Source organism: Capra hircus, unplaced genomic scaffold, assembly GCF_001704415.2.
Source record: "Capra hircus breed San Clemente unplaced genomic scaffold, ASM170441v1, whole genome shotgun sequence".
In the NCBI taxonomy this organism is placed as follows: domain Eukaryota; kingdom Metazoa; phylum Chordata; class Mammalia; order Artiodactyla; family Bovidae; genus Capra; species Capra hircus.
Window position 1 is genome coordinate 2,501 of NW_017189592.1, and position 54,679 is coordinate 57,179.

At 45.0% G+C, this 54,679-nt stretch overlaps 1 protein-coding gene across 1 annotated transcript; it reads left to right on the forward strand.

Annotated features, from left to right (window-relative positions):
* The first annotated feature begins 13,961 nt into the window (after positions 1-13,961).
* LOC102172622 (patched domain-containing protein 3-like) lies at positions 13,962-29,306 on the forward strand. The gene is made up of 4 exons (XM_018044529.1): positions 13,962-14,975; positions 16,057-16,178; positions 25,157-25,302; positions 27,802-29,306. Exons 1-4 carry the CDS (start codon positions 13,962-13,964, stop codon positions 29,304-29,306), a joined length of 2,787 nt encoding a protein of 928 aa, XP_017900018.1.
* The last annotated feature ends 25,373 nt before the right edge of the window (positions 29,307-54,679 follow it).

Here is a 54,679-nt window from a genome sequence, read left to right on the forward strand (position 1 = left end):
AGAAAAGGAAGAATTGGAGAACCCCAGAGTTAGTAGAAGGAAAGAAATCTTAAAAATTAGGGCAGAAATAAATGCAAAAGAAACAAAAGAGACCATAGCAAAAATCAACAAAGCCAAAAGCTGGTTCTTTGAAAGGATAAATAAAATTGACAAACCATTAGCCAGACTCATCAAGAAGCAAAGAGAGAAAAATCAAATCAATAAAATTAAGAAATGAAAATGGAGAGATCACAACAGACAACACAGAAATACAAAGGATCATAAGAGACTACTATCAGCAGTTATATGCCAATAAAATGGACAATGTGGAAGAAATGGACAAATTCTTAGAAAAGTACAATTTTCCAAAACTGAACCAGGAAGAAATAGAAAATCTTAACAGACCCATCACAAGCACAGAAATTGAAACTGTAATCAGAAATCTTCCAGCAAACAAAAGCCCAGGTCCAGACGGCTTCACAGCTGAATTCTACCAAAAATTTCGAGAAGAGCTAACACCTATCCTCCTCAAACTCTTCCAGAAAATTGCAGAGGAAGGTAAACTTCCAAACTCATTCTATGAGGCCACCATCACCCTAATACCAAAACCTGACAAAGATACTACAAAAAAAAAAAACTACAGGCCAATATCACTGATGAACATAGATGCAAAAATCATCAACAAAATTCTAGCAATCAGAATCCAACAACACATTAAAAAGATCATACACCATGACCAAGCGGGCTTTATCCCAGGGATGCAAGGATTCTTCAATATCCGCAAATCAATCAATGTAATACACCACATTAACAAATTGAAAAATAAAAACCATATGATTATCTCAATAGATGCAGAGAAGGCCTTTGACAAAATTCAACATCCATTTATGATAAAAAAAAAAAACTCTCCAGAAAGCAGGAATAGAAGGAACATACTTCAACATAATAGAAGCTATATATGACAAACCCACAGCAAACATTATCCTCAATGGTGAAAAATTGAAAGCATTTCCCCTAAAGTCAGGAACAAGACAAGGGTGCCCACTTTCACCGCTACTATTCAACATAGTTCTGGAAGTTTTGGCCACAGCAATCAGAGCAGAAAAAGAAATAAAAGGAATCCAAATTGGAAACGAAGAAGTAAAACTCTCACTGTTTGCAGATGACATGATCCTCTACATAGAAAACCCTAAAGACTCCACCAGAAAATTACTAGAGCTAATCAATGAATATAGTAAAGTTGCAGGATATAAAATCAACACACAGAAATCCCTTGCATTCCTATACACTAATAATGAGAAAGTAGAAAAAGAAATTAAGGGAACAATTCCATTCACCATTGCAACGAAAAGAATAAAATACTTAGGAATATATCTACCTAAAGAAACTAAAGACCTGTACATAGAAAACTATAAAACACTGGTGAAAGAAATCAAAGAGGACACTAATAGATGGAGAAATATACCATGTTCACGGATCGGAAGAATCAATATAGTGAAAATGAGTATACTACCCAAAGCAATTTACAAATTCAATGCAATCCCTGTCAAGCTACCAGCCATATTTTTCACAGAACTAGAACAAATAATTTCAAGATTTGTATGGAAATACAAAAAACCTCGAATAGCCAAAGCAATCTTGAGAAATAAGAATGGAACTGGAGGAATCAACCTGCCTGACTTCAGGCTCTACTACAAAGCCACAGTCATCAAGACAGTATGGTACTGGCACAAAGACAGAAACATAGATCAATGGAACAAAATAGGAAGCCCAGAGATAAATCCACACACATATGGACACCTTATCTTTGACAAGGGAGGCAAGAATATACAATGGAGTAAAGACAATCTCTTTAACAAGTGGTGCTGGGAAAACTGGTCAACGACTTGTAAAAGAATGAAACTAGATCACTTTCTAACACCATACACAAAAATAAACTCAAAATGGATTAAAGATCTAAATGTAAGACCAGAAACTATAAAACTCCTAGAGGAGAATATAGGCAAAACACTCTCCGACATAAATCACAGCAGGATCCTCTATGATCCACCTCCCAGAATACTGGAAATAAACAAATGGGATCTAATTAAAATTAAAAGCTTCTGCACAACAAAGGAAAATATAAGCAAAGTGAAAAGACAGCCTTCTGAATGGGAGAAAATAATAGCAAATGAAGCAACTGACAAACAACTAACATCAAAAATATACAAGCAACTTATGCAGCTCAATTCCAGAAAAATAAATGACCCAATCAAAAAATGGGCCAAAGAACTAAATAGACATTTCTCCAAAGAAGACATACGGATGGCTAACAAACACATGAGAAGATGCTCAACATCACTCATTATTAGAGAAATGCAAATCAAAACTACAATGAGGTACCACTTCACACCAGTCAGAATGGCTGCGATCCAAAAATCTGCAAGCAATAAATGCTGGAGAGGGTGTGGAGAAAAGGGAACCCTCCTACACTGCTGGTGGGAATGCAAACTAGTACAGCCACTTTGGAGAACAGTGTGGAGATTCCTTAAAAAACTGCAAATAGAACTACCTTATGACCCAGCAATCCCACTGCTGGGCATACACACCGAGGAAACCAGAATTGAAAGAGACACATGTACCCCAATGTTCATCGCAGCATTGTTTATAATAGCCAGGACATGGAAACAACCTAGATGTCCATCAACAGATGAATGGATAAGAAAGCTGTGGTACATATACACAATGGAGTATTACTCAGCTGTTAAAAAGAATACATTTGAATCAGTTCTGATGAGATGGATGAAACTGGAGCCGATTATACAGAGTGAAGCAAGCCAGAAAGAAAAACACCAATACAGTATACTAACACATATATATGGAATTTAGAAAGATGGCAATGACGACCCTGTATGCAAGACAGCAAAAAAGACACAGATGTGTATAACGGACTTTTGGACTTAGAGGGAGAGGGAGAGGGTGGGATGATTTGGGAGAATGGCATTGTAGCATGTATACTATCATGTAAGAATCGAATCGCCAGTCTATGTCCAATGCAGGATACAGCATGCTTGGGGCTGGTGCACGGTGATGACCCAGAGAGATGTTATGAGGAGGGAGGTGGGAGGGGGGTTCATGTTTGGGAACGCATGTACACCCGTGCTGGATTCATGTCAATGTATGGCAAAACCAATACAGTATTGTAAAGTAAAATAAAGCAAAAAATAATAATAATAAAATAAAACCAAAGGATATTTTATATATATATATATATATATATATATATATATCTGTCTCTAAAAGTCTCGATTGAAGGCAGAGGAGAAGGGGACAACAGAGGATAAGATGGCTGGATGGCATCACTGACTCGATGGACATGAGTTTAAGCAAACCCCTGGAGTTGGTGATGGACAGGGAAGCCTGGCATCCTGCAGTCCATGGGGCTGCAAAGAGTCAGACATGACTGAGCAACTGAACTGAACTGAACTTACAGTAGTTTCTCCAGATTTTGTTTACCTGAATTTCTACAGTTATGTTAAATTAAGTGACAACAGTGTATTGAACAGCTAGGTCATTTCCAAATAAATTAAGGTTCTGAAACATTCACTACTTGACAGGACCTTCCTCTTACACAGAAACTAAAGAGATTTTTGACTATCCTGAGCAGTGTCTGGTGCCACCCTAAGATGTTCACTAGAAGAAAGCAATTTTTTTTTCGATATTATCACTGACTTGTATGTTCACCAACTTATAGAATGCCAACATAAAGGTCAGTTCGTGGTTGCCTAAGGAAAATGTATGTCTTGTTATTAAAGAAGGTATGAGGAGTGAAATCACATTTTATTAAGAAAAAGAAGCAGTTCTGACTTACAGGTGGCAGTTCCAGGATGAGAGAAGCAACGGAATGGGTACAGAAAGGGATGAGGAGGTTTTATGGAAAGTGGACCCCCAGAAAAGAGTTTTGTGCCTGGTACAAGCTCTCTTGAGATGTTGAACTGCCTTTGCTAATGGATTTTAAGTTTCTTTACCTCTTCAGTGATCTGCTCTAGGTTTACCTTTGAAACCTTTTGTTACCTTTGGCTAAGTGGAGAAGTATTGTTTCACAGTAGCTTCTGTGATCCTACCTGACTGTTATAAACCCTTTTGATACTTATGAACAAACCTTCCTAAATAATTGACTTCTAGCTAACTTTGGGATGCTTCAGAGGGCCCCTGAGACCTCCGAAAGAGATATCTTAAACAACTTGAGTTCATTTGGCATGTTAAACTACATGGGAAGTGTTGTCAGAAAGAGTGATGAATCTTCTCAAGTTATATTGTATGGTTGATGATACTAATATAGATATCCTAGAAATTATGTGACATCCATGAAAACCTGATATGTTCTGGTAAAATGCTGTTATAATTCTAGTTATCATATTCAAGTGTTTCAAGTCACAGCAGTGACCAGATTACTTTTTCAGTTTCAATTTAATCAGGTTTTAAACATGCCTTCTATGGTTTCGCATGGATGCCTTTGCAAAAATACTGCTCCTTCAAGATATACAGAAAAGACTTTTCTAAGCTTACCCATAAACAATTTTTTGTTTGTTATCTGGTAAGCTGGTTCCAGACCGGAATTTAGTCTACTCTCTAGGTTCAGAGAACACAGTTTTCTTCAAATGAAGCTTCTGATCACAGATCATGAATTTCTTTACCTTTCACTGATTTATATTTGTTTTTATAATTTTTTTTTCTTTAGTAGAGTAAATAAGCATTATTTAAGATTATGGTACATGTATTCTGAAGGAGATCAGCCCTGGGTGTTCTTTGGAAGGAATGATGCTAAAGCTGAACCTCCAGTCCTTTGGCCACCTCATGCGAAGAGTTGGCTCATTGGAAAAGACTCTGATGCTGGGAGGGATTGGGGGCAGGAGGAGAAGGGGACATCCGAGGATGAGATGGCTGGATGGCATCACGGACACGATGGACGTGAGTCTGAGTGAACTTCAGGAGTTGGTGATGGACAGGGAGGCCTGGCATGCTGCGATTCATGGGGTCGCAAAGAGTCGGACACGACTGAGCGACTGAACTGAACTGAGGATGGACCAGGCTTTCCCTACTCCTCCAAATTCCCTTAACCCCTCAGATTCTTCTGATGGGACCAAGGTCTCACTTCCCTCCAGAGGGACAATCCGAGCTTTTTATTGGCTGATCTGCCCCTGGTATCAGAGTCAATTTGAGCATCATTGGGTCCATAATTCAGGCGTGAACCTGCGGCTACATAAAGGAAAGGTGAATTTTTGATGCAGGATGGCCATGATACTCCTTGGATTTCAGAGAAAACTGGTTAAAATGAAACTTTTTTTTCTTGAAAACTGCAAAGCTGGTGCTTTTAGCATATGCAATTGAAAACCTCTAGGTTGTTAGGTCAGTTTTCATTCCAGTCCCAAAAAAAGGCAATGACAAAGAATGTTCAAACTGCCTCACAGTTGCACTCATCTCACCCACTAGTAAAGTAATGCTCAAAATTCTCCAAGCCAGGCTTCAACATTACGTGAACCGCAAACTTCCAGATAGATGTTCAAGCTGGATTTAGAAAAGGCAGAGGATCCAGAGATCAAATTGCCAACATCCAGTGGATCAAGGAAAAAGCAAGAGAGTTCCAGAGCAACATCTATTTCTGCTTTATTGACTGCCAAAGCCTTTGACTGTATGGATCACAATAAAGTGGGGAAAATTCTTAAAGAGATGGGACTATCACACAACCTGACCTGCCTCTTGAGAAATGTGTGTGCAGATCAGGAAGCAACAGTTAGAACTGGACATGGAACAACAGACTGGCTCCAAATAGGAAAAGGAGTACATCAAGGCTGTATATTGTCAACCTGCTTATTTAACTTATATGCAGAGTACATCATGAGAAACGCTGTGTTGGATGAAGCACAAGCTGGAATCAAGATTGCCAGGAGAAACATCAACAACCTCAGATACGCAGATGACACCACCCTTATGGCAGAAAGTGAAGAAGCAACTAAAGAGCCCCTTGATGAAAGTGAAAAGGGAGAGCCTAAGAGCTACCTTAGCTCAACATTCAGAAAACTAAGGTCATGGCATCTGGCGTCATCACTTCATGGCAAATACATGGGAAAACAGTGGAAACAGCAGCAGACTTTATTTTGGGGGGCTTGGAAATCACTGCAGATGGTGACTGCAGCCATGAAATTAAAAGAGGCTTGTTACTGCTGCTGCTAAGTCACTTCAGTCGTATTTGACTCTGTGTGACCCCATAGATGGCAGCCCACCAGGCTCCCCTGTCCCTTGGATTCTCCAGGCAAGAACACCGGAGTGGGTTGCCATTTCCTTCTCCAGTGCATGAAAGTGAAAAGTGAAAGTGAAGTCGGTCAGTCGTGTCTGACTCTTCGCAACCCCATGGACTGCAGCCCACCAGGCTCATCGGTCCATGGGATTTTCCAGCAAGGATACTAGAGTGGGTTGGCATTGCCTTCTCCAAAAAGACGCTTACAACTTGGAAAGAAAGTGATGACCAAACTAGACAGCATGCCAAAAAGCAGAGACGTTACTTTGCCAACGTCTTAAGATCTGCCTAGCCAAGGCTATGGTTTATCCATGTGTCATGTATGGATGTTTAAGCTGGACTATAAAGAAAGTTGACCACAGAAGATTTGATGCTTTTGAACTGTGGAGACCCAACCATTCCATCCTAAAGGAAATCAGGCCTGAATATACATTGGAAGGACAAATATGAACCTGAAACTCCAATACTTTGGCCACTTGATGCAAAGAGCTTACTCATTTGGAGGTCACTTTGATTTGCCTGTGAGTGTGGGAGCCCATCTAGGTGCAGGGCCTCAGGGGCAATTGCTACTGAATAACGACATTAAAGCAAATGCATTCCAGCCCTGTGTGACTCTCAGCACACAAGAGACTGGGAAAGCTATCTATCTGGGAGGAAGGAAAGGCAGGCGAGAGAATGTGTTTTCAAGGCTCTCCTCGCAGCTCCTCAGAGGTCAGACCACCAAGCCTGCTCCAAGGGCCTCAATTCCCAAGTCAGAGCCGTGTGTCACCCTACACTTTCCAAGCCTTGCAAACACATTTCTAGGTCAGCGCAGTAGTGCGCATGGGGAAGGAGGCTTCGGGAGTGTAGCAACACCACAGCAGGGTGCCATGCTGGGGTCACCTAGCTGAGGGCACCTGGCACCTCCCATGGGCCCCCAGCAAAGAGTGGCAGACCGAGCCCTGGCTTGTGAAAAACCGAAGCGGAGAGCACAGCTAGCTCTGGTAGAAGGAAGCAAACAAACAGCCACAGGAGGCCTTCGCAAGCAGCTGCTGGGCCGCCCCGCGTTAGGGCTCCCCGGGCAAAAAAAAATCACTAAAAATTTGTAACACCAATAATGTTACACCAATAATTTAGAAAGTATTCCTTGTTACGTGTTGAAAATAATTAATGTAAAACTATTTGTTGCTGTTCACTCACTCAGACGAGTCTGGCTCTTTGTGACCCCATGTGCTGCAGCGAGCCAGCCTTCCCTGCCCTTCACTGTCCCCAGAGACTGCTCAAGCTCATCTCCACTGAGGCAATGATTCTAAAGAACTCCTCTTTTTAACATGTGTGTGCTCTAACTCTAACCACAAGTGCACTTTTTCACGTTTAGAAAGTAGCATTCGGGAAATGAATAAATTACACATGAATCCAAAACTTGCCTAATTCACAAACAGGAATATTTACTTCCCTCCACTTTACTACCCGTGGGACATGCTGCTTAGCTTTGTATTATATTTAGCATAATGAGCATTTGTTAAAATAAATGTCTATTAAAACAAAATGTTACACTTTAAAGTTTTACTCCACTGAGAAGTAAATATGGGAGCAGGACATTTTTAAATGTCTTTATTCTATTATTTAATATAACTAAAAATAATCTAAACCTAAAATATTACATATATTTATAAACATTATTTTTATTAAACCTCAATTTTTGGCTTCAGAAAATTATAAATAGTCCGACAGGAGAGTTTGAGAGAGGATATATTTATCTGTTCTTATATTCTGTTTCAGAACTTCTGGGGAACTTCTCTGGTGGCTCAGACGGTAAAGCATCTGCCTGCAATGCGGGAGACCTGGGTTCAGTCCCTGGGTCAGGAAGATCCCCTGGAGAAGGAAATGGCAACCCACTCCAGTACTCTTGCCCAAAAAAGTCCATGGATGGAGGAGCCTGGTGGGCTACAGTCCATGGGGTTGCAAAGGGTCAGACACGACTGAGCAAGTTCACTTACTCTGCTTCAATGAGCAATAATTTCTCAAGTTAAAACACACACGCTTTGGCATCTGATGACACTCCCTTACTCCTGATAACTTATCTGTCTTTAACTTGTCTCCTTTCAGCAGTCCAGAGACTAGAACACATGATTGAAGAGAATATTACCAGGGTGATGGATTTCATTCTTCTGGGTTTTTCAGTCCAGAGAGAGATGGAAGCCCTTCTCTTTCTTCTCATTTTAGTGGTATATTCTCTAACTCTGGTGGGAAACACTGGCCTGATTTCCTAACCTGGTTGGATCCTCACTGTCACACACCCATGTACCTTTTTCTCAGTAGTCTGGCCTTTGTAGACTTCTGCTACTCCTCATCAGTAGCCCCAGAGTCCCTGGAGACCCTCCTGACCAAGCACAGGTCCATATCTCTCTCTGCATGTGCGCACAGCTGGGCTTTTTCCTGAACTTCTTGGCTTTGGAGACATTCCTTCTTGCAGTAATGGCTCATGGCCGCTATGTGGGCATCTGCAATCCTCTTCTCCACACGGTGATCATGTCCTGAAAGGTGTGCACACAACTGGTAGCGGGCCCTCACTCACACAGCTTTTCTGTCGCTTCCTCCACACAGCTGCTACTTTTAGATTGATCTACTGTGGCCCCATGTTATTAACCACTTCTACTGTGATGAGGTCCCTTTGATGGCCCTTGCCTGCTCAGACACCAGCCTCAAAGAGATCTTAATTTTTATCTTTGCTGGATTCCACATAATCAGTTCTTTGACCACGGTCCTTATTTCTTACCTATACATTGTGGCTGCCATCCTGAGAATCCAGTCTGCAGAAGGGAGGCGCCAAGCATTCTCATCCTGCGGTTCCCGTCTGACTGCTGTCACTATATTCTACGGGACTCTGATCTTCATGTATCTGGAGCCCAGATCAAACCATTCCCTTGACACAGACAAAGTGGCCTCTGTCTTCTACACAATAGTCATTCCTATGTTGAATCCCATGATCTGCAGCCTGAGGAACCAAGAGGTAAAAAACTGCCTTGAGGAAAGCCTTTGGAAAATGTTATTTCGTGTCTCTAATAAACATTAAGATGTATCTTGTAACACTGACTGTCTTGGAACCATGCCACAGGCAGATATGTTGCTTTATTATCTTTGGTCGGTTAATTTTTATACCAGCAAATTGGCTGCACATGCGCTCTACTTTTCACATGATCTACAAGTGAGATAAACGGTTTAAAAGGTTGTAAGGCACGTTTTTAACAAACTGCTACTATTGCATCTGTGACACTTGATAGTTTTGACCTGGATAGTTTCTAGTTAACTGATACTAAGATTTCGCCACTGCTTTCAAAAATGTTCCTGTTTTATACATTGTGGAGACAGAAAAGGGGAAGTGGTGAATTTCTTGCCAGTCCCCATGCCACTCCGTGCAGTAGCTGCTCCTCAGCTGCACCCTGTCCGCTAAAAATCATTCCTCTCTGCTTCTGACCCCACTAGGCTCCCTGTCGGTCACTCTCTCTAATTCCTGGTTCTCACGTTTGAGAAGATGTCATTTTTCGACATGCAGATCTGGGAATCAGGGTTAGCTTTTGGAAAGCCATACTCTCTTTTTCTGTATCAAAACAAAAATGCAGACATACCCCTATATTCCCTCAGTAAAGCGTAAGATCCTTTTATATTTTAGGGATTTGAAGAAATTACAGCGGTTTGACAGGAAGCAGTCGTTTAAAACCAAGTTGTACACGTGGCTGCTGTCAGATGCAGGAGTATTGTTCTATGTTGGGGTGGTGGTGAAGTGATGCAGTCTAAGACCCACTTAAACCATCAGCTGGCATGCATTTTTTTTGTTCAGATCAAATGTTTGGTGTCTACCACGTGGGCGACACTGTGAGCCGCTCTCATTGGGCGAAGTCAGGGCGTCCCGACTGTGCTGGGTAGTCTGCCATTTGGAAAATGCTGCAAAAACCAATCGCATGCGTTACTCAGAAACAGCTTAGCTTATTTTACCCAAGTCACCTCAGTGAAGATGTCATTGTTGAATTAGATTTCACAGTTATGTGACGACGTCAGTACTGCCATGTTAAGTTATTTGTATTAAACTTTATTTTAATACATACCTCACCTAACCTCAACACCATTATTAAAGCAGCAACAAGGTATTCTAAGTGGATGTAAACTGCACAGATTCTGAAGAGAAGCAACTGTCAGGCGGGCAGAACAGGGAAAAGGAGTCCAAAATGGGAGTGGCTAAAAGGCAAGGAAGGGAAAAGCCTGTGAAAACAGAACAAAGAAGTTCGGAGGGCCAGAGTGAGGACCTCAGGTAAAACGAACAGCACTCCTGGCTGGCCCAGCTCATGCAGGACAAGCCCAGGGGGCGACGAACATATAAAAAGAAGGGCTAGAGCCAGCTCGCTCTCGCTCTCGCTCTCCTGCCCGCGCGCTGGGACGCGCTTCTCCTCGTGTCTTTGGATCGACGTGCCCTCACGCCTCGAAGATGGGTTTCCCTGCTATCTTCTAAATAAAATAGAGCTGTAACACTGAGCTGTAACACTGATTTGTCTAAGAGCTATAACACGGTCCATCCGAGACCTGAGAGCATCAGGAGCGGGGAATGAAGAAGGAATTCACAGGGCCGGGACTCCACCTGAGGCCTGTTCATGCTGATCGTGCTCAGCCACCTTTCCGATGGACTCTGAGCTCTGGGTTTAGTGCCTATGAAAACAGCAACAGAAGGATAAGACCCCCTCCAGACAGGGGAGCCTTGAAGGTCGTATCTAGGTTACTCATCGCCTAAGAGAAAGCATACAGTATCACCCCTTCCTCCAGACAGGCCATAAATTTTTCTGTATCAATCGGAGTGTAACCTTGGGTTTATTGATTATTGGCTAATTGTTTGACTGTTTGAGCACACAGCACGTGAATGATGGGGTTACTGGGACTGTATTTTCCTTGGTTTCTGTAAGTCTCAAGGAATTTGGAATGGTGGGTTCAGACACGTACACATGGGGTGTAAAAGATTTTCACATGCTGGTCGGGGTTCTTGGAGGAGAGGAGACTCCGCCTTGGGCCCGCTGGTGTGATAGACTGCGCTCCACTACCTGCACTGTCCTTCTGAGGGAGTTTGTCTCCCGGAATGCGCGGCCACAACATAAGAAACTTCCCTTCTCTTGCCTGACTGCCTGGCTTGCTCTCTTTTTCTCTGTAATCACATTACAGCAGCAAGATTCAGAGCTCATTTTAAAAACTCAGTTAATCCAGCTACGAACAAAAGGCATGGCAACCAGCAAATGATGGTGGAGATGAGGGTAAGGGGATATTCATCACTCAAAATACAGGAACAAGTCATTATTTCCTTAGTATGTGAATAATTTCTAGAGTGAAGAAGAAAATTTGAATAGTCCAAAAGGGAAGCCAGGAAAAGGTATGACAATTCACCCAGAGAGGAAATATGGTGAGTCTAAACAACAAATTTAAAAAGTAAAATCAAAATAAGATACCAATGGCACAAATCAAACACTTTAATGACATTCTGAGGTGGGCTGTGACAAAAAAAAAAAAAAAAAAACTTCATACACTGATTATGAGGGTGTAAATTAATACAACTTCTATGACCAAGTGAGTGAAGTCACTCAGTGGTGTCCACCTCTTTGCAACCCTATGGACTGTAGCCTGCCGGGCTCATCCATCCACAGGACTTCCAGGCAAGGACGCTGGAGTGGCTGCCATTTCTTTCTCCAGGGGATCTTCCCCACTCAGGGGTCAAATCTGCATCTCCTGTGTCTCTTGCCCTGCAAGCAGATTCTTTACCCACTGGGAAAATTCAGCTTCTATGGATTTTACAAATAACTCAGAAATTTAAAATGGGATATCCTTTAGCTCCAATAAATCCCCTTCCACAAACTCATCTCACAAGTGCAGTTCTTATGCTCTAAGAAAAAGACGTCTGTTCACTTAGCACTGTTCATCTCAGCAAGACATTCTACACAGCCTACAGATCGATCAGCAGCGCTATGGCTAATTTATGTTCCAGCCACACAACAGAAAACTATAAAGCAATTCCAAAGAACAAGCTAAATCTATGTACAGTCGCGTGTTAAGATCCTTTGACGTATTTGGTGAAAAAATGAAATCTGCACACACATTCTATTCTTCTTTCTTTCCTTTTTTGCTCAGTCCTGTCTGATTCTTTGCCACCCCATGAACTATACAGTCCATAGAATTCTCCAGGCCAGAATACTGGAGTGGATAGCCTTTCCCTTCTTCAGGGGGTCTTCCCAACCCAGGGAGAGAACCCAGGTCTTGCATACACAGATAGTGCAATCATCTGTATGAAAGTGGACCTCCCTAATGGCTCAGACAGCAAGAGCATCTGCTGACAATGAGAGAGACTTGGGTTCGATCCCTGGGTCGGGAAGATCCCCTGGAGAAGGAAATGGCAATCCACTCCAGTACTATTGCCTGGAAAATCCCATGGACAGAGGAGCCTGGTAGGCTACAGTCCACGGGGTTGCAAAGAGTCAGACACGACTGAGAGACTTCACTTTCACTTTCACTTTGGGTTCTTCTAGTCCCACTTTTCATTTTATTCATCTGCTTCTAACTTTCTACCAGAGAACGTTATGTCTGTAAAGAATAGAAATAACTGAATGAGCTGCACAGGTTCGCCAAAGCCTTACCTGAGGACCATGCTTCTGGATGGTCCCCTCAGAGGTGAGATCGGCCACTTAGAGCACGGAAAATCTGCGCCTCTGATGCGTGGGTGAGTATGTGAGAGTGTGTGAGTGTGTGTGTGTGTATGTCTGTGTGTGCATGTGTCCCTGAACAAGTCAAATTCTCCCAGTCAATTCTGAGTCATGTAACCACTCATTTCATTTGCCTTTAAGAAATGTGTCTTATATTAACTAAATCCTGAGAGAATGGGCACCAGGGACAAATCTGGGGCTAGTTAGAGCATGGCATGTGGTCCCATCACTACATGGCAAATAGGTGGGGAAACAATGGAAACAGTGAGAGACTTTATTTTGGGGGGCTCCAAAATCACTGCAGATGGTGACTGCAGCCATGAAGTTAAAAGACGCTCACTCCTTGGAAGAAAAGTTATGACCAACCCAGACAGCATATTAAAAAGCAGAGACATTACTTTGCCAACAAAGGTCCCTCTAGTCAAAGCTATGGTTTCTCCACTGGTCATGTATGGATGTGAGAGTTGGACTGTAAAGAAAGCTGAGCACCAAAGAATTGAGGCTTCTGAACTGTGGTGTTGGAGAAGACTCTTGAGACTCCCCTGGACTGCAAGGAGATCCAACCAGTCCATCCTAAAGGAGATCAGTCCTGAATATTCATTGGAAGGACTGATGCTGAAGCTGAACTCCAATACTTTGGCCACCTGATGTGACGAGCTGACTCATTTGACGCTGGGAAACATTGCAGGCAGGAGGAGAAGGGGACGACACAGGATGAGATGGTTGGATGGCATCACCGATTCAATGGACATGAGTTTGAGTAAGCTCCGGGAGTGGGTGATGGACAGGGAGGCCTGGTGTGCACACAGTCGGACGCGAACTGACCTCAGCGGAACCACGTGACCGCCGACGCCGCTCAGCACCGGGGCGCGAGCAGCCTGGGGTCAAACAGACGCGCTGGAACTTCAGGAAACCGTTGGCGGGTGGAGAGCGGGCTCGGTACGCAGCTCCTTTCTGATCTGCCGCGCTGAGAACGTGGGCTTTCCTTCCTGGAAATGAGCCTGAATCCCTCGAAGGTTGCGCCCGAGCCGGAGCCGGAGCCCGAGCCGGAGCCGGAGCAGGAGGCAGGACCAGGGCCTGGGCCCGAGGCCCAGGGGCCGGGGCCGGAGGGGGAGAGCGGGCCGCCCGCAGGGCCTGGCCCGGAGCCGGAGCCGCCCTCGGCGGCGGGTCAGGACCGGGAGCCCGAGCGCGGCCGGGCGGCGGGGCCGAGCGCAGAGCCCCCGCCCCCGCCGGCCTCGCGGCCTGAGGCCCTTCGGGCCCCGCGGCCCCGCTGCCGCACCGACTGCCTGGAGGCGCCGCTGTCGCGGGCCTTCCAGCGGCTGGGCCGGAAGGTGGGCGCGCACCCCTGGGTCTTCCTGCTGCTGCCGGTGGCGCTAACGGCCGTCCTGGGCACCGGCCTGATGTACCTGCCCCGCGACGGGGATGAAGACCTGGAGGAGCAGTACACGCCGATCGGGAGCCCTGCCAAGGCCGAGCGGCGCTTCGTGCAGGGCCATTTCACCGCCAACGACTCCCTCGTCTTCTCCGTCTCCAGGAAGAGCACCGACGTCCCTTATGCCTCCCTCCTCGTGGTCTCCGACACAGAGACCCTGCTGGAGCCGGACATCCTAGAGGAAATCAGCAAGGTGGACGACGCCGTGCAGGCTCTGACTGTGACCCAGGACAACGGAACCCAGATCCCCTACAGCGAGGTGTGCGCCAAGAACCAGGGCGCCTGTGTCCCCCCCAACCCACTCTTGTTCGCCTGGAAGAGGAACAAGGGCCTCAACCTGACAGCCATCACCTTCCCCATCTACAGCCCAGCCGGTCAGCTCGTCTCCCTGGCCAACATCCTGGGAGGAACTGTCTTGGGGCCGAGCCAGTCACTCCTCCAGGCCAAAGCCATGCGGCTGCAGTACTACCTGGAGACAGGTGAAGGAGAGGAAAATGAACGTAGCAAGGCGTGGACGATCCATTTCCTAACGAAGTTTGGCAGCTTTGAAAAGAGTCTGGCCTTGAAGAAGATCCAGGTGCCTAGTGGCTGGGGTTTATGGGAGGCCAGGAGAAGGTGGGAGGGGTAAGAGGAGCTGTCACAAAGGCCGCGGCAGCACCACTCCCAGATTGCCAGATAGAGCCCTTGACTGGGAGCTAGGTGTGCTCTGCTTTATTCATCCATAACCCAGCTTTCTTAAAACAGCACACTGAAGAAAGCCACAGCAGATTGTGGAAAAGAGTGGATGTGTGTCTCACTGGTTCACTTTGCTGTACACATGAAGCTAACACAACATTGTAAATCAACTATACTACAGTAATTTTTTTAATAAAGTAAAAAGAGGACTTTAAAAAAAGAAGAATGCCACAAATCTTAAATCCCTGGTAACATTCTGGTTAAAAGCACAGATGGTACATTCTCAGGGTAGGCCTGTTCAGTGCAGACGTTGATCTTCAGGGTTAGTTTGATTTATCTGCTCAAATTTCTCTGTAATTCTTACTTTCAGTTTAAGCCTTTGCTGTTTCTGGGAGCCCCCTAAACTTTGGAGTTCATTGGAATCAAAAAGCAAAACTTTAAACAAAAGTTCCATGATGTTTATGAGAAAGATGAGCATTTTAAAAGTAAATTATAGCATAGTGACAGGCACATATTAGCTGTTCAGTAATTTGGGGCTGGCAAACCTTATACTGTGAATAAAACTGGTGAAAATGAGAGACATCTTCTGGGAAAAGCCTTTTAATACCCAGGCCCGTCTGAAATGATGTTTGTACAATTAAAATAGTAAAAGATAATGACTGAATAGAAGTTTAGAAAAAGTTATAATGTCTGTAGTTATTAATGTTTTCACAGTTTTATATAAGATTCAGATTTTGTGTATTAAGAAGTTTTAAACTTTAGATTTTTTGAGAGACACTTTGAAAAGCATGCCAGAAGCAAATCTTTGTGGCAAGAAGCAAATCTTTATTACTTTCTTTATTCTAAAATCATAATCCATATATTTTGATTTTTCACTGGGTTTTAATGCTTGAATTAATACGTTGTTGTGTTCTGATGTCATGTGTGACTCACATGCAGTGACAGGGCTGAGTGCCATTTACCTGACTGTGTTTCTGTGGTAGGTTGTCTACTTCTCATCACTTTCCAGAAAACTGGAGTTTGAGGCAACTTCCAGGACGGTGGTCCCCTTGTTTCACCTGGCCTACCTCCTAATCATATTATTTGCAATTGTATCATGCTACAGGTAAAACAATTTTATTAGTTTTTTAAACCCTAAAAACTGTTTTATTGTAATAATGTATATAATGTGGAGAAGGCGACGGCGCCCACCCCAGCGCTCTTGCCTGGAGAATCCCATGGACAGAGGAGCCCGGTGGGCTGCAGTCCATGGGGTCGCCAAGAGTCGGATACGACTGAGCGACTTCACTTACACTTTTCACTTTCATGCATTGGAGCAGGAAATGGCAGCCCACTCCAGTGTTCTTGCCTGGAGAATCCCAGGGACGGGGGAGCCTGGTGGGCTGCCGTCTATGGGGTCGCACAGAGTCGGACACGACTGAAGCGACTCAGCAGCATAACGTCTATAACATAAAATGTGTCATTTCAAAAACCGTTTCTGAGTGTGCAGATGAGTGGGGTTAATCACACTATCAGTGTTGCGCAGCCGTCACAGCTACCCCTTTATGAGTATTTTCCGTCGCCCCAAACAAACACTGCAACCAATAAGTAATAACTCCCTGCTGTCTTCCCCAAGTCTTGGCTAATTTTTAATCTAGTTTCTGTTTCCATGAATTTGCCTGTTCTAGAGATGTCGTGTAAGTGGAATCATACGGTATCTGTCCTTTTGTGACTGGCTGATCTCACTGACCATGTTTTCAACACTTATCCGTGCTGTAGCATGAGCTCCTCTACGTGGCTGAATAATGCTCCATTTTATGTATAGACCACGATTGTTTATCTGCCTACCTGTTGATGGCACTGGAATATTCTTACCTTCGGACGCTAGTGAATAATACTACAGTGAACCATGGTGCCCGAATCTCTGTCTAAGCTCCTGTTTCCAGTTCTTTTCAGTACATCCCTAGGAGTGGCATTAGTGGGTTGTATGATAATTCACTGATTAGCTTTTTGAAGGACCACCGAACGACTTTTCACAGAGACTACACCGTTTTGTATCCCACCAACAGTGTGTCCGTTTTCCGGTTTCTCTGCACCCTAACCGTGGCTGTCTTCTTGATGTGGTTGCTGGTTGCTTGTCTGTCTTCTTTGGAGCGCCCCAGATGGTGCCGTGGTAGAGAACCTGCCTGCTGGTGCAGGAAGTGCAAGAGGCTTGGTTCCGACCCCTGCGCTGGGAAGATGCCCTGGAGAAGGGAATGGGAACCCACTCTGGTATTCTTGCCTGGAAGATTCCATGAGCAGAAGAGCTTGGTGGCTAGGGGTCACGAGGAGTCAGACAGCTGAGCCACTGCGCGCACAGGCGTATCCTCTGCGGAGAAATGTCTATTCAAGCCCTTCGCCCTTTTTTTGGCTGTGCCCCAAGGCTTGAAGCATCTTATTTCCCTGACTGGAGGCTGAACTTGGGCCCAGGTCCTTGGCAGTGAACGTTTGGAGTTCTGACCACTGGACTGCCAGGGAGTTCCCACCTTTGTTCATTTTTAGTGAAGCTGTTTGTCCTTTTGTTGTTGAATTCTGTTGTTGTTGAGAATATGTTTGGGATATTAAATCCTTATCAAGTTCTATAATTTGCAAATATCTTCTCTCACTCTGTGGATTATCTCTCCACTTTCTTGATAATGCCCTTCAATGTACAAAGGCTTCAGTGCAGATGAAACCCAGCTTGTTTGCTCTCATCGCTTCTGCTCGTGCTCTCAGTGTCGCATCTAAGCTCCCATTGACAAGCGAGGGCGTGTGCGGCTGCTCTCCGTTTCCTTCTAGAGTTTCGTGGTTCTGGCTGTGATGTTTGTGATCATAGTCGTATGTGATGTGAAGTAGGGGTCCAACTTCATTCTTGTTCCTATGGAAATCCAGTCATCCAGGTGCCATTTGTTGAAAAGACTGCTCTTTCCCAGTTGATTGGATTTGGCATCCTTGTCAAAAATCAATGGGCTATAGATAAATGGATTTATTTTTAGATGCTCAGTTCTACTCCATTGGTCTATATGTCTGTCCATATACTAGTACCACTTTGATTTAAATACTGTAGCTATATAAGTTTTGAAATCTGGAAATCTCAGTTGTCCATTTATTTTTTCTTTTTAAGGTTATTCTGGAATATCCAGGACTCCTTGTAATTCCGTATGAATTTGAGTATTGACCTATACATTTCTGAATAAAAGCTGTTAGGATTTTGATAGAGATTGTGTTCAATGTGTAGATCGCCTTAGGCGAGATTGTCATTTTGACAATATTAAGTCTTCCCCACCATGGACTGTGAAAGTCTTTCCATTAATTCAGGTCTTTTTTAGTTTCTTTCACCGATGTTTTGTAGTTTTCCATGTACCAGACTTTCACTTCTTTGGTTAAATGTATCCCTAAGTGTTTCATTATTCTAAACGCTAAATGAAATCACTTTCTTAATTTCTTTTGGGGATTGTTCATTGCACAGGGGTAGGAACAACTGAGTCCTATGTGTTGGTGTTGCATCTTGCAGCTTTACTGAATTTGTTTACTAACTTTAGTAGCTTCCTTTGGATTCATTGGCATTTTCATATGTAGGATCATATAATCTGTGAAAAGAGAGTTACAGTTCTTCCTTTCCAGTTTGATTCCTTTAATTTTAAAGTCCTGTCTAATTGCTCTGACAAGCACCTCTAGTGCATCCTTAAATATCGCTGATGAAAGTGGCTCCTTATCTTGTTCCTGATCTTGGAGGGAAAGCTTTCTTTTTTTCACCGTTGAGTATAACGTTAGCTTGCAGTTTTCATAATTGCCTTTATAATTTTGAGGAACTTTCCTTCCATTCCTTGTTTTCAAGAGTTTTTATCATGAAAAGACATTGGGTTTTGTCAAGTGCCTTTTCCGTGCCTTTTGAGAGATTCAGATGGCTTTTTACCCTTTGTTCTGTTACTGTGCTGTATTACATTGTTGCTCTTGTGTTGAACCACGCTTCCATTCCTGGGGTAAATCCCATATGGTCATGATGTATACTTCTTTTAATATGCTTATTGAATTGTGTTTGCTAGAATTTTGTTGAGGATTTTTTTATCTATATTAATAAGAGGTATTATTTGTAGCTTCCTTAAATTAGAGATACCAAGGGAACATTTCATGCAAAGATGGGCTCGATAAAGGACAAAAATGGTATGGACCTAACAGAAGCTGAAGATATTAAGAAGAGGTGGCAAGAATACACGGAAGAACTGTAAAAAAAAAAGATCTTCATGACCCAGATAATCATGATGATGTGATCACTAATCTAGAGCCAGACATCTTGGAAAGTGAAGCCAAGTGGGCCTTAGAAAGCATCACTACGAACAAAGCTAGTGGAGGTGATGGAATTTCAGTGGTGCTATTTCAAATCCTGAAAGATGATGCTGTGAAAGTGCTGCATTCAATATGCCAGCAAATTTGGAAAACTCAGCAGTGGCCACAGGACTGGAAAAGGTCAGTTTTCATTCCAAACCCAAAGAAAGGCAATGCCAAAGAATGCTCAAACTACCACACAATTGCACTCATCTCACATGCTAGTAACATAATGCTCAAAATTCTCCAAGCCAGGCTTCAGCAATACGTGAACCGTGACTCCCTGATGTTCAAGCTGGTTTTAGAAAAGGCAGATGAACCAGAGATCAAATTGCCAACATCCGCTGGATCATGGAAAAAGCAAGAGAGTTCCAGAAAAAACATCTATTTCTGCTTTATTGACTATGTCAAAGCCTTTTACTGTGTGGATCATAAGAAACTGTGGAAAATTCTGAATGAGATGGGAATACCAGACCACCTTACCTGCCTCTTGAGAAATCTGTATGCAGGTCAGGAAGCAACAGTTAGAATTGGACATGGAACAACAGACTGGTTCCAAATAGGAAAAGGAGTACGTCAAGGCTGTATATTGTCACCCTGCTTATTTAACTTCTATGCAGAGTACATCATGAGAAACGCTGGACTGGAAGAAACACAAGCTGGAATCAAGATTGCCAGGAGAAATATCAATATCCTCGGATATGCAGATGACACCACCCTTATGGCAGAAAGTGAACAGGAGCTAAAAAGCCTCTTGATGAAAGTGAAAGAGGAGAGTGAAAAAGTTGGCTTAAAGCTCAACATTCATAAAACAAAGGTCATGGCATCTGGTCCCATCACGTCATGGGAAATAGATGGGGAAACAGTGGAAACAGTGTCAGACTTTATTTTGGGGGTCTCCAAAATCACTGCAGATGGTGATTGCAGCCATGAAATTAAAAGACACTTACTCCTTGGAAGAAGAGTTATGACCAACCTAGATAGCATATTCAAAACCAGAGATATTACTTTGCTGACTAAGGTCCATCTAGTCAAGGCTATGGTTTTCCCTGTGGTCATGTATGGATGTGAGAGTTGGACTGTGAAGAAGGCTGAGCGCTGAAGAATTGATGCTTTTGAACTGTGGTGCTGGAGAAGACTCTTGAGAGTCCCTTGGACTGCAAGGAGATCCAACCAGTCCATTCTAAAGGAGATCAGCCCTGGGATTTCTTTGGAAGGAATGATGCTAAAGCTGAAACTCCAGTACTTTGGCCACCTCATGGGAAGAGTTGACTCATTGGAAAAGAGTTTGATGCTGGGAGGGATTAGGGGCAGGAGGAGAAGGGGGCAACAGAGGATGAGATGGCTGGATGGCATCACGGACTCGATGGATGTGAGTCTGAGTGAACTCCGGAAGATGGTGATGAACAGGGAGTCCTGGAGTGCTGCGATTCATGGGGTCGCAAAGAGTCAGATACGACTGAGCGACTGAAATGAACTGAACTGAACTGTGGTACCTTAGTGTGACATTGAGATCAGTGTAATCATGGCCTCATCAAAAGAGTTAGCAAGTGTTTCCTTCCTTTCAGTTTTTTTGGAAGGGTTTGAAAGGATTGGTGTTAATTCTTCTTTACATATTTGATTAAATGCACTAGTGAAGCCATCAAGCCTGGACTTTATTTTGCAGGTGAGGTGCGGTTCTTGACTATGCGTCAGTCCTTTTACGTGTTCTGTGGAGAGTTTCATCTTGAGTCAGCTAGGTCTTTGTGTATTTCTGGGAATTTGTGTATTTTATCTAGGTTATCCAGTTTCTTGGCATAGGTTGCTTATAGTAATGTCTTAAATCCTTTCTGTTTCTGTAAATGCAGTAGTGAACTCCCCATTTTCATGTCTCATTTAGTTATTTGTATTTTTCCCCTTTATCACTCTAAATAAATGTCTTTCCATTTTGTTGATTTTTTTTTTTTTGATAACCAACTTTTGGCTTTGCTAGTTTTCTCTGCTGCTGCTGCTAAGTCACTTCAGTCGTGTCCGACTCTGTGCGACCCCATAGACGGCAGCCCACCAGGCTCCCCTGTCCCTGGGATTCTCCAGGCAAGAACACTGGAGTGGGTGCCATTTCCTTCTCCAGTGTATTTACCATGTTCTTATTTTACCCCTCCTGTTAGCTCCGTATTGGGTCTTCTCTTCCTTTTCTGGCTCCACAAGGGTCTGAATTTCCCTATTCTCGATTACTTTTACCATGTTCTTATTTTACCCCTCCTGTCAGCTCCGTGTTGGGTCTTCTCCTCTTTTTCTGGCTCCACAAGGGTCTAAATCCACAAAGTGGTTTGAGGTCTTTTCTCTGTTTTTAATGCAGCATAAACTTGCCTCTGGGCACTGGTGTCACTACACCTCGTAAGTTTTATGGTATTTTGTATGTTTTCATTTTCCTTATAGATTATCTGCTGCCTAGATGTTTACCCATTATTGAAAGGGAGGTATTGAACTTTCCAACTATTATAGTAGAGCTATGTGTTTCTCTCTATAACACTGTTAGTATTTGCTTCATATATCTTGGGTCGCTGTTATGAGGGCCATTCATGTTCATAGTTGCTACATCGTCTTGGCTAATTGGCCCGTTTATGACTGCGTGACTCCTTCCGTCTCAAAGCTTCTAACAGCTTTTAGAGCAGTCTGCTCTGTCCGCTATCAGTGCGGGCGCCCCGTCCCCTTTGGCTGCTATTCACATGGAGAATCTAGTTCAGGCCTCTTACCAATCTATTTATGTCTTTGGATCTAAAGTGAATCCCTTATAAATAGCAGATAGTTGAATCATGCTGTTTTATCCATTCTGACAATATCTGCTTTTTGATTGGAAGTTTAATCTGTTTAGATTTAAAATAATTGCTGACAAGGAAGGACTTACTTCTATTGTCTGGGTATTTAATATTCTGTGTATCTTAGAGCTATTATCCTTCCTTTCATCCATTTATACCTTTTTTTTTTGGCCAAACCCAGGCCCTGGCAGTGGAAGCGCTGAGGTGTCCTAGCCATTGTGCCGCCAGGGACCTCCTGCCTCACGCCATCTTTAATGTGTGGCTAGTGAGCTGTTTCGATTGGTCACTTTGCTGCCAGTGATTCCCAAGTCAGCCTGAGCACTGGAATCACATGAAGAAATGTTTAGACACGTGGATTCTGCAACTTCCCTACAAACTGTAGATCAGAGTCTGCAGAGCTGTGTGTCCAGACTGCAGGAGTCTAAAGTTCTGAGACTCTCTAAGTCACTCGGATACGCTGCTCAACCAAAGCCCTTCCTGGAGACCAGAGAGCTGTGCTCACCGGCGCTCTGCGCTCACAGCTTCTGCTGCCTGTTGGACACTGAAATGAGGATCATTTAGACAGCCGACACGGCGACTAGCCGAGGTCAAGCCACTCTAGCCAATAATGTGCTCCACTCCCTCCACCCTCTGAAAGGTGCATGCCAACAGTCCAGAAACCAGAAAGAGGAGACAGGGCTGAGCGTGTCATACGTAGCCTTTATCCTGTTGGCCTTTCTGATTTCAAGGTTCATTTGTGTTATTTTTATCTTAAACTCTTGTAAACCAGTATTGTTGGTTTCTTTCTTCAAGTATTGTGTGATGTTAGTCACTTAATCGTGTCTGACTCTTTGTGACCCAGGGTCTGTACCCACCAGGCCTCCCTGTCCATGGGATTCTCCAGGCAAGAATACTGGAGTGGCTTGCCATTTCCTTCTCCAGGAGATCTTCCTGACCCCGGGATTGAACCCAGATCTCCTGCATTGCAGGCAAATTCTTTGCCATCTGAGCTGTAGAGAAGTCCACAAGAAAGTGTTGGTTGTAATCAAATCTTGTTTTGTGATCAAAACAAAATGCTTTTGTTTTGGTGCCTGTATCTATGTTGATTTGGGGCCCTGAGTTTAACAGATAGCACCAGCAGTTTGAGAAAAAGTGAAATACAGGCACACATAGTTGTTTTAATAAGAAAGTTTGGTTATTTTAATGTGGCCTTGCATGAATAAGGTCTTCAGTTATAGTCTTGCTCTTTGGGAATCAGCAGCTCCATTTCCATAGTTGACTTTCCTAGCCTTCGAACCAAACTGTTTCTCTCTCCTACTAAACGTTTCTAGAGGCAGCTATCAGTCATTTGTTTTGACGCAGTTGGCAATGAAGTAGAACAGAAACCTAGAGATTGTCGTCAGTACTTTAAAATGTTAAGTTGTGGTTGTTGGGGAGTTAAAGTGTTAAATCCAGTCTTTTTAAAATGCTGCATCTATATCCGCATTTTTGTTGGTCCAACCAAGAAATAGACATAAGTTGTGTTATTCAAACTGGAGTATATATTACTTTTTTTTTTTTTTTTTGCAATTAGTAACCACTTTTCTTGGAGAAGGCAATAGCAACCCACTCCAATACTCTTGCCTGGAAAATCCCATGGACGGAAGAGCCTCGTGGGCTGCCGTCTATGGGGTCGCACAGAGTCGGACAGACTGACACGGCTTAGCAGCAGCAGCAGCCACTTTTCTGGGGCTTCCCCGGTGGCTCAGTGGTAAAGAATCTGCCTGCAATGCAAGAGACTCAGGAAACATAGGTTTGATCCCTGGGTGGGGAAGATCCCCTAGAGGGAAGGCATGGCGACCTACTCCACTGTTCTTGCCTGGAGACTCCCGTGGACAGAGGAGCCTAGTGGGCTACAGTCCACAGGGCCACAAGCAGTCAGACACAACTGAATTGACTGAGCACACACACACACACACAGCCTCTTTCCCAGAGCACACTTCTTTAGCAGAGGAGAACGTGAACACTTTAAGAAGGAGGCTTTCCCAGAGCACACTTCTTTAGCAGAGGAGAACGTGAACACTTTAAGAAGGAGGCTTTCCCAGAGCACACTTCTTTAGCAGAGGAGAACGTGAAAAACTTTCAGAAGGAGGCTTTCCAGAGCACACTTCTTTAGCAGAGGAGAATGTGAAAAATTTAGGAAGGAGGCTTTCCCAGAGCACACTTATTTAGCAGAGGAGAACATGAAAACTTTAGGAAGGAGGCTTTCCCAGAGTACACTTATTTAGCAGAGGAGAACATGAAAACTTTAGGAAGGAGGCTTTCCCAGAGCACACTTCTTTAGCAGAGAAGAACATGAAAAACTTTCAGAAGGAGGCTTTCCAGAGCACACTTCTTTAGCAGAGGAGAATGTGAAAACTTTAGGAAGGAGGCTTTCCAGAGCACACTTCTTTAGGAGAGAAGAACATGAACAGCTTTCAGAAGGAGGCTTTCATTCTTTCTGTTAGCCACAATATACATTAAACCAGCTCTGACATACAGGAGGTATTTGGGACTGTGTTTATGGCTAATGGGAGTCGTAAGTGGGTGAGAAGATACCTCGGCGTGGGCGCTTTCATCCTGCTTGCTTCTACTCACACGCCTGTAGAGATCAGAATGGAATTACCTATTTGCAATGTTTTAGTATCTTTTTGCAGTTCTGAAAGGCCAGTCGGTGGATTCATGCTTGGCTCGCTGCATAAGAATCAACCAGTATAGTTTGGTAAAAGTACAGATTCCCAACTTTCCTGTCCCCACCCCACCCCCCACCCCTCATCGCCCTTTGTTTTTGTTCAGTTGGTCGGGGCTAGTGTCTGGAAATTAAAGTTCTCTAGCAGACAGCTATGGGGATTATTGTCCAAGAGGGCTCTGAAGAGGAGTCCGAGTCAAGAATGTTACAAATTGCTGGACTTTCAGTATGGAAGCTGCCACTCAAGTTCCATGACTTTTCCCTCCAAACTCACAGGTGTGACTGTGTATGGAACAAAATGTGGGTCGCGGTCTTTGGAGTCGTCTCCGCCGGCCTGGCCGTGGTGAGCAGCTTCGGCCTGATGTTGTACGTCGGGGTGCCCTTTGTGCTCATAGTCGCGAATTCACCGTTTCTTATCCTCGGTGAGTAAAACGAAGCGCGAGGCTGCACATTGGGCATGTGGGGGTGCGGGGTGGGAAAGGAAGGGCGCTGTGTTAGATCAGGCAGAATAGTTACATGCAGGTGACTCTACAGACCCAAAATGAGGGATCAGGAGAGAAAGAAAACGCAATGGAATTATATGCCTTTAGAGTTGGAAAAATCTGGTACCCCAAATGGAGACACACAGACCAGGGACACGAACAGGCATTTCACACACACACACACACACACACACACACACACACACACACACACACACACACACAGAATCCAAAATGCTGATCATTGAAAATGTAAGAAAGAAATATTTGACCTTGTGTAATCACATCAAGGGATGCAAGTTAAACCAAAAGTGAGATACTTTGTCTCTTATTAGATTAATGAACATTATAGCAAGATTGAAGGTTTGGGGGAGGTTGTATGCAAGTGAACTCTCTCATATTCTGCTGAGGGAGATTTGTAAATTGGTACACTTTTAAGATGTAACTTTGCAACAAATCAAAAGGCTTAAAATTTTTTGATGGAGTCCCTTTGACATGCCAACTCCACTTCTGGGAGTTTGTCCTAGTCATTGGATGGGTTTTCACAAAATAAATGAGCATGTTCGTTTTAGTGTGATTTAGAACAGGGAAAAAGAGAAACAAACTGATCCTTTATCAACATGGGATCGGTCTGCTCAGACCACACTAAAGTTCTGGAATCCGATTCAGTCTTTCAAAAGAGGCAGATATAAAGTGTTAAATGGAAAATGCTGGTTATGAGACAAGATGTTTAAAACAGAGAGATACACAAATGTGCATATATATTTGTATAGAGCAAATTCGGATAGATAATACTTAAAATGTTAGCAAGGATTATCCTTGACAGAATTACAGTTGTTTAAAGGTTTTCTTTGTATTTGCCTGTACTTTCAGGATTTATTTTACAATAAGTATAAGAAGGCAGATATCTTTCTATTTTGGGTGGTAAGCAACTTGGAAGAATTAATAATTGGTTTCCTAGGGGAGATAGGGGAGGAACTGTGCACTGGATGTGTGCCTTCCTAGCACACACTCACGCTTACACACTCAGTGTCCCCACAGCCATAAGCAGCTGATGTGTAGACAACTGATTTGATATCAACACCTTCATATTATCTGTATATACCTAGACAGGTGAGTGTAGGGCTGCATGTGGTGGGGAGGGGGGGCTGTGATTTCAGTAGCTCAAGAAATGTGTGAGGACAGTTTCTGAACCAAGTTCCATAAATAATACAGCCGGTTTTTAAATACCTGTTCCATGTCAGTGAGTTTATTTGTGGGCCTTAGTACTTCGGATTCTTGCCCTTCATCCAGCTGAATGCAAGCGAAATCCAGAAAGCTGGCTGTGGGGGCATGTCAGGATGCAGTTTGTGACGGACTGCACAAGCCTGCGTCGCTGCAGGCCTTCTGCCAGACCAAACACACAGAGCATCCGAGTTAGAGGCAAAGTGCAGTTCCCAGTGCCTTCCCATGTGGTCTGTGAAGATCTTCCAAGGCTGGTATTAAACTCAATCAGCATTCAGTGCCAAGTATTGGTTTTGTGTCAGTACACACGGAAACAGGTGTATAGGCGTGAAAGCGGTAGGCAGCTTGAGGGCAGTGAAGTTCATCTGCAGCGTGCTCAGGCGGCCTGGTACCCCCTTCCTCCTCTGCAGCCCTCCTCTCCTAAACTTCTGCGACCTCTTCAGAGTCCTCAAATGCACTCCTGGCCTCTTTATTCCAGATCAGTCCGGAAACGTCACTGTGAGAGAGGCTGGTTACTTTAGCATTCACTTACTATGTAAAGGATCCTTACGGTTTGCTCTGGTGCATAGTTCTGATCTCAAGAGTGCCTGCACTTTACTGACATAATGCCTTAACCTGGGCAAGTGAAGTTTGAATGACAGCGTTCTGGGTATCAGAACCAGACTAACGGAAACTACATGTGTATGTATCTGTGTGTGTGTGTGTGTGTGTGTGTGTGTGTGTACAAACTATGGGGTGCCTTTAAAATCATACCACATTGACAGCTAGATGCTAACTGGAGAACAGATAAATCCAGCTCATGTTTTAAACAACGGGATGCTAACTCAGTATTAGTGCCTTAGAGTAAAATGGTTTATGAGAGAAAATGGTCCCTCGAATGTTCTGATGGAACCAGGGATGCGTGGCTAACACTGCTTCGCCTAACACGCAGGCAGCCGGGTTTCCTGACTCTTCACGAATCACCTGAATGGTGGCTAGGAGTAGAGTGCACCGTGCTGTGTGTGCAGAGCGCAGTTATTACAGAGCAAGGGGTGAAGAGTCGTGTTGTGGATTCAGAGGCAACCAGAGAAGGCGTCAGAGAAAGCAGGATCCAAACACAGACTCCGCAGTATCAAGGAGACCTTGAGAGACGGGCAGAGAAAGCGGTTTGAGCTGGTCTGGTTAATCTTTAGTGGATGTTAAAAAGTACGAAGACTCTGTTTCTTTCTCTAACAGGTGTTGGGGTCGATGACATGTTTATCATGATTTCTGCCTGGCAGAAGACCAGCCTTGCGGACAGCGTAAGCGAGCGGATGTCTGATGCCTACTCACAAGTGGCAGTGTCCATTACGATCACCACGCTCACCAACGTCCTGGCCTTCTACACAGGAGTCATGTCCTCCTTCCGGTCCGTGCAGTACTTCTGCATCTACACGGGGACCACCCTGCTCTTCTGCTACTTCTACAGCATCACCTGCTTCGGGGCGTGCATGGCCCTGGACGGGAAGAGAGAAGAGGTCTGTCTGCGCTGGCTGGAGAAGCCAGGAACGCCTGGCCAAAACTGTTCCTCGTTTAAAAAGTCCTGCTGCCTCCCAGGTAGTTCCCTCCAGGATGGATGGAAAGCCAACATCCATCCAATGAATCTGTTCTTTAGAGACTATTTTGGTCCTTTGCTCACAAGCACCAAGTCCAAGATTTTTGTAGTGCTCCTATACGTTTCGTACATCATAACTAGTATATATGGGTGTTTCCGAGTGGAGGAAGGTTTAGACCTCCGAAACTTGGCAAGTGACGACTCCTACATCACACCATATTTTAATGTAGAAGATGAACATTTTTCCACTTATGGCCCCAGGGTTATGGTAATCGTTACTGGGGTTCTTGACTACTGGGATAAAGATGCGAGGCAAAGACTGGAGAAATGTCTGGCGGACTTTGAAAACAGTGAGTATGTAGATGAGAACCTGACAGAGTTTTGGTTACGAGAATATGTAAATTACATGGAAAACCTCCGTCAGGATGTAAATGATAAGACCGTGTTTCTAAGCACTATTCCCACTTTCTTAATGGAATTTCCACTTTTTGCATATGATATTAACATAACATCGTCACAGGAGATCGTTTGTTCCCGGGCCTTCATTCAAAGCATGGGCATTTCTTCTTCAACCAATAAGAAGCTGATGTTACTCCAGTTCCGAGACATGGCTGAGAAGTGCGCCGTGCCCCTGATGGTGTACAACCCCGCATTCATATATTTTGACCAGTTTTCTGCAATAGTAGAAAACACTGTTCGGAATGTGGCTGTTGCGTCAGCAGCTATGTTCATCGTTTCCTTATTACTAATTCCTCATCCCCTGTGCTCTTTGTGGGTAACTTTCGCTATTGCTTCTGTGATTGTGGGCGTCACGGGTTTTATGGCCTTCTGGAATGTCAACCTTGACTCCATATCCATGATTAATCTTGTCATCTGTATAGGGTTTTCTTTTGACTTTGCTGCTCACATTTCCTATGCATTTGTCTCCAGTGCAGAGCCCTCAGCAAACCACAAAGCCATTGAGGCGCTGTACCTGTTAGGGTACCCTGTGCTACAAAGTGCGGTTTCAACAATAATAGGGGTGTGTGTCCTGTCTGCGGCTAAAGCGTACATCTTCAGGACGTTTTTCAAGATTATGTTTCTTGTGATGGTATTTGGAGCTGCTCATGGTCTAATTTTTATCCCAGTATTCTTAACCTTTTTTTGAAAGTTACTTTAAATTGGTCAGTCAGTCGGTTCAGTCACTCAGTCGTGTCCGACTCTTTGCGACCCCATGAATCGCAGCACGCCAGGCCTCCCTGTCCATCACCAACTCCCGGAGTTCACTCAGACTCACGTCCGTCGAGTCCGTGATGCCATCCAGCCATCTCATCCTCTGTCGCCCCCTTCTCCTCCTGCCCCCAATCCCTCCCAGCATCAGAGTCTTTTCCAATGAGTCAACTCTTCGCATGAGGTGGCCAAAGTACTGGAGTTTCAGCTTCAACATCAGTCCTTCCAAAGAAATCCCAGGGCTAATCTCCTTCAGAATGGACTGGTTGGATCTCTTTGCAGTCCAAGGGACTCTCAAGAGTCTTCTCCAGCACCACAGTTCAAAAGCATCAGTTCTTTGGCACTCAGCCTTCTTCAGAGTCCAACTCTCACATCCACACATGACCACTGGAAAAACCATAGCCTTTGAATAGCCACTAACAAATCAAAGACCAATTATAGAATTCCTGATTGGCCCAATCCAATCTGATGAAAATGCACTATTAAGAATAGTCAATAAACTAAAAACAAAGGCATGTTTCCTTGGCTTGTAAATACTGTTTTTAAATGTTATTTAAAATATCCTGAGAAAAATTAATGTCTCACATTAAAATATTTTTACTAAATTAAGAAGTGTTTTCATCTTTATTATAGTCTATACAATCAAGCATAACTTTCCAATTATTTGTCCTTTCATTTCATCATTAGTAGTTTATGCCTGGAATTCAGATATTTAATGTATCATACTCTAAAATGAAATACTATTTTCATTGTACTTCTCATATGCATTATTGTGTAAAGTGTCACTATTATTTATTCTCCTAGTCTGGGGTTTTTCTATGCATTCTCTTAATGGTGTATTTTGATGAACAGAAGTTTTTAAAGTCTTGGCATCAAATTTATCTCTTTTTTTATGGTTAGTATTTTCTGAGAAATCTTTGCCTAATCCAAGATTACAAAAAATCATCTATATTTTCTTCTCAAAGCAAATAGTTTTATATTTACATTCTATATTATATCACATATGAATCACAGACCTCTGTTTGTGGGGAGCATGGGCAGAGGCTCGTTTTCTTCCCATTACAGCTATCCAGTTTCCCAGCATCTTCAGTGAGAAGACTGTCCTTTCACCAGAGGGACTAACTTGGCACCTCTGTCAGAGAACCAAGTGACAGTTTATGTGTGGCTCTATTATCTGTTTTTCTGTAATAAAATGGATACCACACTGTATCAATCATATTGAAGCTTCACATTAATCATGGAAATTGGCTAAGTTACCAGCACTTTCCCTCTTTCCTGAATTATTTCGGCTGTTATAGGCTCTTTGCATTTAGATACTAATTTTAGAATCACTTGTCCTTGTATCAAAAAATAAAAAAGGTTTCTGGGATCATAACTGGGTCATGGTAAGTCTTTTGGGGAAAACAGATATATTAGCGATATGAAATCCTCCAATCTGTGAACATGGTTTGTCTCTTACCTATTATCTTATTTCATGTGTTCCAGAAGTATCTTATAGATACACATGGATTCACTTTATAAACATATTAATTTTTTAGCACTGTAAATACTTTGAACCGCTTTTTCATTTTTTTTTCACTAGTACATAAAAATACAATTGGTTTCGGTATACCTACCTTATTATGTGTAATCTTTTTAGGTTCACTTATTCATGTGGATTTTTGTAGTTTTTTCAGTATTTTTTAATCTATGCAGTTATGTCAGGATCACATAAAGACCATTTTATTTCTCCCTACATAAACTCTATCTCTTACTTACCTTATTGTACAGGCTTAAAACACCCAGGAAAATCTAGGAAAGCATAGTGGCCTCATTGCCTTGCTGTCAGCTTCATACGGAATGCAATCAGTATTTCATCAGGTATAACGATGGCCTGGAAGCTTTTCATCGCCATCTTCTCTCAGATGATGGAAGCCCCTTTCTACTTCTAGTTTTCTGGCATGTTTTAACAGGAATGGGTACTAAATTTTGTCCAATTTCTGTCTGTCAACTGAGATTATCGTGTCTATTTTTCTATTTTAGTCTGTGGAATGTGACAACTCACACTGAGTGACTCTTTCAATTCGACTTACATGGAACCCTTTTATACTGACCCTGCACCCCTAGAATAACATGGAGCCGTTTCATACTGACCCTGCACCCCTAGAATAACATGGAACCATTTTATGCTGACCCTGCACCCCTAACCCTAACTCACGTCTGGTCACGGCAGGTAACTGTCTTCGTAGATTGCTGCTTTTGTTGGTGTTTTGTCCGTGATGTTTTCAAATCGACTTACATGAAGTCATTTCATACTGACCCTGCACCCCTAGAATAACATGGAACCATTTTATTCTGACCCTGCACCCCTAGACTGCCTCGCACTTGGTCACGGCAGGTCACTGTCTTCGTAGATTGCTGCTTTTGTTGGTGTTTTGTCGGTGATGTCTGTCCCTGCGCTCAGGAGGCATGTTGGTCTACAATCCCTTTTCTGTAATGCCTTTCTCAGGCCGTGGTGTCAGGGTCATACGACCCTCAGGAAACAACCGATAAATGCTCTTCCTCTTCCGTCTTCTGAAATGTATGATGAATGGTTGACATCATGTTTTCATTTCTTATCAAATGTTCGGTAGAATTCACTAGTGAAGTCTTTGGGTGTGGAGTTTTTCTGAGAAGGGCTTTTATTTCAGATTCACTTTCTTTAACAAATTGAAGGCCATTAAAATTTATTTTTCTTCCTGGGTCAATTTTGGTATGTTTGTTTTGTAAGGAATTTGCCATTTTTCCAATTGGTTAAAAACTTCCTTCTAGCTACTATTTTAACTGTATCCACAAAAATTTTTTTATGAGAGATGTTCATTATCGTTCACTCCAAAATAAGCTCCTATTTCCCTTGTGATTTCTTCTTTGACCATGAATTGAACAGTACCTTTATTTTCTCTCCATTTTTGAAGAATGGTTTAAGCGGACGCAGGTTTCCAAGCCGAGAAGGCGCTTTTCTCCCAACACTTTAAGGGCGCCGTTGCGTCGTCTGCCTGAGGCGGCGCTGCTGGGCTCGGTCTCCACTTTCTCATCGAGCTTCTCTACGGAATATGCCTTTTCCCCTCTATATTCATTTAATATTTTTTATTACTGCTTTTCAGCAATTTTAGTATGATGAGATTATATGTGTGTGTGTTTTTTTTCTATTCAATCTTCTTAGATATCTTTAAGCACTCAGGGCCTGTGGCTTGATATTTTCCATCATGTTTGGAAACACTTTAGCCTTTATTTCTTCAAATGTTTTTCTGCCACGTTGTCTCTCCCCTTTCCTTCGGTGACTTTAATTATAAACGTGTTCCCATTATTTTCAGTTGTCATAAAATGATAATAGTCCCCAAGATTGCATTTTATCATTAATAAATTGAAATTTATTGACACTTTCAAAAAACTCTTCTCTGTAGCCCATATTTTGTTGAAAAAATTAACTCTTTCTACATATGTTGAGATGCCTGGTAAGCTCAGGAAAATTCTCAGTGGAGGTACATAATTATGCTTTTGTGTATGGAAATGTTCAAATATTTCAGTCCAAATATTTTCATCATATCATTTTATTCCATTAAGACTCATCCTTAGATGAATATTTTATAACACAGAGCTCCTCAACAGGGTAGTCTCCATTTCTGATTGTCTTAAACACTTTGCCAAACAAAACAGAGGTGTCACAAAATAATAGGGCTTTTCAGCTTCATTCTGTTCATTACAGAATGTAAACTTACCCTCAAATGGAAGCTCATTCAAAAATTGTTCTCACAAGTTATGAAATTTCAAACCACAGTCATGGAAGCTCAGGCGGGTCACTGCACTCCTCTTATTTGATTTTGCCATTTTCGTCCCTCACTTCTGCAGCGACGAGTTCAATTACTTCCTGTTTATATTCCATGTTTCCAGGAATTCCATTTTGCTAAAGTCTTCAATACTTTATGATTCTATGGTGTTCCCTTCACCAAACATTTTGATTATTCATACTGATTTTGAACAAATTGCAACAGAAAAGAGCAGAGGACTCTATTCAGAAACTAGTCAGTTTTACAAACTAGCTCAATAACTTTGCAGGGCAACAGCTTGATTTTCAAAGCAGTTCCACGAAGAATCAAGCATTTGCACACTTTGTCTGATACTGGGCAGCTAAGAGAAACAACTGTATACTATCAGGCCTGAATATTTTTAATTCAGTCTCAACCTAATTGCCAAATATTTGTTGTTCAGTCACTTTGGGTGTTTTATTAGCTCGTCTCCTCCTTCTTCGTGTATTCCTCCAGATGTGATCTTGGGTTATCCGTTCACATTCACAGATGAAGCCCATCTCCCTTAATAGAGGTCATTGATAACCTCCCTGCACAACCATGAGTTCTGTCTCCAGCAGCCAGAACTGGCTCCTGCTGTCATCCCGGCATACCACCTGCCTTAAGTTTGCACTGGACGCCTTACTTTAAATGAAGTCGTCTTATTAAGAGATGAGTTAAAATGAGCCAGGACTGGTTTCATACACCACTGCTGTTTATGTTCAGAGTTTTCCGCGGTCCAGTCAGGTGATGCAGCTGACACGCGTGCACGAAATAGAATCTTCACTTTAAGGTGCAGTTACCACACCCCTTCCCGGCCCTTTACACACAGTATGGAGCTACCATGTCCTGCTCAGTGACCGCGGGCAGAGGGCTCACTGAATACAGCCAAGTGTGCTCAGACACCCCCTTCCCGACCCTTCACACACAGTGTGCAACTAACATGTCCTGCTCAGTGACCGCGGGCAGAGTGCTCACTGAGTACAATGAAGTGTGCTCAGACACAAGTGCTGAGGGGCCGTCAGCTCCTGTCTGGATTCCGTGTTACTGAAGCCACACTGGCCACTTTAATAAATAATCCCCAACCCTTATGGCTCATCACAACGAGAGTCTGATTCTCACTCGTGTACCAGTCACTGTTGGTGTTCCCTCCTGGTCAGTGAGTGGCTGTCTTGACCCCTGTAAGTCAGGGACTCAGGGTCCTGCCAGCTTCTGGCGTCGCATCCAAACGGCCTCTTCTGTTGCCGGAGTCCAGATGGCGATGGGACAGAGAACTTCTTAAGGTCTTGGCCTACAGGTGACACACGTCACCCCCGTGTACATTTTGTATTGACTACTGGCCACATGGCCACACGTGTAAGTCAAAGGAATTAGAAAATGCAGTCCTTGATTGGGCAGCCATATTTCCATTAAATTCCATATTATGGAAGGGGGGCACAATTTTTGTTTGAAGCAAGCATTCAATATTATTGATTTTTAACCTCTTTACATTACTTTAAGTTTCCAGATGGATCAATATTTAAGTGTAAAAAGGTAGATAATTATAATCTCAGAAAGAAAAAGATCTGTCTGCCATGACACAAAGTCCTGAATCCATGAGGAAAAAAAAAAAAATTAGTTGATTCAATCACAAACTTAAGCCATAGCAACTAGGAAAAAGAGGTTAGACAAGGGAGCCCTCAACACACAGGAAAAAGTCGAGAAGAAAATTGTAACCGTCCAAAAAAGGAAACCAATAAAAGATATAGGACTGTAGTTTCTACATCCCAAAGAGACATTTGGTTAGTCTAAGCAACAAGTTAAAAGAATTAAATCAGAATAAGATGCTGATGGCATGGAGTGCTTTAGTGGCTTTCTGAGACAGGCTGTGGCAAAACAGAACACCATGCACTATTTTCGAGGGTGGAAATTGATGCCACCACTATCGATCTTAACTTTCAGTAGTTCTGAAAATTTTAATGAGGATATCCTTTGACATACTAAGTCCCTTTCTAAAAAAAAAACTCACAAATACAGTTATTATGTTCCAAGCAAAGACATTCACTCACTTGGCACTGTCTATATCAGCAACACACTAACCAACCCCAGATCTGTCAGTAGTGGCTCAGTTGCTAAGTCGTGTCTGACTCTTTGTGACCCCATGGACCGCATCATGCCAGGCTTCCCTGTCCTTCCCCATCTCCTGGAATTTGTTCAGATTCATGCATGTCTATCGAGTCAGTGATGCCATCCAACCACCTCATCCTCATTGTTCCCTTTTCATCCTGCTTTCAATCTTTCCCAGCATCAGAGTCTTTTCCAGTGAGTTGGTTCTTCATATTAGGTGGCCAAAGTATTGGAGCTTCAGCTTCAGCAAGGTTATGGTTAATTTATGTTTCAGCCATACACTGGAAAATTATAAAGCAATTCAAAAGAATAAGATAAATCTACATACAGAAGTCTACATACAGATGTTAAGATCCTTTGACATATTTGGTGAAAAATGTATTCTGCACCCTGAGGCAGTGCAGTAATATTCATGAAAAAGATACACTTGCATATATTTTGATATGCCTGCAAATGCAAAGAAAACAGTTTGTAGTGATAAGCACCCACTTTTCAAATTTACGTAGAAGAGGGCGAGACAGAACGAAGTTTTAGGGTTGAGTTTTGGGTTCTTTTCTTTTCTTTCACTATTCATTCTATGCATTTGCTTCTAACTTTTTACAAGGAGAATGTTCTGTCTGTTGTTGAAGAATAAAAATAACTAAGTCTACCAGGTTCCCCAAAGCCTTACCTGAGAACCATGCTTCTGGGTTATCTCCCCAAAGGTAAAAGCTGCCTTTTTAGAACACATGAAATATCTATGCCTTGTGTGTGAGGAGGGTGGTGTGTGTGTGTGTCCGTGAACAAGCCAAATTCTCCCAGTAAACCGTGAGCCATGTAGGACAGCACTCATTTCATTTGCCTTGAAGAAGAGTGTCTTGTGTTAAGTGTATCCTGAAAGGATGAGAGCCAGGGACAAATTTGGGCTGAGTTAGGCTGATCTCGGGTGGCCTTGGCCTACAGTGGCTTGAAGCGGGGCTTGGGTTCCCAGGCAGAGACTGAGGCCAGGCCACAGCAGTGAGAGCACCGAGCTCTGACCCGAGATCAGTGGGCAAGGACGAGAGCCCTGGCCCTTCTGCTCTGCGGGAAAGAACCTCCACGAAGATGGAAAGAAGCAAAGCAAGGAGAGTGCTCGTCAGGAGGAAAACCAGCATGTCGCGTGTGGACACACACACGGATGGATCCAGAGAGAGAGGGCTGAGTTCTCCCCCTGCGGCAACTTGAGCTACTTTTGTGGGGCGTGTCTCTGGATTCCCTTTGGCCAATCATTTCCCTGGCTCACAGCCTATAACGGGCATATCTCAGGGTCCTCCCATGTGTGTGCATGCATCTCTTAGCCAAGACAGACTCTACTGCTAAGGCCTGTGGGTGGGGCATCCCTTGACGTCTCTCCCCTTGTGACTTCCTGGGAGCCTTTCTGCACATGCGTGGTCAGCGAGGTCTCCTGAGAAAGAAATACGCGGTCTGGGCAGGGCCCAGCCTCCTCCCTTAATTGCCCCACTATTCTCATCTGCCGTTTTAGTCCACGCAGAATCAATCTCAGATTGCTTTACCCTATCTCCTGCCTCAAGGTCGCTATGTGCCCAACAATGCAGCTCCAGCCCAGGTTCAAACAGACTCACTTCGAATTTTTCCAGAAAACCGTCGGGTAAGAGGAGGTGGGTGCTCTGTCCATCAGTTCCTTTCTGACCTTCTGTCCTGTGTGAGAACATGGCCTTTCCTCCCTGGAAATGAGGCTTTTCTCTCTAGAGGTGGTCCTGAGGGGACCCTGAGCTGAGTGGGAATCCTAACCAGAAGGGAGCCCAGAGCAGGAAGTGAAGCTGAATCAGAGGTGGGGCAAGGATGTGGCTGTCAGTCTGAGAGGGTCCTTTGCTGTAAGCCATCAGCACTGGGGTCACAGCCTCTGGGGCCTCAAGGAGTGGGTTGGCGCAGCTACAGAAAGAGCAGTGGTGGAGAGAAGCCAGATCCGAGCCTCACGTCCAGACCTGCCTGCGTGCTCTGGGTGACAGGTCAGGGCCCTAAGCTAGTGAGACCTGCGTGGGGCCACTGCAGGGACGTTTTGGTTGTCGGAGCACAGGCTGAGCCCAAGGCAGGCAGGGAGTAGGCCCTGCTCCTTGGGACCCACGGGACTTGGGCAGAGATTTGAGGAGGAGAAAGACGACCCCAGAAGGTAAAGAGGCTTACCACAATGAGTAACTCAAATTACCTCGTAAGTTTGTTCTTCTAGAGAGGAAACCATGTCTCTTAGAAAACAAACAAAAATGAGAACGGAGAGGAGAATAGGAAAACTGCCTTTAAAATGGAAAGGTCACACCCTTTTAAGAATTGCCAGGCCTCTGTGATCTCACGGCTCCCTCTCCTCCACCTTTCTGTGCGAGCCCCTGGGCTGGAGCACGCACAAGCTGAAGAGGAACAGGAAGACTCTTATGCCATTTTCCCTGAGTTGTCGCAGGGAGGAGGCGATTCTGACTCCATGCTGGAACTGCTTCTTGGACTTGCTTTCCTTTGCTTTTGTTATTATAATCATACATAATCATCTGCCTCAGAGAATCCCGCCCATCTGCCTGACTGCTAAAGTGCCTTTGTTCAGAACCCTGTCAACCTGTGAATGGTAGGAAAGAAGAATTAACACATGCCGTCCTTGAGGCAGGCCATTCTAGGAGATATTTGCAAGAGGAACGGACTTTTTATTTTTTCTGGTTTTCAAACTTTAAATGTGTTACTTTATATTGGGATATAGTCAGTCAGCAGTGTTTCGGGTGAACAGGGAAGAGGCCTTTTTATTTCCTCGCCTCCCCCATCTCTGATCTACAAAAGAAACTGGCGTCCAGGTCCCAGTGAGATGGTTATTTTGAGACATTAGTCTTCCATTCTCTTGGTCCGTTGGCTTTGCAAATAAAGTCATATCCCATGCCTCAGCACCTCAGCTCCCATTCATTGGTCTGTTGAGTAGCAACAGGGTGAGCTTGGATCCAGTAACAGTCAGTCAGCCAACTCAGTCATCCATGTCTGACTCTTGCAACCCTGTGGGCTGCAGCACTCCAGTCCATCACCAACTCCCAGAGTTTACTCACACTCATGTCCGTTGAGTCAGTGATGCCATCCAACCATCTCATGCTCTGTCATCCCCTTCTTCTCCCATCTTCAATCTTTCCCAGCATCAGGGTCTTTTCTAATGAGCTGGCCCTGAGCTGGGGGCGGCAAGGGCCCCAGCGCCGCTCCTGTGGCAGCGAGGAGGCCCCCTAGACCATGCTCTGCAGCCTGGGCAGCCCCCAGTCCAGGCTGGGCTCAGCCTCGTCAGTACACGCTGCACCTGCTTCCTTCGGCCAGGCGGGTCTGGGCCCTGGCAGGTGTGCACAGGCGGATCCTGGACCTGGAGCCCTGCAGGGCCCCCTTGGCTGAGGATGTGTGGGTGGGACAGGGGGCTACTGGCAGGGCCTTGAGCTTCGAACCGGGACCGTGACTCCTTTCTCATGTTCTGTTTAGAAGACGGAGAAGAAGAAGAAGGTAGAGAGGCTGAAGGTGAGGCCCGCTGGCCATTGGGACGTGGAGGGGCAGCCCCTCCTGCAGCTGCGGGGAGACCCTGGGGGAGGGGAGGCCCTGGGGGAGGGGGAGACCCTGGGGGGAGGGGGAGACCCTGGGGGGAGGGGGAGACCCTGTGGGGAGGGGGAGACCCTGGAGGAGGGGGAGACCCTGGGGGGAGGAGGGAGAGACCCTGGGGGGAGGGGGAGACCCTCGGGGGAGGGGGAGACCCTGGGGGGGAAGGGGATACCCTGGGGGAGAGGGGGAGACCCTGGGGGGAGGAGGCGGAGACCCTGGGGGGGAGGGGGATACCCTGGGGGAGAGGGAGACCCTGTGGGGAGGGGGAGACCCTGGGGGAGGGGGAGACCCTGGGGGGAGGAGGGAGAGACCCAGGTGAGGAGGGGGATACCCTGTGGGAGAGGGGGAGACCCTGTGGGGAGGGGGAGACCCTGTGGGGAGGGGGAGACCCTGGGGGGAGGGGGAGACCCTGGGGGGAGGAGGGAGAGACCCAGGTGAGGAGGGGGAGACCCTGGGGGGGGAAGGGGATACCCTGGGGGAGAGGGGGAGACCCTGGGGGGAGGAGGCGGAGACCCTGTGGGGGAGGGGGATACGCTGGGGGAGAGGGAGACCCTGGGGGTGGAAGGGGATACCCTGGGGAAGAGGGGGAGACCCTGGGGGGAGGAGGCGGAGACCCTGGGGGGGAGGGGGATACGCTGGGGGAGAGGGAGACCCTGGGGGGGGAAGGGGATACCCTGGGGAAGAGGGGGAGACCCTGGGGGGAGGAGGCGGAGACCCTGGGGGGGAGGGGGAGACCCTGGGGGGAGGAGGCGGAGACCCTCGGGGGAGGGGGAGACCCTGGGGGGGGAAGGGGATACCCTGGGGGAGGCGGAGACCCTGCGGGGGAGGGGGATACGCTGGGGGGAGGAGGGAGAGACCCAGGTGAGGAGGGGGAGACCCTGGGCTGCTATTCACAATGTACTGAGGAGAATGTGTGGAGGGTCCTTAAAAATAACATACAAGTGTTCCTGGCAATAATCTTCGCTTCCTTTGTCCACTGAGGCTGAATAAGAAAATACAGAGACAGAGCTTGGAGGCAACAGAGAGGTGGCTTCAATAATCAGCCAGTGGAGGGGGGACATGGTAGGTCCCCCCATGAGGAGTCTGCAGGCTTATATAAGGCAAGGGCGCACAGTGAGGGGCTGATGATGAGGAACAAACATATTAGAATCATCCCCAGAACAGTCACAGGCTGGCGTCAGTCACCCAGGAACGGAGTCTGGCAGTTCGGGGGCTCTGCAGCCTCCTTTCTGAGGTGTAACTACAAGGGGCAGGGTGTTGTAAGGGGAAGCAAAGGGCTCCAGGTGTGAAGTGCAGCTCCTGCAGAGCGAGGGGGCAGAAAAGCAAACTGGCTCCCGGCACGCAGAGTGCAGAGCGGCTGCAGTGAAAGAGGAAGAGGAGAGAAGCGAGGCGCGCCCGGGCCGGCTCACCGCGCGCTTTAGTCTTTGTTCTCAGGAAAGAAAAGAAAAACTCACTCCTCCTTCTTATTTTCTCTTCACTGCAACCAATTCCCCCATCACTTTACGCCCTCCAGATCGATGGAGAAAGGGAGATAGGTCTCGTTCTTGTTCTTGTCTCAGTTTTGGTCTGTTTGATGATCACCAGCTGTTCAACCCAGGGACCCATCTTTCTCCTGCTTCAAATTTTCCTCGAGAGACATGAACTCCAAGAAATATCTACTGGGGTGATGAGACAGATGGTCAGTCTTTCATAACTTCAATGCTGACATGGTTTTCATAGACCCTATCTAATCGATGTCACGGAGCTCCCGCCCAGTTTTATTAAGGGCCCCAGGGTGACTTTTGTGGTTACTCCCGGAGGATCTGTTCAGAGGAGTGGCTGTGGTCTCTTCGGGGCTGTGAGTTTTCTCTCTGCATCATTGTCATCTTGAAATGAATATGCTGTCATCTGGAGGAGACAAGTCATAACAGGTAGCTTAAGAAAACAGAGGCCACAGATCAGTAAAAGGGTTGCTGTAACCAGGGGCCAAAGAAAGGGTAAGAACCAAGTTACACTTGATGACGATTTTGATTGTGGTCCAGATAGGGTCGCTGCTTCGGTCGTCCTGTCCAAAGGGATGGAGCCATTCAGACCCAGAAATAGCTGCAGGAATAACAGCCTGAACGTTGATACATAAACTAGAAAAAAATAAGCCTGAAATTGAGCCTGAATCCTAATTTAGACTTAACACTTTGAGGGGACTGTTAGGTAAAAGATGACCAGGACACCAAAAAGAGTGTCTAACAGGCTTTAATGGCGAAGCACTCCCGGCGAGGTTCCTGGACCCGAACGAGGCAGGTTGAGGAAGTCCGCGCCCGGACTGTGCTGGGAAGTGGTTTATATGCGTTCGTTGCAAGGGATGGTCAGGCTAGATCGCCCAAAAAAGGTACGGTTAGCGGACGAGGGTTCGGATAGGTGGTTAGGTCGAGGTGTCGCTCGGGCTGATATGTCCTACGTGGCTGGGGTGGGGCTGCTTTAGCTGGCGAAGTGTGCTGTCGTTGGTCCCACGGATATGGGAGGATCCTTCCGTTAGGGAGTTTCTCACCAGTGGGAGAGAGGAGGGGCGGCCCATCATGGCCCTGGGGTCTGGCCTTGCAGGGACATGTAGCCAGGTAGCCAGCTGTCTAGGTTTATCAACGTAGGTCTTAACTTTTAATATGGCTATTGGTCATTACATATTTGTTTTTCTTTTCTTGTCAACATATGATCCAGAGCAATTTCCTTGCCTAAACAAGGAATATAACAGTTAAAAGTTACAAGAAGAGACCTTTAAAAAGTAAGGTTCTAGACCTGCCTCTTGAGAAACCTGTATGCAGGTCAGGAAGCAACAGTTAAAACTGGACATGGAACAACAGACTGGTTCCAAATAGGAAAAGGAGTATGTCAAGGCTGTATATTGTCACCCTGCTTATTTAACTTACATGCAGAGTACATCATGAGAAACGCTGGACTGGAAGAAACACAAGCTGGAATCAAGATTGCCAGGAGAAATGTCAATAACCTCAGATATGCAGATGACACCACCCTTATGGCAGAAAGTGAACAGGAGCTAAAAAGCCTCTTGATGAAAGTGAAAGAGGAGAGCGAAAAAGTTGGCTTAAAGCTCAACATTCAGAAAACAAAGATCATGGCATCCGATCCCATCACTTCATGGGCAATAGATGGGGAAACAGTAGAAACAGTGTCAGACTTTATTTTGGGGGTCTCCAAAATCACTGCAGATGGTGACTGCAGCCATGAAATTAAAAAACACTTACTCCTTGGAAGAAGAGTTATGACCAACCTAGATAGCATATTCAAAAGCAGAGACATTACTTTGCTGACTAAGGTCCGTCTAGTCAAGGCTATGGTTTTTCCTGTGGTCATGTATGGATGTGAGAGTTGGACTGTGAAGAAAGCTGAGTGCCGAAGAATTGATGCTTTTGAACTGTGGTGTTGGAGAAGACTCTTGAGAGTCCCTTGGACTGCAAGGAGATCCAACCAGTCCATTCTGAAGGAGATCTGCCCTGGGATTTCTTTGGAGGGAATGATGCTAAAGCTGAAGCTCCAGTACTTTGGCCACCTCATGCAAAAAACTGACTCATTGGAAGAGACTCTGATGCTGGGAGGGATTGGGGGCAGGAGGAGAAGGGGACGACCAAGGATAAGATGGCTGGATGGCATCACTGACTCGATGGATGCAAGTCTGAGTGACCTCCGGGAGTTGGTGATGGACAGGGAGGCCTGGTGTGCTGCAGTTCATGGGGTCGCAAAGAGTCAGACACGACTGAGTGACTGGACTGAGCTGAGTCACCTGCTACTGGCGGACACGGCTCTCAGAACGGCTGACGGCACCTACGTCTGATGCTCAGAAAACTCAGTTCTCAGTGACACAAGGACTTGTCTGAAATCACACCATGGTGCCGTCTAGTTATTTTCATAGCTACTGTATTTTGACTTTACCTGTAAACTTTTTTCTTAACAGCCAAGTGGCTGTCACTGTCAGCAATGCTAGTGTTTCTCTAGCATTTGAGAATACACAAGAATCAGGGTCATAAAAATCTCCTCCCAAAAGTGTCCAACTATCTGAAGGCCTCTTCTGCAGTTTTGTTTTTTTGTTTTTTTTTTTTTTGTCTTTTTTTTTTTTGGAGCGCAGAGTGCCCCATTTCTAATTTCCACCCTGAACTCCTTTCAGGGATGTTGAAGGTCAGCAGCTTCAGTGGCCGTAGTTCAATCTTTGTAGAGGTAGATGACAGTGCCCCTTCAGGGTCATGAACCTGACCACAGTTTGGCGGCACCACATAACCATTCTGTCACACACTTGGTAATGTAAGGGACAACACTTTTTTTAATTTTTTAAAAAATTTAAAAGACATGGAACCCATGCAATCTTGGCCCAACAAGGTACAATAGTCAAGTCTGGGAAGCAAGCTAAATGTAGAAATTACAGATGAATAGAAACAGACTGGGTACATGTACACAATGCAATGTTTCTCAGCAATAAGGGAGTGGGAAATAGCGCCGAGTCCAGCCACAGGGAATAAAGTAGAGACGACCATTCCAAGCGAAGTAAGGGAGACAGGGAGACCCACGCATCATGTGATATCACCTCTAGGTGCAACCTAAAAATAGACACAGATGAAGCTCCTTCCCAAAGAAATACAGCCTCACAGATTTAGGAAAGAAACTTCCAGTCACCAAGAAAATCAAGTTGCATTGGGCTGAAAAGGAAAAAAGCCCCACAAGATCGTGATTCACCTGTATACTCCAGTTCAAACCATAGGGTAAAAACAGAAGAATATGTAACAAGAAATGCTGATTCTATTCCCATCAGGCCACAGTGACCTGGGCTGGTGTCCCATCCCTGGAGTCTGATTGGCTTGGACACCAAGGCTGAGCATCCTGGGGCTGAGGGAGCCAGGAGCAGATGGCAGGCACCCCACGGTGGACCTGGGGTGCCTGCTGCCCTCTGCAGAGTCCCAAGCCTTCAGAAACAAGTGGGGGAAGTTAGGAGTTTGGAATTAACATATACACAGAAATATATATCAGATGATCAAAACGTAACTGGTGAATAGCATAGGAAAGTTGATGAACACACTGTAATCACCTATATGTGAAAATGAACCCAAAGAGAATAGATAAACATCTGTGCATAACTGAACCATGTATCTGCACAGCTGAAACAAACACATCGGAACCAACAATATCCCAACATAAAATAACAAGGAAATTACAGGGAGGAAAAAAAAGGGGAGCAGTGCTGCCCCCTCCTGGCCTTTTAATTTACCAACACCGTGAAAAGCCGCGCTGCGGGGCATTTAATGCACAAGGGTCAAGGGGCTGAAGGTAAGACACTTGCCTTTAAGAAACGTCCTAGGTGTCACTGAAAAAAAGTTCAAAGCAAGGCAGGCACTCAAGTGGCCAATTTCAAGAGGTAAGTTTAACTCACACCCTTTAAAAGAATCACGTGAGATGTTCACATCACTGTTAGAGACATGCAAACCAAAACTGCAATGAGGCGCTCCTCACGTGGCTCACAGTGACCACTGTCCAAACGCTGGCAGGCAATAAACGCTGGAGGAAGTGTGGGAAGAAGGGAGCCCTCCCACACTGCTAGAGAAAAGGTGGATTAGTAGCAGCCACTATGAAGAACAGTGTGCAGGTTTTTTAAGAATGAAGTTAGAATACTGCCTAACAGCATACAGAAAAATAAACTCCAAATAGATTAAGGACCTAAATCAAAGGACAGAAAATATGAAACTCTTAAGGGGAAAAGCAGAACACACTTTGACATAAAATGCAGCAAGTTTTTGTTTGACCCACCTCTTAGAATCATGAAAAATAAAAATAAATAAATGGGACCTCATCACCATGAAAAATAAATGCAAAAAAGCAAAATGGTTGTCTGAGGAGGCCTTACAAAAAGCGATGAAAAGAAGAGAAGCAAAAAGCAAAGGAGAAAAGCAATAATACACCCATTTGAATGCAGAGTTCCAAAGAATAGCAAAGAGAGATAAGAAAGGCTTCCTCGGTGATCAATGCAAAGAAATAGAGGAAAGCAATAGAACAGGTAAGACTAGACATCTCTTCAAGAAAATTAGAGATACCAAGGGAACACTTCATACAAAGATGGGCACAGTAAAGGACGGAAATGGTATGGACCTAACAGAAGCAGAAGATATTAAGAAGAGGTGGCAAGAATACACGGAAGAACTGTACAAAAAAGATCTTCATGACCCAGATGATCATGATGGTGTGATCACTCACCAGGAGCCAGACTTCCTGGAATGTGAAGTCAAGTGGGCCTTAGGAAGCATTACTATGAACAAAGCTAGTGGAGGTACTGGAATTCCAGTTGAGCTATTTCAAATCCTGAAAGATGATGCTGTGAAAGTGTTGCACTCAATATGCCAGCAAATTTGGAAAACTCAGCAGTGGCCACAGGACTGGAAAAGGTCAGTTTTCATTCCAAACCCAAAGAAAGGCAATGCCAAAGAATGCTCAAACTACCGCACAATTGCACTCATCTCACATGCTAGTAAAGTAATGCTCAAAATTCTCCAAGCCAGGCTTCAACAGTATGTGAATCGTGAACTTCCTGATGTTCAAGCTGGTTTTAGAAAAGGCAGAGGAACCAGAGATCAAATTGCCAACATCTGTTGGATCATCGAAAAAGCATGAAAATGCCAGGAAAAAAACATATATTTCTGCTTTATTGACTATGCCAACGCCTTTGACTCTGTGGACCACAATAAACTGTGGAAAATTCTAAAAGAGATGGGAATACCAGACCACCTGACCTGCCTCTTCAGAAATCTGTATGCAGGTCAGGAAGCAACATTAAGAACTGGACATGGAACAAAAGACTGGTTCCAAATAGGAAAAGGAGTGCATCAAGGCTGTATATTGTCACCCTGCTTATTTAACTTCTATGCAGAGTACATCATGAGAAACGGGCTGGAAGAAGCACAAGCTGGAATCAAGATTGCCTGGAGAAATATCAATAACCTCAGATATGCAGATGACACCACCCTTACGGCAGAAAGTGAAGAAGAACTAAAGAGCCTCTTGATGAAAGTGAAAGAGGAGAGTGAAAAAGTTGGCTTAAAGCTCAACATTCAGAAAACGAAGATCATGGCATCTGGTCCCATCATTCCATGGGAAATAGATGGGGAAACAGTGGAAACAGTGTCAGACTTTATTTTGGGGGGCTCCAAAATCACTGCAGATGATGACTGCAGCCATGAAATTAAAGAACGCTTACTCCTTGGAAGGAAAGTTATAGCCAACCTAGACAGCATGTTAAAAAGCAGAGACATTACTTTGTCAACAAAGGTCCATCTAGTCAAGGCTATGGTTTTTCCAGTGGTCATGTATGGATGTGAGAGTTGGACTGTGAAGAAAGCTGAGCACCGAAGAACTGAGGGTTTTTGAACTGTGATGTTGGAGAAGACTTTTGAGAGTCCCTTGGACTGCAAGGAGCTCCAACCAGTCCATCCTAAAGGAGATCAGTCCTGAATATTCGTTGGAAGGAGTGATGTTGAAGCTGAAACTCCAATACTTTGGCCACCTGATGGAAAGAACTGACTTATTTGAAAAGACCCTGATGCTGGGAAAGATTGAAGGCAGGAGGAGAAGGGAATGACAGAGGATGAGATGGCTGGATGGCATCACTGACTCAATGGACATGAGTTTGAGTAAACTTCGGGAGTTGGTGATGGACAGAGAGGCCTGGCGTGCTGCTGTTCATGGGGTCGCAGAGAGTCGGACATGACTGAGCGACTGGACTCGACCGAGCTCCCCTTTAAAGCACCGGCACAGTAGAAGGAACCATAAACGCAACAAGACAAACGTCGTAATGGAACTGATCTGTGCAAACAGACACCCACAAGGAACTTCTCTCCAAAATATACACAGCCTATGCACCTCAGTATCAAAGAAACAACCCAATCAAACAGGGGCACAAGACTTGAATGGACCTTTCTCCACAGGAGACGTGGAGATGGCCCCGAAGCACATGAAAGATAGCATCTGAAGTATTGGAGAACTGAGTCAGAAGTGGCATCGCCTCACACACATCAGAACAGTCAGCCTAGAAAACCTATGACAATGAATGTTAGAGAGGGAATGGAGGGAAAAGAAACCTCCCAGCTGTTGGTGGGGATGAAAGTCAGCAAATCTACAAAGCTGATGAGGACAAACATTCATTTAACTTAGCAGAGAAGTGCCATAGGGCCCAGCAATCCCATTCCTGGGCACAGATCCAGGGAAAACCATAATTTTAAAGACAGGCGCACCCCAATGTTCATGGCAACACCACGCACAAGAGCCAAGACACAGAAGAAGCATAAGTGGGTAAGGACAGATGAATGGGCAAAAAGACGGGGAACACACACGCAGAGCAATGTTAGTCATAAAGGATGACATCACACCGTGTCCAGCAACAAGGAAGGGGGTAGAGATGGTCACACGAAGCGGCGTGAGACAAAGACAGACAAGCCCCTGTGACGGCACTTGGGGCGGATTCTAAAAGCGGATGCAAATCCCTATGACGCCACTTGGGGGCAGATTCTAAAAGCGGATGCAAATGGACTTCTCTACCAAACAGAGGTGGCCTGACAACACAGCGCAGTGCCTCTTGGTCACCGAGAGGGAAGCGAGGGGCTGGGGGAAGTGAGCAGGTAGGATGAACAGACACACACGACTCTGTGAAACGATCCACGAGAAGCCACTCTAGGACGAGGACCCCTGCCCAACGCTGCACAACAGACTAAACGGGAGGGAACCCAGAAAGCAACGCGTGCACGCTGCGCGGGAGGGAGTCACGCTCCTGTCCACCTGAAGCAGACGGACGGCACACTGCACAGCACTCTCAGTCGCCTCTACGCCAGCGCGAAGCACAGATCCCGGAAAGAGAACGCTGACTCTGCTCCCCTCGGGCCTTGGTGGCTGGCTGCTGCCCTATCCTCAAAGCCTGGGCAGGCCTGGGCCCGTGAGCTGACTGTCTTGGGGCTGAGGGGACTAGACACAGGTCCTCCTGAAGCAAAACTCTGCCTAATACACCCAAAGGATGGTTGCGCCGCTGGCCCAGAAGAACTTTGAAAAGGCCCCTGGGCTCGACGTCTCCTGGTGGCAGGGTCCCCGCCTCCAGCCCCCTTCCTTAGGCCCGCCCCACCTGCGATGACAGCACCCTCCACAGAGCGGTGCTCCGGAAACTGGAGTGTGTCCAGGACACAGGGCTAAGGAAGGGAGGCGGAGCGGCACACACGCCTTGGGTGTTTCTTCTGGACATTCCACTCTAATCGGCAACCCAGGAGCAGAGCTTTTCCTAAGGCTCTGGTTGCCCCAGCAACCAGAGTTTGGCATGAACACACTGCTGCCTTGTGGCCATTTCCCGGAACAACGACGCTGAAGCCACTGCTTGTGTAGCGTAGTGTGAGTGACTCAGTCGTGTTGGACTCTTCGAGACCCCATGGACGGTAGCCCGCCAAGGTCCTCTGTCCATGGGATTCTCCAGGCAAGAATACTGGAGTAGGCTGCCATTTCCTTCTCCACCATTGCTCCTGGGCACTTAATATTCACAAGGCCAGCGGGCTGTAAATGAAAAACACCTGCCCTCAAGAAATGTCCTAGGAGAGGTCATCAGAAAAATATTAAAAACAGAGCAGGCATTCAAGAAGACAATTTGAATACGTAAGTTTAAATCATACTGCTTTTAAAAATCACATGCATCACTCGTGGCTGATCCGTGTCGATGTAAGGCAAGAACCACAATATTATAATTAGCCTCCAATTAAAATAAATAAATCAAATTTTAAAAATCATATGCAAAGATGTCAACATCACTAAATATGAGAGATGTGTAACTCGAAACTTCAGTGAGGCACCGCCTCACACCGGTCAGGATGGCCGGGGATAGAAAGTCCACAAACAGGAACTGCCGGGGAGGGCGTGGAGAAAGGGAGCCCCTGCACTGACGCTGGGAACAGAAATAGGGAGCAGTCACTGTGGGCGACACCGGGCAGCTCCCTTGGCGATGAAATTAGAAAGCTCCCGAACACCATACGCAGAGACCAACTCCAGATAGATTGAAGATCTAAATAAAAAGACAGGTACTACGGAACTCTTAAGGAAAAGAGCAGAACACGCTTTGACATAAAATGCAGCAAGTCCTTTTTTGACCCACCTCGTAGAATCATGAAAAATTAAAAAATAAATAAATGGGACCTAATGTTAAAAAGTATTTGCACAGCAAAGGAAACCATCAGTGAAAGAAAAAGACAGCCCTCAGAATGGAAAAAAATTCTTGCAAAGGAAAATACCTACAAAGAATTTATGTCCAATACACACAAACAACTTGCACAGCTCAATATTAAAAAATCCAATAAAAATTAGCCAATGGTCTAAATGCACATTTCTCCAAAGATGTCACAGAGACAGTCATAAAGCACAAGAAAAGATGCTCAGCATCACTAGTTCTCAGAGAAAGGTGGCTCAGACGCACAGCAGGCATCACTTCACATTGATCAGAATGGCCTAAATAGATCCTGCAGAGGTGTGGAGAGAAGGGAGCCCTCCTGCGCTGATGGCAGGAATATTAACCAGCACACCCACGAGGGAGAATGCTATGGAGGTTCTTAAAAAGCTAAATATAAAAGAACCAAGAGGCTGGCAGTTTCATGCCTAGGCGGAGATCCAGAGAAAACCAAACTTTAAAAAAGCCACCTGCACCCCAAAGATCATGGCAGCACTAGGTAGAATAACCGAGCCACAGAAGCAACTTAAATACACAAGGACAGATGAGTGGACACAGAAAAATGGGTACATATACCCGATGCAATATTAATCAGACACAAAGCAGGTGAAATAATGCCACTTCCAGTTGCAGGGAAGAAACTGGAGGTGATGGTACCAAGTGAAGTCACTGAGAAAGGCTGAGGCGAGTGCCATAGGTCATCAGTTCTGGTGGAAACTAAGCACAGACACATGTGAACTTCTTTACAAAGAGAAACAGCCTCACAGACGCAGAAGAGGAAGGCGTGGACACCAAAAAAGAGAGGCGGAGGGGCAGCGAGCGACGAGCTGGTTCAGATCAGCATCCATGCTGTGAAACAGGGGCCGAGGGGCTCTGAATGGCCACAAGTCCAGCAGGGCTGTAAACGATACCCACCCTCAAGAAATGTCCTGGGTTAGTCACTGGGAAAGAATTCCAAACAGGGCCAACTTTCAAGAGGCAAACTGTAATCACAAAGTGTGAAATAAAAGCACACGGAAAGATGCTCCACACCAATAATTATTAAATCAATGCCAATCAAATCCACAGTGAGTGACCCCAATGACCACAGTGAGTGACCTCACACTGGTCACAGTGACTGTCATTGAAAAGATCTGCAAAGAATAAATACCGCAGAGGATGTGCCAAAAGGGGAAAGAGGGTGAAAGCGAAGTCGCTCAGTCGTGTCCGGCTCTGCGATCCCGTGGACTGGAGTCTACCAGGCTTCTCTGTCCATGGGATTTTCCAGGCAAGAGTACTGGAGTGGGTTGCCATTTCCTCCTCCAGGGGATCTTCCTGACCCAGGGATCGAACCCTTGGTCTCCTGCATTGTAGGCACAGGCTTTACCCTCTGAGCCAAAGGGGAACCTTCCTACAATCTTGGTGGGAAGGTAAATGGTGAAGAAACCGTGATGGAAAACAGCATGGAGGGTCCTGGAAACACTAAACACAGAGGTACCATATGATCCCGCAATCCCATTCCCGGGCTTAGGTCCAGAGAGGACCACCATTCAAAAGCACGTGTGCACTTCGACTATTATGACAGCCACCACGCAGGATTCAGCACTGACAGAACCGTGAGGACTGTGTGGCAACCTAACCCCGGAAAGCTGCTCAGCCACGAAGCGTAACAGAGCCCTGACACCGGCAGCAGCAAGGGTGCACCCAGAAACAGCCGTCCTAGCGGGTAGATCGGGGGAGAAGACAGAGGCCCTGTGGGAGCACATACAGGCGGGACCGACACACCCATCCCAGGGAGCTGGCGCGCAGAACAGAGGCAGACCCAGGCAGAGCCGAGCCGTGATCATCAAAGGGAGTCAGAAGGGAGGGGTGAATAAAGGGTTTGGGATGAAATTAAACAAACAAATAGGTACCGAGTTTTTTGTTGACCATGATGGCTACTCCATTTCTCCTAAGGGATTCCTGCCCACAGTAGTAGATATAATGGTCATCAGAGTTAAATTCACCCATCCCTGTCCATTTTAGTTCACTGATTCCTAGAATGTCATCATTCACTCTTGCCATCTCCTGTTTGACCACTTCCAATTTGCCTTGATTCATGGACCTCACATTCCAGGTTCCCATGCAATATTGCTCTTTACAGCATCGGACCTTGCTTCTATCACCAGTCACATCCACAACTGGGTATTGTTTTTTGCTTTGGCTCCATCCCTTCATTCTTTCTGGAGTTATTTCTCCACTGATGTCCAGTAGCATATTGGGCACTTACCGACCTGCGGAGTTCCTCTTTCAGTATCCTATCATTTTCCCTTTTCATACTGTTCATGGGGTTCTCAAGGCAAGAATACTGAAGTGGTTTGCCAGCCCTTCTCCAGTGGACCACATTCTGTCAGACCTCTCCACCATGAATCATGTGTCTTGGGTGGCCCCACAGGGCATGGCTTAGTTTCATTGAGTTAGACAAGGCTGTGGTCCGTGTGATCAGATTGGCTAGTTGTCTGTGATTATGGTTTCAGTATGTCTGCCCTCTGATGCCCTCTCGCAACACCTACTGTCTTACTTGGGTTTCTCTTACCTTGGGCATGGGTTATCTCTTCACGGCTGCTCCAGCCAAAGCACAGCCACTGCTCCTTACCTTGGACAAGGGTATCTCCTCACCGCCACCCCTCCTGACCTTGAATGTGGAGTAGCTCCTCTCGGCCCTCCTATGCCTGTGCAGCCACTGCTCCTTGGACATGGGTTGCTCCTCTCAGCCGCTGCCCCTGACCTAGGGCGTGGGCTAGCTCATCTCGGCTGCCACCCCTGACCTCAGACATGGAGTAGCTCGTCTCGGCTGCTCCTGCGCCATTGCAGCCTGGCGCTCTCGGTCAACGCCCCTGACCTTGGGCAAGGGTAGCTCCTCTCAGCCACGCTTCTGCACAGTCTGTCGCAGCCAGCATGCTTCTGCAATCTCCAAAAATGACAGAATGATCTCTGTTCATTTCCAAGGCAAACCATTCAATATCACAGTAATCCAAGCCTATGCCCCAACCAGTAATGCTGAAGAAGCTGAAGTTGAATGGTTCTATGAACACCTACAAGACCTTTTAGAACTAACACCCAAAAAAAGATGTCCTTTTCATTATAGGGGACTGGAATGCAAAAGTAGGAAGTCAAGAAACACCTGGAGTAACAGGCAAATTTGGCCTTGGAGTATGGAATGAAGCAGGGCAAAGGCTTATAGAGTTTTGCCATGAGAATGCACTGGTCATAGCAAACACCCTCTTCTAACAACACAAGAGAAGACTCTACACATGACATCACCAGATGGTCAACACCGAAATCAGATTGATTATATTCTTTGCAGCCAAAGATGGAGAAGCTCTATACAGTCAACAAAAACAAGACCAGAGAGCTGACTGTGGCTCAGATCATGAACTCCTTATTGACAAATTCAGACTTAAATTGAAGAAAGTAGGGAAAACCACTAGACCATTCAGGTATGACCTAAAATCAAATCCTTATGATTATACAGTGGAAGTGAGAAATAGATTTAAGGACCTAGATCTGATAGACTAGAGTGCCTGATGAACTATGGATAGAGGTTCATGACATTGTACAGGAGACAGGGATCAAGACCATCCCCATGGAAAAGAAATGCAAAAAAGCAAAATGGCTGTCTGGGGAGGCCTTACAAATAGCTTGTGAAAAGAAGAGAAGTGAAAAGCAAAGAGAAAAGGAAAGATATAAGCATCTGAATGCAGAGTTCCAAAGAATAGCAAGAGAGATAAGAAAGCCTTCCTCAGTGATCAATGCAAAGAAATAGAGGAAAAACAGAATGGGAAAGACTAGAGATCTCTTCAAGAAAATTAGAGATACCAAGGGAACATTTCATGCAAAGATGGGCTCAATAAGGACAGAAATGGTATGGACCTAACAGAAGCAGAAGATATTAAGAAGAGTGGCAAGAATACACAGAAGAACTGTACAAAAAAGATCTTCATGACCCAGATAATCACGATGGTGTGATCACTAATCTAGAGCCAGACATCCTGGAATGTGAAGTCAAGTGGGCCTTAGAAAGCATCACTATGAACAAAGCTAGTGGAGGTGATGGAATTCCAGTGAGCTATTTCAAATCCTGAAAGATGATGCTGTGAAAGTGCTGCACTCAATATGCCAGCAAATTTGGAAAACTCAGCAGTGGCCACAGGACTGGAAAAGGTCAGTTTCATTCAATTTAAAAAGTTGAAAGATTTTGCCTCAAATTCTCACAAAACCTCAGCACTGATAAAAAAAGGCAGAACCAGACCCCCCCCGCTCTCACCCAAATCTCTGGGCTGTGAAGGAGAGTATGGAGAATTTTTAACAATTTGAGAATCTGTTTCATTTGTTACGGCTGAAGTCTTTGAGTTTATTTGTGAGCATTGTAGTTTGAGCACTTTTTGAAAAAAATGACCTTTTCCAAGTCCTGTGGCCACTGCTGAGTTTTCCAAATTTGCTGGCATATTGAGTGCAGCACTTTCACAGCATCATCTTTCAGGATTTGAAATAGCTCACTGGAATTCCATCACCTCCACTAGCTTTGTTCGTAGTGATGCTTTCTAAGGCCCACTTGACTTCACATTCCAGGATGTCTGGCTCTAGATGAGTGATCACACCATCGTGATTATCTGGGTCATGAAGATCTTTTTTGTACAGTTCTTCTGTGTATTCTTGCCACCTCTTCTTAATATCTTCTGCTTCTGTTAGGTCCATACCATTTCTGTCCTTTATTGAGCCCATCTTTGCATGAAATGTTCCCTTGGTATCTCTAATTTTCTTGAAGAGATCTCTAGTCTTTCCCATTCTGTTTTTTTCCTCTATTTCTTTGCATTGATCACTGAGGAAGGCTTTCTTATCTCTTCTTGCTATTCTTTGGAACTCTGCATTCAGATGCTTATATCTTTCCTTTTCTCCTTTGCTTTTCCTTCTCTTCTTTTCACAGCTATTTGTAAGGCCTCCCCAGACAGCCATTTTGCTTTTTTGCATTTCTTTTCCATGGGGATGGTCTTGATCCCTGTCTCCTGTACAATGTCATGAACCTCATCCATAGTTCATCAGGCACTCTATCTATCAGATCTAGTCCTTAAATCTATTTCTCACTTCCACTGTATAATCATAAGGGATTTGATTTAGGTCATACCTGAATGGTCTAGTGGTTTTCCCTACTTTCTTCAATTTAAGTCTGAATTTGGCAATAAGGAGTTCATGATCTGAGCCACAGTCAGCTCCCTGGTCTTGTTTTTGTTGACTGTATAGAGCTTCTCCATCTTTGGCTGCAAAGAATATAATCAATCTGATTTCGGTGTTGACCATCTGGTGATGTCCATGTGTAGAGTCTTCTCTTGTGTTGTTGGAAGAGGTGTTTGCTATGACCAGTGCATTTTCTTGGCAAAACTCTATTAGCCTTTGCCCTGCTTCATTCCATTCCAAGGCCAAATTTGCCTGTTACTCCAGGTGTTTCTTGACTTCCTACTTTTGCATTCCAGTCCCCTATAATGAAAAGGACATCTTTTTTGGGTGTTAGTTCTAAAAGGTCTTGTAGGTCTTCATAGAACCATTCAACTTCAGCTTCTTCAGCGTTACTGGTTGGGCATAGGCTTGGATTAC

What these genes read in the sequence shown, in the direction of transcription:
- LOC102172622 (XM_018044529.1), top strand. Translation starts at nt 13,962, where the DNA reads ATGAGCCTGAATCCCTCGAAGGTTGCGCCCGAGCCGGAGCCGGAGCCC. An exon ending in TGGCCTTGAAGAAGATCCAG is followed by an intron (nt 14,976 to 16,056) that starts GTGCCTAGTGGC and finishes TTTCTGTGGTAG; the next exon opens with GTTGTCTACTTCTCATCACT. An exon ending in TTCACCGTTTCTTATCCTCG is followed by an intron (nt 25,303 to 27,801) that starts GTGAGTAAAACG and finishes TTTCTCTAACAG; the next exon opens with GTGTTGGGGTCGATGACATG.